The 60,948-nt window shown below is 34.2% G+C and overlaps 6 protein-coding genes across 9 annotated transcripts in view; all 6 read right to left on the reverse strand.

Moving 5' to 3' along the window:
- Nucleotides 1–965, reverse strand: part of LOC100816177 (UDP-glycosyltransferase 83A1) — a 2,318-nt gene extending 1,353 nt beyond the window's left edge. Inside the window, exon 1 of the mRNA XM_003531802.5 lies at nucleotides 405–965. Coding sequence (XP_003531850.1) covers nucleotides 405–885 — 481 coding nt within the window. The 5' untranslated portion in view covers nucleotides 886–965. The remainder of the gene's footprint in view (nucleotides 1–404) is intronic.
- A 16,395-nt stretch (nucleotides 966–17,360) lies between these two features.
- LOC100816697 (UDP-glycosyltransferase 83A1) lies at nucleotides 17,361–19,428 on the reverse strand. The gene is made up of 2 exons (XM_003531803.5): nucleotides 18,716–19,428; nucleotides 17,361–18,330 (listed from the first exon to the last, which is right to left on the reverse strand). The coding sequence occupies exons 1-2, from the start codon at nucleotides 19,194–19,196 to the stop codon at nucleotides 17,480–17,482; spliced, it is 1,332 nt and encodes a 443-aa protein (XP_003531851.1). The 5' UTR covers nucleotides 19,197–19,428; the 3' UTR covers nucleotides 17,361–17,479.
- Nucleotides 19,429–33,336: 13,908 nt separating this feature from the next.
- On the reverse strand, nucleotides 33,337–33,798 carry LOC102659824 (transcription initiation factor IIB-like). Its single transcript, XM_006586382.1, has one exon. It carries the CDS (start codon nucleotides 33,796–33,798, stop codon nucleotides 33,337–33,339), a length of 462 nt encoding a protein of 153 aa, XP_006586445.1.
- Nucleotides 33,799–35,623: 1,825 nt separating this feature from the next.
- LOC102659971 (transcription initiation factor IIB-like) lies at nucleotides 35,624–35,980 on the reverse strand. The gene has a single exon (XM_006586383.1). It carries the CDS (start codon nucleotides 35,978–35,980, stop codon nucleotides 35,624–35,626), a length of 357 nt encoding a protein of 118 aa, XP_006586446.1.
- A 6,806-nt stretch (nucleotides 35,981–42,786) lies between these two features.
- On the reverse strand, nucleotides 42,787–54,257 carry LOC100817238 (uncharacterized). Of its 4 annotated transcripts, none has more exons than XM_006585707.3 (16): nucleotides 54,128–54,224; nucleotides 53,845–53,911; nucleotides 53,651–53,770; nucleotides 53,462–53,522; nucleotides 51,637–53,125; nucleotides 51,486–51,517; nucleotides 50,875–51,007; nucleotides 50,095–50,192; nucleotides 49,615–49,659; nucleotides 48,438–48,543; nucleotides 47,979–48,105; nucleotides 46,903–47,018; nucleotides 45,994–46,070; nucleotides 44,645–44,779; nucleotides 43,492–43,560; nucleotides 42,787–43,261 (listed from the first exon to the last, which is right to left on the reverse strand). In XM_006585707.3, the coding sequence occupies exons 3-16, from the start codon at nucleotides 53,761–53,763 to the stop codon at nucleotides 42,989–42,991; spliced, it is 2,874 nt and encodes a 957-aa protein (XP_006585770.1). In that variant the 5' UTR covers nucleotides 53,764–53,770; nucleotides 53,845–53,911; nucleotides 54,128–54,224; the 3' UTR covers nucleotides 42,787–42,988. The 4 variants fall into 4 exon arrangements, 3 of the variants coding, with proteins under 3 accessions (XP_006585770.1, XP_006585769.1, XP_040874324.1); XR_001389529.2 differs by lacking the exon at nucleotides 53,845–53,911 and adding an exon at nucleotides 43,884–44,115 and having other exon boundaries at nucleotides 43,190–43,261; nucleotides 54,128–54,257; XM_006585706.3 differs by lacking the exon at nucleotides 53,845–53,911 and having other exon boundaries at nucleotides 54,128–54,257.
- Nucleotides 54,258–59,166: 4,909 nt separating this feature from the next.
- Nucleotides 59,167–59,879, reverse strand: LOC100817768 (histone H3.2). The gene has a single exon (XM_003531805.5). The coding sequence runs from the start codon at nucleotides 59,739–59,741 to the stop codon at nucleotides 59,331–59,333; it is 411 nt and encodes a 136-aa protein (XP_003531853.1). The 5' UTR covers nucleotides 59,742–59,879; the 3' UTR covers nucleotides 59,167–59,330.
- Nucleotides 59,880–60,948: the final 1,069 nt, after the last annotated feature.

The following is a 60,948-nucleotide window of genomic DNA, read 5'->3' on the forward strand; positions in this document are numbered from 1 at the left end:
GGGGTTGTGGTATTGTGCAGAAAATTTGTAAGATTCTCAGATTGCATCCCAAATTGTCTGATTTTTCAGTAATTTTTTTGAGCATTTGGCCCGTCTCAATAAAAAAATGTTTTCAGCCTAATTATACTTTTGGTAAAAATTGGTATTAATTTACTTGCATCAATTTGGTCCCAAAATAGAAAAACAGAAAATTCCGTCCCTACAAATTAATTAATAATTCTAGATTCATTCTATAACAAAAAATAAATAAATTTAAATAGAATAAATAGAAAATTTAAGCGGGTACGTAGCGGAAAAGGTAGGGTTCATAGTCGACGCTGATTCATTATTTTGATCTAAATTTAACGTCTAATTGAAAATTAAACATAAAACTTTTGTTTCATTTTAGGGAAAAATGGCCTTACCTTCGGTATTTATGATCCCATCTTGAATGAGGTTTGGAATGTTCTCACCCAAGACTAAAACAGCTGCTGAAGCAGGGCAGAAGACAGCACCTTTGATTCCTAGCTTATCTGTGAGTTCCAAGGCCCATGCCATGTTCACATCAGCCACTATACCTGTGATTTTCTCACTAGCACTATCAAGTGCATCAATATCCTTTATGACCTTCTCAAGGGCAGAAGTCATGGTACTGCTTAAGGATTCCGAACATAAATTGACCACGTTATTTCTGTCATCCTCAGGGCCTAAACCATCTGGGATTGAGATTAATCTCACTGCTGATCCCTCCTCATTTGTTGCACTCAACACTCTCTTGTGGTTGAAATCTGTGTTGACAAAAGTGACTTTGAAGCCATGTTCAGCTAGTTTTTTTGACAAGAGCATCAGAGGATTGACATGCCCTTGAGCAGGAAATGGCAAAACCAGCACATGTTGGATGCCCATCTTTTGAATATCGGTAATGGGACAAGAAACAAACTATGTGAATTAATGGTTGTGGTTTAGTTGAATTGGTCAAGAAAGGAAGCCTGCTTTGTTTATATAATATCTTAAAATTTAATTGAGTTTGTGTGCTAAAAAGTTCAAGTGACTTGGTCCCAAAGTCTCATTTCTCAATATGTCTTACCATTCATTTCACTGTGCACTTAGATAAAAGGTAATTACAATCCTCCATCAATAAAGTATTTACATCAATAGTGTGATTCGAACTTAGATTTTTATGAAATGAAATGAATCTTGTTGCAACTTGGATCACGATGGGATTGCGAAATAAAATATTTAGATAAATAAAAAATAAATTGTTTTCCAAAAAATAAAAAACTTGGAGAGTCGTTACCAACATTTATTTAGGAAAATATAAAAAATCAACAAAGGATAAGGAATCGTCTACGATTTGAGAAAAAAAGAATTGGGAGTCATTTACGCATGGGGAAGGTGTTAGCACCCCACATGTTCGTCATGAAGACGACAACCTTTAATCGAGTGTGCTAAAAATAAAGTGACTTTTAATTATTTATTTTCCTTTGAAAACATGAATTATATTTTGTTATATTATTTTTTATTTAGAAAAGGAAATCAATTTTTTATATTTTATTTGAAAAAAAATTTTTTTTGGGGGTCGACGAGAGATTTGTCTTCGCTCCTACATATCCTCAAGTGCAATGAGGAAATTAGACTTACGTAGTTCTTTGTAAAAAAAAAAGATTGTGTGTTGGGTTTTTTTTAAAAAAAAATTGGTTTTGTGGTAAATTTTGTGAAGTCAAGCAAGTCGGAGAACCAGCATGGCATTCACAAAATTTACTCATATTCTATTTAAGCACTGTCAAGCAAGTTGGAGACCCAACATGGAGTGTGTGCAACATTGAGAGATTATTTATTTGAGATTGTTACCATTTTTAGAAAATAATTTTGTTTTGTGATAAACTTTGTGAACTCAAGCAAGTCGGAGACCCAGCATATCATTCACAAAATTTACTCACACGTTATTGAAACACCACCGAGCAAGTCGGAGACCCAGCATGGAGTGCACATAGTGTAAGCGTGTACTAAAGAATGTTAATGTGGATTTGGAAAAATAAATAAATAATTGACATAGTGCTGCGAAATTAGATAAATAGAATGAGAATACAAAGGGATATAATATAAATGAGGAATACACTTAGTAATTAAGAATGTGGGATTAAAACATGAGAGGAAATAAAATGAATAACGAGATATTTACAATGTATTATTAATTAAACTAACTAGTTAGACATTGATAAAAAAATCACATTGAAAAATAATATAAATGATAGAGACAATAAAGAAATAAAATAAAATAAAGATCTACCCACTAATATTTATAATTTTTTTGTTTTTTTCAAAGTCAATGAGTTGACTTGAACTTAGTCCACATTGATAGAGTGCTGACATGGTGGACCTAGTTACCATCCTAAATGGTAGGGGTGCACATATAAAGAAGGGGGTATAACCATCAGTTTTATTTTGTTTCGGACAAAAAAACATATTGGACCTAAAATGAAAAAGGTTCATGTATTAAAGAACAAGGTTTAAAATCGTTTTTATTTTATTTCAGGTTATGCAAAAGACGACTAGGCCCAAAACGAAAAAAAAAAAGGTGCATGTATCAAAGATGGGTATGGATAATGTTTCTATTTTATTCAGATTTTGCCAAAAAATGGGTTAGACCCAAAACATAAAAAAGGTGCATGCATTAAAAAATTGGTGTAAATAACATTTCCATTATATTTCAGTTTTTGCAGAAAAGGGATAGGCCCAAAACGAAAAAGGGTGCATGGATTAACAAATGGGTATAAACAATAATTGTTGTTGTTCTTTTTTTTATGTTTTTTGTTTTTTTTTTTTTAGGATTGGATTGGAATCAGGTCAAGACAACTCGGTCAACCCATGATTATGCAACAGGGTTAGAAAACCCTAATTGCCTTACACAGAAAACTGCACGGCCAAAGGGGAAACCACCAAGGAGGGTGGCGTGCCACCCCCGACACTATTAGTGCAGGGCACGACAATACGAGACCACCACATGGACGGCAACAGCGTGACGGCGATGGAGGTTTTTGCGGTTGTGCAAACAAAAAGAGAGAGAAAAGAAACAAAAAAAACGAAGGTGATAGGGTCCTTAATGCCACCAGCGAAGGGCCCAAAGGCGCGAAGCTACCACCGGATAATGGCAAATGGTGGCAGCAGCATGGATAGAGGCACCGCGACCTCGCTGGAGTTGACGAAAGGAAGAAAAAAAACAAAAAAACAAAGACACGTGACGAAGAAAAGAAAACGCTTGAACAACGCACCGAAATAAAAGAATCAAATGAAAATCGTCTATGCAGGTGTCACCGGCGGCCCAGGTGCTCACCAGCGAGATAAAGCAAAAAAAAATGGAGTGAAAGGAACAAGCGAAGAAGAAGAGAAAGAGGGAAAGCGAAAGGAGAAAAGAAAGAAAAAAATGAGGGAAAGACAGACAGTGTAGGGAAGAGAATGAGGGATACCTGGAGACCCCTCTCCATTCTCTGATAGCAATGCCAAGTGTCACCCTTTTGTTGGCTAATTCTCTCCCTCAGGATTCATGCTGCTCTATGCCATTCATCCCAAACTTTCCTTTTTTTCCTTTTTTGATGCAGTGTTATCCTCTTCTTGACCTAATGGGTAACAAAATCAGTTTTCTTTCTTCTTTTTTCTTTTTCTTCAATGTTTTCTTTCTCTTTTTTTCTTTCTGGTCTTTTTTTCTTTAACATTGAGTCCTATGAAAACATAAAGATAAAGGACATTGAGTAATATGAAACATAAAGACAAAGGACATTGAGTCCATTGAAACATAAAGTAGAGGACGTTGAGTCCTATGAAACATAAAGCAAAAGACATTGAGTCCCGTGAAACTTAAAGGCTAGGACGTTGAAATCTATAAAAACAAAAAGTAAATGGCGTTCAGTCCTATGAAACATAAAGGCAGAGAACATTGAGTCCTATGAAAACATAAAGACAAGGGACGTTGAGTCCTATGAAACATAAAGACAAAGGACGTTGAGTCTTATGAAAACATAAAGAAAGAAGACATTGAGTCCCATGAAAACATAAAGACAAAGGATGTTGAGTCCCATGAAAATATAAAGACAGAGGATGTTGAGTCCTATGAAACATAAATACAGAGGACGTTAAGTCCTATGAAACATAAAGACAGAGGATGTTGAGTCCTATGAAACTTAAAGGCGAGGACGGTGAATCCTATTAAAACAAAAATTAAATGGCATTGAGTCATATGATACATAAAGGCAGAGAACATTGAGTCCTATGAAAACATAAAGAAAGAAGACATTGAGTCCCATGAAAATATAAAGACAGAGGATGTTGAGTCCCATGAAAACATAAAGATAGAGGACGTTGAGTCCCATGAAAACATAAAGACAGAGGACGTTGAGTCCTATGAAACATAAAGACAGGGGATGTTGAGTCCTATGAAACATAAAGACAAAGGACGTTGAGTCCTATGAAACATAAAGGCGGAGCACGTTGAGTCTGGGAACATAAAGACAAATGACGTTGAGTCCTATGAAACATAAAGGCAAAGGACATTAAGTCCTATGAAACATAAAGGCAAGGACATTAAGTCCTATGGAAACAAAAGGCAAAGGACGTTGAGTCTTGTGAAACATAAAGGCAGAGAACATTGAGTCATATGAAACATAAACACAGAGGACGTTGAGTCCTATGAAACTTAAAGGCGAGGACGTTGAGTCCTATGAAAACAAAAGGCAAAGGACGTTGAGTCCTATGAAAACATAAAGACAGATGATGTTGAGTCCTATGAAACATTAAGCAAAGGACATTGAGTCCAGTGAAACTTAAAGGCAAGGACGTTGAGTCCTATGAAACAAAAAACAAAAGACATTGAGTCCTATGAAACTTAAAGGCGAGGACATTGAGTGCTATGAAAAAAGTGTGAATGTATGTATACATGATTTTGATTATGCCAAAGATAAGCGTTTCTCAAGTTTGATCCAAGTCAAGAATTCAAAAATTCAGAAAATCTGCCAGCAGTCACATCTTTTTATTGGATTTGTGAATGGCCATCAAAGGCCTATAAATAGGTGACTTGGGCACGAATTTTGAAGAGAGATTTTTGCTGGTCCAAAATGTCTTATCCTCTCAAAAGAAAATGAGAGAGATATTCCAAGAGAACTTCATTGCCAAATATTCTCTCAAAAGAAACTCTTGGACAAACACTTACAAATTCATTAAGAGTTTATCCATGGACTTCAATTGTAATATCCTTCTCTTCAAGAGAGAATTCTTCTTTGTTTCTTCTAATTCAAAGAGATTGATTTAGGGACTGAGGGTCTCTTAAGTTGTAAGGATTCCTAAACACAAGGGATGGGTTGTCTCTGTGTGGTTCAGACTTTGTAAACGGATTTTTACAAAGGGAATGGAAAATCTCAAGTGAGTTGCTTGAGTACTGGATGTAGGCACGAAATTTGTCGAACTAGTATAAAATTGTGTTTGCATTCTCTTTTCCTTTACCTCATTTATTTTGTTGCAATCAATTTTGTCTTTCATGTTTAAAGAACATTATTAAATTGATTGCTACTTCTTCTGCATTATGAGCCTATCTCTTCTTTTAGAAGGGTGTTAAAATTTTGTTAGTGAGAAATTAATTCACCCCTTCTTAAGATTTCTGAGGCCACATGTCTAACAAAAAGTAAAGCAAAGGACATTGAGTCCTGTGAAACATACCAATAGGTACTAGTACCCAAGGGCTCAACCTTATAAGAAAGCAAGATGTTGACTCTTTTAAGAGAGCCACTCATCCCAAACTCAAAAGATAGGCATTGGATTTTGGAAACTGGCATATAAAGAGAAATTTATGCCCTTATAGGATGATATGAAGCATATGAGTTTTGGAATGCATAGGCATGCAAACTTTGCCCTGAAATGCAGTAAATGTATGCTTTGTACGCAACAATGCAATGCAAAAGGTTTTGAATCATGAAAATTATGCAATGTTCATGACATTTTTCTTCTCTTATTATACTTTTTTTCTTTTTTGTTTTTGTTTTTTGTTTTATGTTTTATGTTTTTTTTTAAACACAGATTGATTGTCTCTTTCTACAAGATGTGATAATTCATGTAACCTCATCCTATCTTTTGCAAATCTCTTGGGGACTCCCTCAGAGTGTATATTTTGTTTGATTTAATCACTTGACAATCTTGGATGACGGCAATGGAGCCATTTGACATTTCATCAATCAACTGAAATATTGATCCTAGGGTTTGTCCCTTCCCTTCTTTTTTTACTTAAAAACTTTGATTATTCTGCACAGCAACGAAATATAAGGCTTTGGGACCGACCGTGTGCACCATTGAAGGATGGCAATGGATTGTTACACTTTGGTATATGACCAAGTGAAACTTTCCTAATTTAAGATCATACAAAGATGCCATGGATCTGTCAATCCTGCTAAAGCTTGAGGACATGGGCTAATCCCGAAAGAATTTATATAACAAAGACTACCCTTGGGTTCGAAAGGAACCCTAGGAAGTCTGCATGAGTGACTAACATCAGATGTACCCTACTATCGCAATTGTCTTTGGGCATCTTCCACAAGCTACTAGTCAAATAAGTTTTCTTCTCAAATATGCAGGTGAAAACCTTAGGGACTTTATCTTTTTTTGTTTTATTTTTTTTAACAATTTCAAGCGTGTGCGGGTTCTATTCCAGAATCCAAACTCAAGCAAAATTAGTCATTCATTGATTCACATGGGCTTTATTGGGCTTGTAACGTAGTCAGGGGGTAAGAGGGCTATGAATGAAAGGATCAGAGAGGCTTAAAGAGTGTTTAAGGGTGATATTGGGTAAGAACCTTGAGAGTCTTACTTGTACTTTTATTCATTTCAACTTTTTGGGTTGGGCTCTACTCCATTTGTCTTATACTTTAATCCTTATTGCACTTTTGTGTCTTCCTTCTAAAATTTGGAGATCTTTTGTCTCCTTTTGCTTTGCTTGCCTTTGACGGATTTTTTTCTACTTATATATATTTCATTGTTGCCCAACCTAGAGCTTAGTAAACCTCATGCATGTGTTGTTTGCATTGCTCTTCCCACCAATTTAGAGTGATGGTTCCTACTCAGGATTTATTATTATTATTATTATTATTATTATTATTATTATTACCCTAACTTTTGCCTAGGCTTCTCTTTTAGGTTTTCAACCTACCGAGTGAGAACTTCTTATATGCCCCTTAGTTCGCTTGAAGCTCATGCATGGTGTTGTTATTGCCTTAGTGTAGGGTTCGGAGGTATCTGCTGTTGTCATTTCTCACGACCTTGTAGCAAGAAGAAATGAAAGAAACTGCACAAGTTCTCGAAAAAGAGTTTTCAAGGACAAGAAATATTTAAAGGATTTTCAATTGACAGATTAAGCCAAATGACTTTTACTCTTCACAAAACTTTTAAGAAAGATAAGATGAAGTCGTATGAATGTCTATACTTATTATTTATTGATTTGAAACACAGTTAATCAAATGTTTATTCAATTTTACTTGTTGCTTATGGCACTGCCACCAAATGTGTAGAACGTGTCATTTCTAATTGGGCAGACTTGAAAATTAACTCTGGAGTGCATGTCACTTGAGCAAACAAGCTAGCGAAATACATTCATATTCCAATGACGGTTAACTAAATATGCAAAGATGTAATTGTGAGAGAATGAGAGATAATGGCATCAAATCCGTCCATATTATTAGCATTGTGACTGTTGCTTACAGTAATAGCATAAACATGAGAAGCCTAATGAGTCCTTGGAGACATCCAACAGCAACCTTCAAATTGCCCCAAGCATCATGCGTAGTACCACTTGATGATGTCAAAATTCACAAGCGATTATGCTCCTCAAATCTCATCCAGTCTGCATCAATCAAACTTTGCACCTTATGTTTCAAGGTCATACAATGGTCAATGGAATACCTCGGAACTCCCCCATGATAAGCACATGCCACATTCAAGTTGTATCCTCGGGAAAATGGTGGTTGAGGGATTTTTTCTGGGCTTATGGATACCATTGCATTATTGAGCAAATACGGGAGTAAGTTAACCTATGACATCAGAATTGGACTGAATTCTACAGGCTTCTTTCCTGGGAAATTCCTTTTCTGGCTGGTGTTTTGGTTGGTATTAAGGGTGGTGTTTGGTCTTGGATTTGCAGCGAGTGGATTTTGTGGCCGATTTAGGGGTGGCCTTTGTGGCTGATTGGGTGTTCTTGGTTGGAAGGGTGATGGGTAATGGCCTTTGTGGTTGAGTAGTGATATTGCTAGGGAGGATATCAGTACATGGGATTATAAAGGGCTAGTGGAAAGTTTGGCCACACGGGAACTATAGCTACAACATAAGGTTCTCCCTCATTCTTCCTCTCACCACTTCTCCCTGGTCCCAAATTACCAAGATTCATAGAAGCAACATAATTAAATTTCCTTTTCCTCAGACCTGCTTCAAGTCTCTCGCTAGCAAATACTATATATGCAAAACTCAAAGGCATGTAACCTACCATTTTCTCATAGTAGAACGCCGGCAGTGTGTCCATTTTCATTGTTATCATCTTTCTCTCTGTCATTAGGGGCACTACTTGAGCTGACAAATCCCTCCACCTTTGAGCGTATTCTTTGAAAGATTCATTGTCTCTCTTGCACATATTTTGTAGTTGCATTCTATATGGAGCCATATCAGAGTTATACTGATACTGCCTAATGAAGGAATCCATTAGGTTCTTCCAGGAGCAAATCCAGGAAGGTTCCAGGTTAGTATACCAAGTAATAGCTGCCCCAACAAGACTCTCTTGGAAGAAATGCATTAGCAGCTTTTCATCTTTTGCATATGCCCTCATTTTCCTGTAATACATTTTTAGGAGATTCTTTAGACAAGTGGTTCCTTTGTACTTATCAAATTCTGGCACCTTGAACTTCAGAGAAATAACCACGTCGGGTACCAAGCATAATTCTGACATGTTAGTAAAGCCATAATTTCCTCCTCATTCAATGGCCCTTAGCCTTTCCTCTATATGATCAAATTTTTTCTTTTCAACTATAACAGGAAGTCCTCCTTCCATCACAAGATGTAAGGGTTGTGATAGTGGTCGATACTGAGGGGCTCTCGCAACATTTGGAATGGGGACACTAGAAAACGTAGACCCTTTAGTGGTATATCCTAGATAAATCTCGAAACCGGTCAGAGTGTGGTCCTAGGAAGCTTCATGTGTTTCCCCCATAGGTTGAGAGACATAGGCATGAGTATGATTGGGTTGGGGTTGTTGATTCTCAATGAATAGGGTGCAGAGTTACCGATATTCTCACCAGGAGCGTATACAACAGTAGGAGGTATATAATTAGGAGGCAAACCATATGGTGGAAAAGAATACTTACTCTGGACCTGGACATAATGAGGCCCATATGCATTTGTCCCTGCCTCGCCTCCTTGACCTACTACATCTGAAACTGGACAACTCTCTTAATTGAACCCGGACGGGTGAATCGAGTCCCTCTGAGTAGCAATACTAGCAACATCTTTAGCATCTGCTTCTTCATAGCCTCCATATCAGCCTTCATCTGCTCTTGTACTTGCTCTATGTCACTCACTATCCTTGCCTTGGCACGTGTCTGGTAAGGGTGTCGTAAAGCATAGTCTTTCTTTCTTAGCACAATGCTTACTTTTTTTTTCTGATTTCAAGGAAAGAATGTAATGAGCAATGCATACCAATGTGGAAAACAAATAAGCATGAATGCATGTGAATTTTACACAGAACACTCAATAGAACATAGGGTCGAATCAACTCTAATTTTCATTAAAACAAGTTGTTCATTGCATCCCATCAGAGTCAAAGTGCAACTGGAAATAAAACACAGGCACATAAGTTATTCCTAATTTTGTAAGTCATTAGCTCAATCATGTGTTGGCAGTAGTCAAAAAGGCTATGTAAACCCGATCCATCTTCTGCCCTAACTTTCACAAGTTGGCTACTTCCATACTTTGACCTTGACTAGATAAAATTCTTTCTTAAAAGACTGTGCTTGGTTCGACCCCATGATCTAAGGAATATAAATTTTGATTGTCAATACTTCAGTAACCTATCATAGAGGTGAATGATCAGGGCATACTTATGTTATTCATGACAAATGTATTTATGAGATTGACACAAGACTCCCGAAAGACCACTTTTCGTGTCAACAATGCATTAGGTATCATGTTCATGTGATTTTCAATCATTTTCAGGAGAAAAAACTGTATAACCCTGACATGGTTTATTTATAGCTATCACCATGGTACCCAACACATGTAACTAAGAACGCGGTGTAAACTTTCACGCTTCATTGTGACTTTTTGGCGATGAAGAGGTGCAAGGCATGAACAACTATATGGTAGGACTATGCATGAGTGAACATAACATGCAAATGATGACAACAAAATGTATGTAATTGTCTGAACAAAAAAACATGCTAAATGAATATGTATGGAAATGCAATGACTTATACAAATGTGGTGCATGAATTAATATGATAACTAATGAATGCAAGAATGATATGTTTATCATGATGCCATGAAGAGATGCATGATGCGATCAAGGAAATAAAACAGGGTGAGTTTACTCCATGTCCCTAATTCAGGAACCTAACAAAAAGGGTCTAAAATTCCAGTATCTAGTGGCAACTTCCAAGGGTAGTTCCATGTAACCTCACCGGCCTCTAGAGATATCATCCTCTTAGGTAACAACACTACGGCGATAGGGACTACCAGCGGCAATGCCTCACCAAAAGAGGAAAACTCTAGATGAGGTTTCATTGTCATCAAGCGAGTCGGAGACCCAACATGATCACATATCGACCTCCACTCCCTATAGCTCACACAGACCCAGGTATAGGGCCCAATATCTCAAAGTGTGTACAAAAAGTATGGGTGTCATATGTGAACGGAGCAACATAAGAATTACCCAACCCTACCTACAAAACTACTAGAAAATTCCCAGACATATACAACAAGTATAGCGCATGTCGTCTACCCTAGGATTCAATGACACAATTCACTTCTAACTACGAAGGTAATAGATACAAGGATACACACCAAGAAGTAACAACGTAGCAAAGGTTATATACAAGCATAAGCGAAACAAAGAATAAAAGAAACAAGATCAAAGAAAAACCACAAAAAGAACGATTGTGGAATGAAACAATAATGAACAAGAGCACAACATAATGATAAAAGAGAATAAAGAAAATGTCACGGTAAAATTGCACACTCGATCAAATGGCTTAACTCTCTAACAAGTCCCCAGTGGAGTCGCCATCTGTCGCAATGTGGGCCACAATGGGACGACGAATAAAATATTTAGATAAATAAATAAATTGTTTTCCAAAAAATGAAAAACTTGGGAAGTCGCCACCAACATTTATTTAAGGATGTTACCATTTTTAGAAAAGACTTTAGTTTTATGATAAACTGTGTGAACTCAAGCAAGTTGGAGACCCAGAATGTCATTCACAAAATTTACTCACATGTTATTGAAACACCACCAAGCAAGTTGGAGACCCAACATGGAGTGCACATAGTATAAGCGTGTACTAAAGAATGCTAATGCAGATTTGAAAAAATAAATAAATAATTGGCATATTGCTACGAAATCAGATAAATAGAATGAGAATAGAAAGGGATAAAATAGAAGTAGGGAGTACTCTTAGTAATTAAGGATGTGAGATTAAAACATGTGAGGAAATAAAAAAGAATAACGAGATATTTAAAATGTGTTATTAATTAAACTAACTAGTTAGGCAATGATAAAAAGAAAATCACATTGAAGAATAAAATAAGCGATAGAGACAATAAAGAAATAAAATAAAATAAAGATCTACCCACTAATATTTATACTTATTTTTGTTTTTTTTTTCAAATTCAAAGGGTTGACTTGGACTTAATCAACACTGATGGAGTGTAGACATGGCGGGCCTAGCCACCATCCTAAGTGACAAAGGTGCACATATAAAGAAGGGGATATAACTATCAGTTTTATTTTGTTTTGGACCTAGCAAAAAGGGTTGGACCCAAAATGAAAAAGGTGTATGTGTTAAAAAAGCGGGTGTAAATAACGTTTCCATTTTATTTCAGGTTTTGCAAAAAAGGACTAGGCCCAAAATGAATGGAGGTGTATGTATTGAAGACGGGATATGAATAACGTTTCTATTTTTTCAGATTTTGCCAAAAAACGGGCTAGGCTAAAAACATAAAAAAAAAAGGTTCATGTTGTAAAAAATGAGGTGCTAATAACGTTTCCATTTTATTTCAGATTTTGCAAAAAAGGGGCTAGGCCCAAAACGGAAAAGGGGTGCATGTATTAACCAATTAGGTGTAAACAACAATTGTTGTTGTTGTTGTTCCTTTTTTTGATGTTTTTGTTTTTAATGGTTGGGTTTTGGAACTGGGTCAAGACGACTCCGCCCAACCTATGATTATGCAATGGGGTTGGAAAACCCTTGTTGCCTCATGCAAAAAACGGCGCGACCAAAGGGGAAACCACCACGGAGGGTGGTGCGTCGCCCCTGGCACTGCTAGTACAGGGCCTGACAATACGAGACCGCCATAGGGGCAACGTGACGACGGTGGAGGTTTCGCAGTGGTGCAAACAAGAAAGAGAGAAAAGTAACAAAAAAAAACGAAGGCGATAGCGCCCTTAACGCCACCGACGAAGGGCCCAAAGGCATGAAGCTACCACGAGATAGCGGCGGTGGCATGGACGGAGGCACCGCAATCTCGCCAGATTTTTCGAAAGGAAGAAAAAAAATAACAAAGACGCGTGACGAAGAAAAGAAAAGCTTGAACAACGTAGCGAAAGAAAATAATCAAATGAAAATTGTGTCGCCGGCGGCCCAGGTGCTCACCATCGAAATGGAGTGAAAGGAACAAGAGAAGAAGAAGAGAATGAGGGATACTAAGAAAGGACTAAAAAATTACTAGAACCATGGTCATTGGATTGAGAAACATGCTCTTTTACCACTACACCCAAGTATTCATTTGAATATTTGGTACAAAATATAATATTAATATAGGGTTTATGCCAAAATAATTCAAAATTTAATTTTTTTTAATTTATTATATTTTTATAGTCTCATATATTATCTTTTAAAATATAATATATAAGATTAAATTTTATTTTCACATAAATTAGAATATGTATATTTATATAAGTCTTATTTTTATTTTATATATTATATTTATCTTTTAAAATAATACTTATGATTTAGTGACAACATTTTTTATCTATATTAAGATATTAATGTTATTAAATTTTGAATAATGTAATAAAAAATATATATGAGATTATAAAAATATAATAAATTAAAAAGAATAAAATTTGAATTTTGAATTATTTTCGTACAAAACCTATATTAATATTATATTTTGAATCAAATATTTCAGTCCAAGGATCATAATTTTAGTCTTTCTTAAGTATTTTTTATTAAAGTTATTATTTTTTTTTAAATATTAATCAACTTTCTAGTCTAATCAACATTAATAATTTAACAGTCAACGACTAATCTACGATCAAATAATAAATTTTAAAATATAAGAAAACTCGGACAGTGAATTAAAAAATAGGGGACGGATTTAATGAAATAAGCAAATTATGAGGATCAATTTTAATATTAAACCATTTTAATATACTATGTCTTTTTTAATAATTAATATTATAATTTCTAATTAATTAGTAGTAGTATAAGTTACACTTTGAACGCATTTAAATTGATGCTGCGCGGATAGAGATTGAGGAATTCTTGACTATGAGACGTTTTTTTTCCTATTAGTGTTCTTTTTTCCAATTTTTATCTTCCTTTCGTTTTTCCTTAGGTGGGAGGATGGGACTAAAACTCTATGATTAGAGATGGTTTTGCTGTTATTGAGGGAAGAAAGAGAATGCGGTGACAGACAAGTTCACTGAATTTGACCTAGAAGATCAAGAGCGCAGCCAATCTTGACTGGCACACCTGATACAGGATCGGCAAACGCATGACCACAAATCTAAAAAATATATTAAAAATGTAAGAATGTGATCTTCTTTAAAAAAATAAAAAACTTTGCTATAACTATTTTAAGAAAATCCCTTGATGCATGTTCCTGCAATATCCCTCTGTAGGATAAAAATTCCACTATTTGAACATCAAGATATAGTTATTTATCCATAAAGAAACTTGATATTCTAGTTTGTGTGTTATATCTGTCCTCTTCCAAAATGAAAGTCGTTTCATCATTAAATTAGGACAACACTGGACGTAAGACTAACTGTAAGAGATTCTTCAAGGTTATAATTATAAGATTGTACGTATGAGCAAATAAATGATCACGCCACGAGCAAGTTCAATATATTATAGTATTGTTTCCTCCCGTGTGCAACGCACGGGTATTAATTAATTAAAAAATTATAGAATCTGAATGTACTTACAATTTACATATAATTGAATTAAAAAAATTAAATGTAGTTTTTTATCACTAAGAGTATTAAAAGAATTAATAATTCAGTACTATTATGACATAAAAACTAATACATCAGTTGAAAGTAAAATTGTTTACAAAATTAATAACTTAAATCAATCTATATATTTTGAAAATGAATTTTCTGTATGTAAAATTTTTAGTGGTTGAGATTTTTCAATTATTTTTGCTATAAATAAAAATGTTTAAACTTGCATCGCTCTTCAATCTTATAATTGATCATACCAAAATATTGGTTACACCCTACAGTTGATCAATAGCATCTCAAACGGTTTAATGCATGAATTTGGGGTGTTTTTTTTTAATACTTAAAAATTAAAAATATTTTTTATCCTGAATTTTGACAAAATATTTTTTTTGTGTCTGAAATGATAAATTGACATTTTATTATAGTTTTTAACACTTTGTGATTTTTTAGTACTTTCTGATAGTTTTGAAATACAAATTCAAACAATTAAAAAATAAAATAAAAATTATGGAAACTAAAAAGACACACCTCAAATTTAAAGACTAAAACAGTAGTTAACATTATTTAACTTCAATCCATAAAAAGGAAATTAGTTAAGCATAATATATATTATTTTTATATTTTTTTAAAAAAATATAATTAAATATCATTGATGAAAGTTAAACAAATAATTCTTTAAATATGTTAAATTTCTTTAAAAATTTAATTATTTTAATTGACTATCTTTAATTTCATAACAGACACACAACTTTTATTTTCTTTTAAAAACGTTAAGCTGAAATAATTTAGTATTATTATATAAAAATTATTTTATATCATATAAGAAGTAAAAAAGAATATTATTTAAGCTTCTTTGAAACATGTATCAATTTTTTATACATATATAGCTATTTCTCTTTATAAAATACACTTCATTTGATTAATTCTATAGAAACTGATTTAGCGATTACGGCTTCCGTGACTAATTTTGGTCTCTAACTTAGTCGCTAATTCTAAAAATGGTGTATTTTGACTTGGTCTCTAAATCGGTAGCCAAACAATGACTTTTGCGAACTAAACAGTTTCGGCGGCTATTTGGGCTTTTTTATATATAATAACTATTTAGGCTTTTCTGGTAGTGCAAACACCGAACAAATTCACTTTTTAATTAAATGTTTATCACAATTAAAATTTGCATAATTTGAACTGTGGAGGGTATGAACGTAACAATACCAGTATTACCGAAACACTAAAAAATAGCCAGTAAATATATCTTTTGTCCCTATAAAGTACCTAAATTACACTTTTTCATCTTCGTAAAATAATTTGTATATTTGTCATCTTATAATTTCATGTGTGATATTTTTTTTGGGGGGGGGGGGGGGGTGGAGAAAAGTTTGGTCAAGTTTGATCTTACGTATATCTTGACTTTCCACGTAAGTCGATTTCTTTTGCAACTGAAGCCCAACACGTGTTATGTTGTCATTGGGTCAAATTGGGTGCCATGATTATGACCAATAGCTTGGCTTTCATTCAGAGTGCCTTGACTGAGCATTATCAGTAGCATGCCTTCTACCATTAAGTCACTCGAACCAGTTGCAAGTAGTTGGTCTCTACAACGAAAAATGAAGAACCATGAACGACGAAAAATGAAGAAAAATAGAACCACTAAGAACGAAAAATGGAACCAACAACAACACTTACAGCCCAGTTTCGAAATCCTTTAAATAGAGAAAATAATATCACTATTATAATTTAGGAATGTTCATGGTTATCAATTACTCACGAACTTGAATGGACGCAAAATTGGATTTAGTATTTTTTGCATTGAATCAAATCTTATCTAATTCTTTTCAATCCATTGAGTTTTTGGTTGAGTCACATATTTTTATATGTCTAGATATTATTATTATTATTATTATTATTATTATTATTATTATTATTATTATTATTATTATTATTATTATTATTATTAAATTTTTTTAATATCAATTACTATTACTATCATACTTAGTAAAAGTGACATTATCTTCTTTTTTTTTTCAGTTCTCACGTTTTATTCGGTTACTTTTACGAAATTAGGATTTTAACTGCCATTTGATTTTAAAAATATCTCTTTTAATTTTTAATTAATTTATTTCAAACTATTTTAGATTTAGTTAAAGTTTTATTTGTATTACTCATTTAACTATTAGAGAACATTAGAATTTTCAAAATGCTCTAATAGTTTTAGTTTTTTAAGGCTCCGTGAGTGTGGTGATTAAATTTATTTATTATATTTCAATTTTTAAATCATGTTTAATATAATTTCATTTAGTTTCAAATATAAGCAACAAAATCCCTTACTTTTGGGTCTCAAATATAAATAAATTTTAATTACTTATGTCTTATTTAATGAAACTCTCTCAAAAATATCATTTTTTAATGAGGTCAAAGACTTTTTTATGTTTGATATCAAGTTACAATGAAAGAAACTAATTTTTTAAATAAGTGTGAAGTTAAATAATTTTCTTAATAAGTGTGAAGTTTTTTTTAATTGGACATGACATGATTTAATATAGTTAACTAATTTTCTTAATAAATGTAAAGTTTTTCTTCTTATAATCAAGATAATACATCATAACAATGTGATTTTTTCATCTTTTTTCACCATTTGACTACATAATAACAGTTATAAGTATTCTATTTGATATTTCATTAAATAAAAAAATTTAGCTTATAAAATATTATATTTTAAAAAATAATATATAAATTTTATTAAATATTTTAACTAGTAAATCTAACTCAATCTGTTTAAAAAAACCAATTAATTTGGATTAGATATTAAAAATTTACTCAAAACAACTCTTTCAAATTTAATTAGAATGGATCATAAGTTTTATCAAACCTAACCCAAAATGACTCACATACTCCTATTATAATGTCATAAAACTAAAAATCATTGCATATAATAAAGCTTATTAATTTTTAAATAGATTACATTAAGATCTACATAGAAATTAAATTCTTACATGTAGAAATTACACATGACTTTTCAATATAGAACCAAATTAAGCATAATTACTTCGCCCAATCCATAAAGAAGTTGAGATTCTTTGATGACTGACCACCTTCTAGTATGTTATTTATGGTCATGTCTTTCAATTTCAATGACCTAGCTTTGATGTCTTCATCAACAAGCAGTTGATCCACCTTCTTCCTTATCTCTTCCCTAGAAATTATTCCATTTTCATCCTTGTCTAGTCCAAGCCCAATCTTCCACACATCACATATATATGACTTGTCAAGATATTGATCAGTGGCGCATGGCCAACACAAGAAAGGTACACCGGCACATATACCTTCTAGGGTAGAATTCCAACCACAGTGACTAATGAAGCTAGCCAATGCAGGGTGGTTCAATATCTTCTTCTGGGGTGCCCAACCAACTATTTTACCTTTGCTTCCATGGAAATCATGTGCGTATGCATTAACATTTTCCTTGTTGTCATTACATGGACGTACAACCCAAATGAAAGGCTTGTCAAGGAGATCAAGTGCAAGAGCTAATTCTTTAAATTGGTTTGGATCCATTACTGCCAAACTGCCAAAGGAAACATATATGACAGATTGAGGTGGTTGTTGATCTAACCACTCTAAGCAAGTTGTATCTTCTTCCCAAAATGCACTTTTGCTGTTGTCACTTTCCATCAATGGGCCAATGGGTAGGAACTTTGGTGATACGGAAAATGCTCCAGGCTCAAGATCATAAGTAGTGTTGCAAAGCCACCACTCTCCTAACTCCAAAGTTTTCATCTCTTGCACAAGATGGTCAAAGAAGATCTTATTAAAGCCACGCCATGGAAAGTTTTCTGTGTCTATCAGAGGCATGTTTGGAGAGAGTTGAATTTCTTGTGTTTTGGTGGGAAGTCCTGTAATTAATTAATGCCAAAGGGAAATAATGGAACACAAACAATATCATTATAATTAAGTTCTTCCGTGATGATTCCATCCAATACTTAAATGGAATTAATTGGCGTGACAAACTGGCATAACAACAAGTAAACCAAATATACTAAGTAAAAAACACAATATTTAGATTACAATAACCTAAAAAGATGTTCTAGTTGTATTGACTTCATTGTCGTGTTGATTTAAGAATTGAATGAAATTAGAATGGAGTGACCCGATTGTATATATTAATAAGAGAAAAATTTTAAAGATTCATTTAACTCAATAAAAACTTAGGATATCAAAATCACACAATCACAATGCATAAGGAACTAAAAATACAATTTTGACAAAAAAATTATTTACCTTGAGAATCAATAATGCCATCATGAATCAGCTTTGGGATGCAAGCAGCAGAAGCCAAGGAAGTTGCAGATGCTGGACAGAGAAGAGCTCCTTTGATTCCCAGTTTGTGGCCAACTTCCAAAGGCCAACCCATATTAAATGTAACAATAATACAGGTGATCTTATTGTCAGCATCCAAGGCATTGATATCTTCTATGAGCTTTGGAAGCAAAGCAGGCATGTTGCTTTTGATAGACAAAAGAAGTTTTGTCACATCACTTCTGTCATCTTCAGCCTCCAAACCATCAGGAAGAGTCACCAACTTTACTTGTGAATGCTCGAGGTTGTCAGCACCAGAAGTCTTTGTTCGTTTGAGGCTGAACTCAGTGTGTACAAAAGTGACCTTGCAACCATGTTTAACCAAAAGCAGAGAAAATTGCATAAGAGGGTTCACATGTCCTTGAACTGGAAATGGTATACAAAGAAAGTGAGGGATACCCATTAATTTGCATGAACTAGTGTTGATGGGAAACAAAAGATTTATTATTAGATGACTCGAAGATCGAAGGGCGTGATTAATTATTATTAATTTGTTGAGACAAGAGGGCTTGGATGAAATAATGTTTGTAGTTTATATGCATAATTTGCCTTCTCTTATGTATGAGGCTATATATCGAAATGCAAGTATGAAATTCGAGAGGTACCTCGTACTAGTCAAAGTTGGTGGGTTTGAAGACACATCAAAGACATTCCAAAGGGATAAATTATTATATAATCTAAAATTACACTATGGTCTCAATGAATTTTCATGCAACATTTAGTTAAATATTATTATTTTTTCTTATAAATTAAAAATGTTAATTACATTAACATGAAAAACATTAGTTTAAACCATAGTTAGAGACTACATAATAGCTTCAAAGGTGAACCGTACCCTACTTCTTCATCCTTGCTAGAAGCCGTCTTCAGTCAACTGCTTTACGGAAAGTAGAAATGATAGTTTTACGCTGACTTCTACACAAAATACTAGTCATTGATACTCGTCATGCGTAATAGCTGACGTTTTAAGTTATACATTTTTATACTTTTAAAATGCCTGTACAGATTACAGAATACAGAAATACTGATCATGAACACTCGTCAAAGTCGTAGTGCGTAATAGCTAACGTGTTAAAACATAAAACTCCCTGCCGCTAATATTCAAAGTGGAGAAATGTCATCATCCTTTCAAAGTTACGTGTAAAAATAAATGTCCTCATCCAGTCATCCAAATACCAAAGTTACATGTAAGGACAAAAGCATCTGCCATGTCGTAAACTATATATAGGAACATATTAAATATATAAAGACCGAAAATATCAATAATTTGTTCTTACAACTAGATTAATGGGTTCTCCATTTAATTGAGGAATGTTTTTTTTAATGCATTTGCTTATATATAAAAATAAATAAGTGTATTTTCAACAATATTATTATTTTTACTTAATTCTTAAATATTTTAATTACATATTTATTGAGTGAAATAATAATGAAGGTCATATTGAAAAATAAAAACTAACTTTAAACTCATTATTTTTGTCACAAATAGACCGGACACTTCTTTGCCGAAGGGTAACTATAGGGCTATGACGAATGATTCTTCTGCCTACAACTTGTACGCTTCTTTCGTATACATAAGGTCGAATAAAGGAGTATATGCAAAAGACACTTTAACGCTCAAGTAAGGATTTGACTCAAAGCTATTAATGATATCAAGTAAATACTCAAAAGTGGAATCAGTCTTTTTACTTGAGGGATTATTTCCTTTATATACTGATTTTATTGGGACTTGAGTAGAGCTGAGCATGCAGGTAAGCCCGCCCCGCGAAACCCGCTTTCTAAATGTTGGATCAAGTGGTCTCAGAATAATTAAGAATGGGGGTTGAATTAATTATTACTAGACATTTACTAATAAAAAATTATCCTTCTTAGGCTTTTACTATGTTGTTAAGAAAATAAAGAATAGAAAAGAAACTTAACCAAAAGTAAAAGCAAGAATTAAAGTGCACGACGGAAATTAAAAGAGTAGGGAAGAAGGAGACAAACACACAAGAGTTTTATACTGGTTCGGCAACAACCCGTGCCTACATCCAATCCCCAAGCGACCTGCGGTCCTTGAGATTTCTTTTCAACCTTGTAAAAATCCTTTTATAAGCAAAGATCCACAAGGGATGTACCCTCCCTTGTTCTCTTTGAACAAACAAGTGGATGTACCCTCCACTAGAACTGATCCACAAGAGATGTACCCTCTTTTGTTCTCAGTCAACAACCCAAGTAGATGTACCCTCTACTTGTACCACAAAGGATGTACCCTCCAATGTGTTAAGACAAAGTTCTTAGGCGATTAGTCCTATGAAACTTTGTGAAGGGGGAAACAAAAGAATTCTCAGGCGGTTAGTCCTTTGAAATCTTTTGTTTTAGGGAAAGGGAAGAATCAAAAGAATTCTCAGACTGTGTCATTTTGAATTCTTTGACAAGGGAGAAGGGAGACACAAAATAATTTAGGTGGTTAGTCCTTCGTTCTTTTGGAAAAGGGAGAAGAGAGACACAAAAAGAATTTAGGCGATTAGTCCTTGGCGAATTCTTTTTGGCAAAGGGAGAAGGGAATGAAAAAGATGAATAGCACAAGTTTTTTAACAAAGATCTTTTCTTGGAAGAAAAAGTTTTGAACAAAAACTTTTAGAAGATGAAGAGAAGATGAAATAAGAAAGTTCTGAAAGAAATGAAAGAAGATATTGAAAGATAGAATGGTTGAAAGAGATGATAGATCTGAATGAGATTATTAAAATGTTTCATGCCAAGGTCACATATAGTTTCTTGATGACTCAAGTCAAAACTTGTAACTCTTGGCAATTCCTTTAAAACTAATCACTTAAAAAAGATATGACTTTTGAAAGAATCTTCAGAAACAAGTCACTTGAAGAAATGTGACTTTTGGAAATGAATTCTTCGAAAACAGTCACTGGTAATCAATTACTATAAAGGTGTAATCGATTACACATCAACAGATGTGATTCTTCATTTTGAATTTTGAAAATCTTAATGTTTTAAAGCCACTAGTAATCGATTACTATAATCTAGTAATCGATTACCAGAGAGTAAAACTCTTTGGTAATGATTTTGTGAAAACTTCTTGTGCTACTCAATGTTTTGAAAAACTTTTTTAATACTTATCTTGATTAAGTCTTCTCTTGATTCTTGAATCTTTGAGTCTTGAATCTTGATCTTGATTATTCTTGAATCTTGAATCTTGAATCTTGATTCTTGATTCTTGAAATCAAATTTCCTCTTGATCCTTGAAGTGTTCTTGACTCAATCTTGAACTCATTCTTGAATGTCATCATCTTTGTTATCATGAAGTGATCTTGACTTTTGAGCTTTTTGTCATCATCTTTGTTATCATCAAAACTTCTTGAATCAATCTTGATTCATCATGAAGCTTGCTTCTACACTAAACGGGTTTATTTTTTTTTTAACTCGCCCCAGTCTTGCATAACCTGTGGGTTTTGTGGGTAGCACTCATTCACAAAAATAAAATTAAAAAATTATGAATTGTATAAACAAACTATTCTAAATGCACATCAAGTACACAAGTCTAGATTTGGTGAAGTGTAAAGTCTAAATCCAAACAAGTCCAATTGCAAATAATACAAATAGATAGTTCATTGAATTTTCAAATAACACGACATCAAATAATGTTTAACCCCATCATTGATGTACTTAGTTGCACCAATTTTTCAATCTTTGTGTAGTACTTAACTTGCACCTCAAATCCTAGCAACCAATTTTTGGTACATATCAAAGATTGAATATTATCTAGAAGGAGACAACTTTGGTATTTATTGACAACACAAGAACCCATACTAAAAGTAGATTCAGATGCAACAGTTGTTTTGAATACTTAGAATGTCACATGCTAACAATGAAAGATCCAAAAACCTAACTTGATTCTCCTTTCAATAATTCAAAATTTCAAGATTCGGATGATATGCCAAAGACAATTTTTGCTCTTCCAAATAAATATCCAATTGAGAGGTTCCATGTTGTGATATGTTATCATTCCCAAACTGGATGAACTCCTACATTAGTTACACAAAATGAAAAATTAAATATTAAAGAAATAACACAAGTAATAAAGTAAGTGAGCAATTAAGTTTGGAAAAAAATATAGACTTACATCAGTTAATGCAACTTGTGGTGTTGACTTTCCTTTGGCCAAGGAAGGATGAGCTTGAGATTCTTGTTGCCCTTTTGTAGTTGTCTCTTTCTTAAAATTGTTGACATACTCTTGAAAGAGAGAATGTAACTTGTGCTTCAACACTTTCATTTTGCTTGGCATGATACTTCACTAAAACCAAGTTTTATATAACAAAACTTCAAAAATGACATCTTATAGCGAGGATCAAGAATGGTCCCAAGAGCAAGCACATCACAATAATCACTCCAATATCTATCAAACTTGTCTTTCATTTTATCTACCATTTCTGTAATCTTCTGATCTTCATGCCAAGCACGTTGGAGATGACAAAAGAAAAAATATAGCCAAAAAAACTTTAAACCAGATAAATTGAACAAACAAGCACACACTTCATTTATGAACCAAGAAAAGATCATGTCATGTATTAGCCTTAGACAATTGAACATCACAACAAGCACGAGCTTCATTTATAGATCGAAGTTCAACAGTTTTTATTCATCTAACGAACTACACATTGAATTAATAAAAAGAAATTGAAGTAAAAGTAAGAACTTACTAGGAGTGCAAGGGAGACTGCTGTCGTCCTACGAGACTGTTATCCATGTGGAGGAGTGATGGCGGTATGTGGTGGAGTGTGAGCAAAGGAGTTCGAGAGGAGTGCGAGAAAGAGGAGTTTGAATGGAGTGACTATTTGCGCTATTAGAGGAGTCCAAGAAGAGTATGACTGTCAGACCTTAATTTTGTCCCCCCCCCCCCCCCCTAAAAAGAACAAAAAAAAGAAGAAAAGAAAAGGAAAAGAGGGAAAAAAAGTATTAAGAAGAATAGAAAATAAAATAAGAAAAGAAATATAAAAAAATGAAAGAAAAAAGAAAAAAGAACGAAGAAAAAAAAAGAAACAAAAAACAAAAAAAATGAAAAGAAAGAGAGAGAGAAAACAAAAAAGAAAAAAAAGTGTGACCTATTAGGCTCTCAAGGAGAACCTATTAGGTCAAGAAAGGGAACACAATGCATAAAAAAGGAAAAGAGGAAAGTCTGTGCAATTAATACACAAAGATGGACACGGATCCCGAGAAGGAAAAACGAACCAATCAGGCAGTGCCATTTGGCAAGCTCTACCAGAGAAGAGAAAAGGGTCACCAAGTAATCCCTTATTCCCTCACTCTCTCACGCTTCGTTCTTCTTCTTCTTCTTCTTCTTCTTCTTCTTCTTCTCTTTTTTTTTAATCACGTAGCTTCGTTGTTCGTCTCGCCAACGAGTTCCATGGTCGCCGATGACATCTGTACATGTTGATGTCATCGTTTTTTTTCTTGGTGTTTTATTTTGTTTTCACATTGCATCATCCTCTTCTTATTTTCCTCTTTTATTTCATTTTCCGGCGAAGCCTCGCGCTCCGCTGCCGCAATGCCTCTATCCATGTTGTTGCCACCATTCGTCGCTACCTTGTGGTGGCTTTGTGCCCTTAGGCCCTTCGCCGGTGGCATTAGGGGCCCTTATCACCTTTTTTTCTTCTTTTTTTTTTTTTGTTTGCACCACTGCCGCCGTCGCCCTTTGGCGGTCTCTCATAGTCTAGCCCTACACCAGTGGTGTCGGGGAGGCGGGGACCACCCTTCGTGGTGGTTCCCCCTTTTGTCGCGCCATTTTGGGAGTTAGGAACCTAGGGTTTTCCAACCCTATTGCCAAATTGCGGATCGAGTTGGGTCGCCCAGACTCGGTTCCAAACCTAGCAAAAAAAAAAGAACATTACTGTTTACACCCATCTTTTAATATATACACCTCTATTCCTTTTGGGCCTTGGCCGTTTCTTTGAAGTTGTTTAAAATAAAATGAAAACTGCTATTTACAACTTTTTTTAATGCATGCACCTTTTCTCACTTTGGGCCTAGCCTATTTTTTTTTTTTTGCAAAGTCTGAAATAAACTATATATTGATGGTTACTCCCCCTCATTTATATATGCACCCTTGCCACTATGTTGGTAACTAGGCCTATCATGTCAGCACTTTGTCAGTGTTGACTAAGTCAAAGTCAACCCTTTGACTTTGACAAAAAAAGAAAAAATTATTATAAATATTAGTGGATAGTCCTTTATTTTATTTTATTTATTTATTGTCTCTATCGTTTATTTTATCCTTCAATGTGATTTTCTTTTATCATTACCTAGTTAGTTATTTTAATTGATAACGTATCGTAAATATTTCATTATACATCTTATTTCCCCCAATGTTTTAATCATGCATCCTTAATTACTAAGTGTACACCCCGCTTCTATTTTATCTCTTTTTATTCTCATTCTATTTATCTGATTTTGTAGCACTATGTCAATTATTTATTTATTTTTGCAAATATGCATTAGCATTCTTTAGTACACGCTTACGTTCTGTGCACTCCATGCTGGGCCTCTGACTTGCTTGGTGGTGTTTTAATAAAGTGTGAGTAATTTTTGTGAATGCCAAGTTGCGTCATTGAATTTCTTGATTTCACAAAATTTACCACAAAGTCAAAATCTTTCAAAAAATAATAAAATAAAATCAATCCAACACACAAGCTTTTTTCTACAAAGAACTACATAAGTTTGATTTTCTCATTGCACCTAAGGATAGGTAGGAGCGAGGACAAACCCCTTGTCAACCTAAAAAACTAAAAAACATAAACTTCCCTTCTTTTTTTCCTAAAAAGATAAAAATTCACTTTCTTTTTCTAAATAAACAAAAAAATAACAAACATAACTCATGCTCTCAAGGGAAAATAATAATTAAAGAGTCACTTTATTTTTTAGCACACTCGATTAAAGTTTGTCATTTTCATGACGGGCATGTGGGGTGCTAACACCTTCCTCATGCGTAAACGACTCCTGAATCCTTTTTTCCTCAAATCGTAGACCATTCCTTATCTCTTTTATTTTCTCGACATTTTCCTTAAATAAATGTTGGTGGCGACTCCCCAAGTTTTCCTCTTTTTCAAGGAAACAATTTATCTAATTTTATTTCTTCGTCCTGTCAGAGTGTCGGCGTGGTGACTAGTTGCACGAGGAAAGGAGTCCACGTGGTAGTTGTCTAAGTGCGCCAAAATTAGGGATTTAGGTTTAGTTTAGCCATTTAGGTGTTTGTGTGAAATATTAGAGTTGGGCCTTAGGGGTTTTAGTTTTGCTAAAACACCCAAATGTTTGCTAAATCACACGCCCTATTTTATTTTTTAATAGAGACTAAAATACACTTTAGTAAAACCCGTTTAACTCGCGGGTTATGCGGGAAGGGCTAAAAAAGCCCATTTTGGGCTAAAAAAATGAGGCATGTATATTGTGCGGGCTGTAGGTTTAACGGGTAGCCCATGAGCCCAAACCCATTTTCCCAAGTATAGCCTTGAGTCTATGGGCCTACATCTTCTGATTACCAATTACATAATATGCCTTTTAATCTTGCTTAGGTACTTCAAATTAAGTAATTATCCTTTAAGTGGATTTATTGACTATAATCGCAGTTGAATGACACTTGTTGCTTGTATATGTTGAAAACCGAGATGTATTGTACAGAACATGTGGGCTTATGACCGAAAGGGTACTTGGCTTCATAGGGTATGTAACACCAGGTGTCCACATAGGTGTCTTCTCATTCTGTCTGAATACTTATTTGACATACTAGCCCCCTAAGCCTTTTTTTAGCCTCGACAAAAAATAAGGACTTTATGCTATGTGTCAGGGAGGTTACTATTATCTTTTGTAACGATTACTCTCTTTAAATGGCACAATGTAACAATTACATCGTGATGTCATGGTTACATATCACATCTCTTTAGCTTCCCACGTTGCGTACCGAATCGTCTTATGATCCCATCTGTAGATTTTTCTGATCAAATGGTGAGGAGAAGTTTTTGGCTGGGCCTCTTTGCGAGCCTAGTTCCTATAAATAGGGGGCACCCCCATTCACTTTTTACTTCTTATATTTACTCTTTGCTCTCAATCGAGTAGTGTTTTAAGTTACCTCAATTTCAGGTACGTGTGTATACTAGCAATAATGGTTTCGGGTGAAGGTTTGTCAGGGGAGTCGGTTGGTAACGGGTCCAAGGTTCGTGGGTATGACGATGAGGTGTTGGAGGTGTCATCTAATTTGTACTCATCAGGGTCGGGTTTTTCCACTTCATTTGACCATTCGGCTACCGAAGAGTCTTGTAGCGACTTTTCGAGATTTTTGAGCCAGTTGTCAAAAAAAGTGGGTGACCGCTACCCAAACGAGGACTTCTATGAGAGCTACACCTTGGCTTAAGAAGAACTCTAGAGAAGTATTTACTTATGCCTATTATGCTTCCCAAATACACATGGGCTGATGGTGAGATAGGTACATACTTCTTCAGATACAACCACGAGCCAGACTTGCTCAACCTTGAGTTGGTTGTCGATAAGAACAATAAAGGAACCAAAGTATTGTCCGGTCCTTCTCGGTACTGTCCGATCGGATGCTACTCCTCCTATGGAGTTTGTGTTTATAAACTGAGAATGAATGAACAAGGATTCCTTTTACACGTATGATTGCTTGTTTTGGGATTTGCATGTAAGGGTCTCGTTTGATGATTTCACAATAGGCATACTTTGTATCCTAAATATGGATCCGATGCAACTTTATCCGAATGGGTGGGAGGCCATGCAAGCGTTTTGTACTCTCTGCTTGCATAACTTTGGGTTGGCAACACTTGGGCTTTTTTTGCATTATTTTTGTAGTCATCCACATCCGAATGGGTGGATATCATTGATTTGGATATCGAAACTTCCTCTTTTTTGCACCTTCACCTCTTCTAATAAAATTTTTTAAATTGGTTAACAATAAGGTCGATTACAGGGAAGAATTGTTCTCTGATTCAGTGGGAAATCCTATGTTTCCTTTCTATTGGCAACAATGCCCTCGCCAATATGATAAGTACCCAAAGGAGCTTCTGAGCGTCGTCGAACGTTATGACCTAGAGTTCCTTGAAATGCTCCCTTGACAAGCTCGACCTCTAATGTCGCTTCTCCAGTCTTTGGATCCTATCTGAGATTTTGAGAGTTAGTTATGTTTCTTTTCGGGTGTGTGCCAACTCCTTGCTCTCAACCGAACATCGAGCCTCATGATTCACTTGTTGATGCGGTGCCTCCTCCCAGCAAAGATCCCAAAAGGAAACACAAGCACAAGATGAAGAGCCACCGCAAACACCAAAGTGGTTTAGGGGAACCTTCTGGGCATCAGGATGATAACTCCCGAGATAAAAGATTCAAGCAATAGATGCTTGAATTTCAGCTTTCCACTATCGCAACCTTGGCCAACCTGTTGACCAACCAAGGTTTCTTTGTTAAGGATTTTTAGTCGGATCATCTCATCAATTTGGCGATGATCTCTGACCATGGATGGCAAGTGTTGTCCAAGAGTGATGATGTTGCCAACTGGGCTAATTTTTGGGCCTTTCTTACTACGGCTTCGAGCGTGGCCCAAATTTTCCTGGAGTCTTCTAATGTTGATGCCATAAAGGATCAGTTGTTGAAGGCTGGGGAATCTCTGAACTCAATTCTTCAAGCTAACACCAAGTTGGCGGGGGACAACAAGAATTTGGAGGATCGAATGCATGCACTGACAATCGAGGCTAAGGGGTTGAAGATGCGTGTTGTTAATGTTGAAGCCTTGGTTAGGACTTAGGATAGGGAGATTGCCAGACTTCGGTTGGCCTTGGCTGTTGTTGAAAGAAAAAGGAGGAGATCATTGCTAATAAATAAAGGATTCAGCAAAAGACTTTTGATGATTTGTATAGTGTGCATAAGGCAGGCTTCAACCACTCCCTTCAGCAGGTATTGCACTTATGTGAAGTCTCCGAACCTAGTGTCTTTGATATCAACAAAGATGTATATCATAGGGAGTTATGCTAATTGATGACATATTGGAGGACATAGTCCCCACGCCAGAGAAGCCGACGACCCCGGCAAAGGACTTTCATGCTGAAGGTGTTAGAGCAAAGGATGAAGACCAAGTATGGCCTACAGATTGAGTTCTTAGGTTTATATTTACACATTTTTGTGTGTCTTTCTTTTTGTAATCATTGTTGTCGATCTTCAGCTTACTATTAATGAAGTTTCCTTTTGAAGAATTGGATTTCTTATTATGTTTTTATTTTAACTTTTTGTCTTCATATGTGACCGAAATGGATTTCAGAAGTAAAATGATAAAAGTAAATTGAGTGAGTATAAATTTATCCCTTAACTGAAACTTACAAAATTTTCACATGTTGGAATTCAACCTTAACCAAGGAGGGTACTCAGGAGGGAACTTTTAATGATTTATTGAAGTTCAACCTTAGCCGAGGAGGGTACTAAGGAGGGAACTTTTAATGAATTGTTGGAGTTCAACCTTAGCCGAGAAGGGTACTCAGAATGAAACTTTTAATGAATTTGTTGGAGTTCAACCTTAGTCGAGGAGAGTACTTGAGAAGGAATTTTTAATGATTCGTTGAAGTTCAATCTTAGTCGATGAGGGTACTCGGGAGGGAATTATTGACATGCCCAGGTACGTTAACTTGCAATCAAGGATAGAGATAAGAAGATTTTGATTAATAGTTGGTTGCCGGAGTGCGCCTTGCTAAAACTTTCTCAGTAAAAACCCTTTCACATTTTTATAGGGATAAAAAATTGAGGTAGGAAAAAGAGTACGACACCCATTACAAAAATGCACCTAACTATAATAAAATTTCAAATGCTCGGAGTTCCAAGTCCTTGGGGTGACCTTCCAAGATAGTTCTTCTAACTTGTAAGCTTTATTATTCAAATTGTACCGAACTCTAAAGGGCCACTCCTAGTTAGCCGCCAATTTTCCATCTGATGGGACCTTTTGGGTTTCTCTGCAAGTTTTCCATACTAGGTCCCCTTCTTCAAATTGTCAAGGAGCTAGTTTAGAGTTGAAGCGTCAGGTCATGCACTGCTTGTAGACTTTAGTCATGATGACTGCATCTTGTCATGCTTGTTCGATAAGGTCCAACTCTATTCGTAGTGCTTTGTTGTTACCACCCAAGAACTCAATGAGCTTTTGCTCTTTGAATTGTAGTCCATTGTTTGTGACCAACATATTAAGAATTCCTAAACATGTAACGATGTTCTTCCAAAAGAATTTTTGGACGGTCTAAGTTGTGATGTTTGATAATGGTTTGGCCTCAACCTAATTTGTGAAATAATCAATTCCACTAGCAGGATATTCCTTTGCCCTTGAGCCAATGGGAGACGTAGTGTTCTTTGCAACATCAAAAGAGGGGGGGTTTCCATTTTCTTAGCCATCGTTTTTTTCCAACAGAGAAGAAAGGACTCTTGTCCACGGCATTAATGAAGCAACTTTGGTCCTCCATGGGTCCAACATTTGAGAACGTTTGTCTCTCATGTTGAATGACCATGGAGAAGACATGATTGATGATTGGCAGAGGTTCCATTATAAGATCTTGGGATCAAACTACCGAGAATTTTTTGTTGAGATCTTTGAGGAAGCGAATGATGAAATCTTTTTGGTGATATGTTTTGTCATAGCAACAACAAGATGCCATGGGGCTATAGTTATCGAGTTCTTCCTAGATTGATTTGAGTTTAGTGAAATAGTCAATTATTGGTTGTTGAAAGGTAAAGATGGACCACAATGAAAAAAGTTATTTTTCATTCATACATTTCTATAAGTTACAAGATGAAATATATATATATATATATATATATATATATATATATATATATATATATATATATAAATACGATTATCAATATGGTAATATAGCTCGCCAAATCACCAAAAAATAAGACAGAATCTACAAAAACAAACAAAATAGCAAAACAGGATTGCAAAAGGGAAAAATGGTTCACAAAATAACTCACCAAAGAGCACGTGGGCCTTTGATGACATAGCATTTGATGATTTTAGATTGAAAAAAGGACTAGAGGATGATGCTTTCAGTTTGGACCAAGGCTGAGTCAATCTTGAGCTGCAACTGGGTCAGGCCTTTCTTTATGGCTTTTTGATACTGTGAGAGCTTGAGCATAACCTAGAAAAACACATTCTCATAGAGTTAAAATTCAGTTTATGGTAGTTATAAGCACAAAGGTGAGGGTAGCAAGCACACCCAAACACCTTAGGAACTAGTAGTTAGGTCTTGTTTTAACTAACAAACCCTAGGAGACATGTAAGTCTATGACTAATGCCATAATTGGAAGCAAAGAAGGAATTAGGGCATGAAATTCCCCTCCTCCATCAGTTTCTACTAACTTAGTGTTGAATTGCACTTCCTTTGAAGTGGCAGGAAAAAGTTAGTGTGTCTGAATTGAGTTTAAGTGGAAAAGTCCATGCATGTGAACCTTGTGCAAGAATCCATGCAAGCTAACATACATATTTGTAACCATAGGCATTTGACCCCACAAATCATACAAGACATTAGATGGGGAACTAATAATAGCTCGAGATCCGAGTTAGGGGAGACAATGTGCTTCACCAAGACAACAACCTGAGGGAAACTCATTTATTGATTTCTTAGGTACAACAATATCTCGTGATTTAAGATATACTTTGGGGATCTCATGTTGAGGATGTCCTCCCAACCTATAGTGTCACGTTGCAGTCCTAATTGCTAACAGGTTGTGGTCACGAACAGTTAAAAAAATTTGTTGAGGTCCAAATCACAGTTGCGGACCATTTTTTTAGAACCTTCACATGTTATAGCAAGACAATGATAGAAATAGAGTAGAAAGTGAAAACAAAGATGAGACACTATTGAGACTAATGCCAAAAGAGAGAAATTGATTCATTACTAACTACATGAAGCTCGGTTACAAAGTGCAACTAAGATAACTACTGATACCAGGAAAATATTTCTAATAGTTAAATTTATATCTAAATGAGAGAAAAGTAGGAATACTAAGAATGTAATCTAAATAGATTCTTGTAATAGAAGTTAAGCTTTTATATATACCGAAACTAGTTTGTCAATGGAATCATGGAATCATTGTCTAATTTATAACATACATAAGAATAGAATTGGAGCAATGGAGTTGTTGTAATGATGGGTGGAAGATGAGCTTCAGAGAATGCAGAGTCGCTTTATGTCCTTAGCATTGGCATACCATCTCGGAATCATAACGAAAGCAAGTGCATGAAGATCTCTGTATACCTTCTTTACTGTATATTCCTTCACTTAACAAGCTTTTGCAACTTTTTTGGTGTCTAACCCAATTAAATACAAATTCTCATCAAGATAGATACGAAATTCAAAACTTGGATTTCAAATAAAAGAAAAAACTTATAGAGAAGTTGGTCAAGTTTCAATGGCTTGTTGATATTTTTTTATTGCAATATACCATAATCCATAAAAAAAATATTACAAAAAAATCTAAAAATTTAGTGAGGGACGAAAAAATAAAATTATTCATGTTTAGACAAATTTTTAGCATAAAAATTCAATCAATTACAATGTAAATTATTTTTTATCATTCTTCTCTCATCACTTGTATGTCTATATAGATAGACAAACATTATAAAAAAGAAAAGGATAGATAGACAAATGGATATGTAAGAATTTCACTTTACATATTTCATGTTTTATAGTTATGGATAGTGAATAACAATTTTATTAGGAGGAAAGAAGTAGGCAATAGGAGGAAAAAACTATGCCACCAGAGTGTTTGATTGAAGGGAAGGAAAAGAAAAATAAAAACAGCATCAACATTTCATATGAAACTCTAGAATTTGAAAAGGGAAATGATATTTAGATACCTATATGCCATTAGACACCAAGATATTAAGAGATCCAAATAAAAGAGAAATATGTCAATTAAACATGATAAGTAATATATGATATGTGAAAAAGAGCTTAGATAAAAAGAAATAAAAGGATAGTCTAACTTATCCCAATTAAAAATGAGATTAAATAATCCCTAGAAGATTATTAGTGTGATTAAAAAAATTATATCAACCATTTTGAAGTATATAGTTAATTGCAACAATATCTTTTATAAGGTTGTTTAATCATATTTTTATTTATAGTAAGTTAAACAATCTCATAAGAACAATGATTTTTCAAAATTTACTTTTTTTTCAAACATCTAATTAACATTTATGTTTTTCTGTTTCTTTCTTCTTAATTATTATATCATTTATCATACATATACTTATCTCATTTTATTGCTCTCTCACTGAATGTAAAATACTGAGTATTCAAGAGTAATTTTTTAATAAATAATAAGTAATACTCATATCCTTATATTTACATATTAGAATTTAGATAACTAAAGCAAGAGAAGTCAAAAGAAAACCCTACCTCGAAAGTGCACCATATTATCTGAAGAAAGTTGATCAACCATATATATAGTTGTTGCCAAAACGGAAGAAGGTTTGCTCCTTACAATAAACTCTTGAGCTTTGTGCAGCACTTCTCTCATAGCTTTGATGACATGGTTGTCAAGGCCAAGAGATTGGTGCATAAGCGTTCACCTAAGTCCAAGGCTTGTGTCTTGCCATAATTCCTGCCCACCTGAAAATGCTTTTTGAACACTCCTATGACCTTGTTAATATGCTTATTCTTCTCTTTGGCTCCTCCAGAAACACTTTGCATTTCCTTTACAATCCTTGGAAATTCCTCTTCTTGACATGCCAAGTACAAGCATGCCACCATAGAGGCCCTTGAATGTCTTCTCCGTCCCCTAAATACCCTACTACCTTCTGCTTTCTTGTATAGTTCCTTGGCATGATTTTTTATGCTCCAAACCAAGCCTAAGTTATTAGCCATTTGTTCCATGGTCAAGAGCACGGCTACAAGATCGCAATCTCTCTTCAGTTTTCTCTTGGCATCCCTGTTGGCATTCTTGATTCCCTGTTGATTCTTACAAGTTTTTACCATATCACTATTGTTATTGTCATACGAGGAGGGGTGTGTAACAAGAGTGCTAAGGCCAACTCCAATAATCTAACAGTAATAGTGGCTCTGATATCATTTGTTGAAATTTTTAATAAACCTTATAAAATATCAAATGAGTACAAAAACACATTACGTCAAATTATCAAGAGGTTTTAAAGAATACCCGAATCCATAGAACTTGATCAACACGCAGCGAAATCTTACACTGGTCACGAACAATTGGTTTAATGATCTTCCTCAATCAAATCACTTTTATTCCTTAGGGGACCTTCGTTTTCTCTTCATATGGGGAGAGGAGAAACTGTTTCTTGATTTGGTGTATTGGGAATCATAACCATGCCTTAGGTTTTAACCTATTAGGGTTCTCATGATCTCCTAATGCGCCAAACTGATTTCCGCTCATTAAGTCCATATCAATTTTGTTGACAATCTAATGAGTTCATTGAATTAGATCATTTTATATTAAACTCATATAAATGTAAATAACTAATATAAATGTTATAATATAATATGTAGTTCATATTAATTAATTAGGAATTATAAAATTCCTAACACGAATGAAGATGTTAGAACGACATTGGCTCCATCGAAAGATGAGATTCAACAATACAGAGTCGCTTTATGTCCTCAACATTGGCATACCAGCCCGGAATCTGAACCAACGCAAGGGAATGAAGATCTTTGTATACCTTCTTCAATGTCTCTTTCCACACTTTACAAGCTTTTGCAACTTGGTCCATGCCTAATCCAATTAAATGAAAATTCTCCTCAAGATACATACGAAATTCAAAACTTTAATTTTAAAGAAAAGAAGCTAGAGACTTATAGAGAAATTGGTGGGCAAGTTTCAACTGCTTTTTAATGTACCATAATCCATCCAAAAAAATATTACAAAAAAGAATCTAACAATTAAGTGAGGGGTGAAAAAAAAAGGGAAATTCTTCATGTATAGTACAAAACTTTTAACATGAAAATTCAAGTTAATCAATTACAATGTAAATTATTTTTATCATTTCTCTCACACGTGTGTAGTCATGTAAGAATTTCACTATAGATATTTCATAATTTATAATTATTCATTGTGAATAAAAGTTTTCTTGAGGAGGAAAAAAGTAGGCAATGGCAAAATAAAAAATTCTGCCACCATAGTGAGTTTGATTGTAGGGAAGGAAAAGAAAATCAAAAACATCTTCAACATTTCCTAAGAAACTCAAGAATTTGAGTAAGGGAAATGATATACTTAGACACCTATTGGCCATTAGACACCAAGAAAGAGATTCAAATAGAAGAAAAATGTATAAATATGATAAGTAATATCATATATCAAATTAAAAGAGCTCAGATAAAAATAAATAATGGATTGTCTTTTTTCTATACATTATGAAGGGATTGTTTAATTTATCTCAAGTAAAAATTAGATTAAATAATTTTGAGAAGATAATTAATGCAATTAAAAAATTATATCAATTTGAATTACATAACTAATTACACCAATCTATCTTTTATAAGATGTTTAACCATATTTTTATTTAGCATAAGATAGAGAACCTTATAAGAACAATGATTTTTCAACATTTTATTTTTCCAAACATCTAATTAACGTTTATGTTTTTCTCTTTTTTTTCTTCTTGTCACATTATAATAGCATTTATCATACATATAATTTTTTTTCATTTTATTGCTCTTTCACTTAATGTCAAAAAAACATTTTGAGTGTTCAAGAATCATTATTGAATAAAGAATAAGTATGCAATATTCAAATCCTTATATTTAAATGTTGGAGTGTAGACATCTAAAGCAAGAGAAGTCAAAGGATAACCCTGCCTTGAAAGATCTTATTCTTCGAAGAAAGCTGATCAACCATATCAATTGTTGTTGCCAAGATGATAGAAGGCTTCCTCCTTACATAAAACTCGTGTGCTTTGTGCAGCACTTCTCTCACAGCCTTAATTACATGATTGGCAAGGCCAAACTCGGAGCAGAAGCATTCACCTATGTCTAGGGCTTGTGCCTTGTCATAATTTTTGCCTACCTGCAAATGCTTATTGAATACTCCTATAGCCTTGTTAATCTGCTTCTCTTTGGCTCCATCAGCAACACTTTGAATTTCCTTTACTGTCCTTGGAAAACCCTCTTCTTGACATGCCAAGTACAAGCATGCCATCATAGAGGCCCTTGAATGTCTTCTCCACTTAAATATCTTTCGACCTTGTGCTTTCTTGTAGAGTTCCTTAGCATGATTTTTTATGCTCCAAACAAAACCTAAGTTATTAGCAATTTATTCCATGGTACTGAGGGCTTCAGCTAGGAGATTGTAATCTCTCGCTGAATATTTCCCGTTGATTGTTGAGAGTGTTTACCTTAAGTCACTATTGGAGGGTGTATGTGCAACACTAGTGCTAAGGCCAGCTCCACTAGTCAGTAAAGGGGCACTCAAACTGGATTCTTTTTTGTGATGCTCATTTTGATCATTATCATTGTCATCATCATCCTAGCCACATTTGGTGTAGAGTCTCTGTTTTGGTGTTTCTTCTTCTACTCGAGAATGAAGCCACATTCGGAGCAGATTGTATCCCCAGCACTGTGATCATACACTAATGGAGTGTAGCTTGCTTTTGCAGTCACTGCAATACTCTTCATCTACCAATGCCATATGTAACATCCCAATTTTTCGTAAATAAATTTAAAAAGCTTTTTAGTATAAATAAATAAATAAATAAATATAGAGCAAATAATAAGCTGAGTACCCTAAGTATAAATAGTTATGTTAAGTCAGCTGCCTCCTTTTGGCCTCATTTTCGTTTTTCACCTTCTCCTCTCAAAACCCTTTCTTTTTCCCGCAGCCTACCAAACCTGTCTCAGAAAAACTACGATCTCGAACACGTTCACCGTTGGATTGTCGTGAAATTTGACTATCATGTTCGCAACCCAATTTTAAACATTCTCACCGTTGGGAATTTCAAAATCATATCTGAGCTTAGAGGAAAACCCTTCGCATTGTAGCATTTTAATTTCCCGCAGAAACCCAAAACTGTCTCGGTAAAACTACGATCCCGGTTTCGTTAGCCGTTGGATTTTCATGAAATTTGGATATGTTGTTCGAAATTCAATTCCGCACGCTTCCACCGTTGAGATTTGCGAGATAATATTCGTGGAGGGAGATAAAGGAATCGCATAAAGACAGTACAAGTGGAGGTTTCAATCTCTTCTCCGTCTCCCTGACGTTTGGGAATTCTATCGGAGCAGTCGGAGGAATAATGGAAAGAATTTCAGGGAACCGCTAGAGATGTTGCTATCGCTGGCTGAAGACACGTGAGTTCGCTCAGAGGTAAGGGATGAGTTATTCACAGTTGGGGATTAGTGAGAACATGTGTAAGGATCCTTAGAGGATTAAATTGGAGTTTTATTTTGAGATATTTATTAAATTGCAATTTTTCCTTTATGATTATAAATAAAATACTGATGTCCTAATGAAAATTGCTTGATAAATTGTGCTCTTAATATTTGTATTTTCGACCTATGATTTTGATATAATTGTGTAATATTATTTGAGGGGTTTTAGTCCTCATGTTGTGATAGTCTTTTATATAAATTGTTATATTGAGGATATGAAATGATGATTCAAATTGTGAGTATGTGATGAATTGTAGAAAACATGTTGCTTTGAGATTATAATATTGTTATTGAGATTGAGTATAAGTGTAAAGTTGAACATGTGTTAATTTGTGAGATACGTGTAAACATGTGATGGTGATTGTGATACTATGAGATGTGAAATTGTGAATGAGTTCTAGTTGTGGATAAGTGTGTAGTTAACACTTGATGTGAAATTACTTGTGTTGTAAGCTATGAATTGTACAATAACCCGACCAGCGTTATCTTGAGAAAAGCGTTGATGCGCAGTGTTAAAGAGAAAATGTAGGTTTCCTATTTAGGAACCAGTGTTAAATCGTAGCGCAATTGTGTTGAACGTGTTTAAAACACGAGTGTAAGGTCGTGGGTATTGTATAATTCATGAGCAGTGTCTGCATGTAAAAAAAATTATTTTAGGGGTTGGACCTGAATCAGGAGGGAGAGGCCCTGACGGACTCTTCGGAGTGTAGGCCTTGGGGGTCACCGGGTTTGAGTGCTCCTTTAAGCCTATGCTGATCCATATGGTTGGAGCATTCTCGCAAAACATCGTGACCCTGACTGGTCTCCCTATGATCTTACTTAGTGAGAGTGACCTGACAAACCCATTGTGTGGTGTGTCTTGTTATGTACTCCTAAGCGCCCCAGGGTGGTTTTTCACTGACATGGTACCACATTGCATATAGATTGAGTCTTAGCATAACTATTGCATATGCTTGCTAATTGATGTGTTATTATATCTTGATCGAAGTGTGGGATTCTTGTGTAATGTGATTGATAATTGAAAAGTGAATTTTGAATGACGAAGTGGTGAAGTTACGTGAGCTATGTTTAAGCAAGTGGTATCTCATTTATATAATATGTATATTTAATTGTCTTGTTTCTCTATTAGCTAGGAATGTGATAACTCACTCCCTGTGTGTTGTTGTGTTTGGATCCTGTGATGATCTTGAACTTGTGTTCGGGGGAGCAGATGAATAGGTGGATGACTATGAAGAACCTCATGCTAGAGGACACGGGAACACACGCTCTGATAGGATGTGACATTAGGATATAGGTTCTATATTAATTGTATGAAGCTTAGACGACTTTGTTTGAGTCGATAATACTTTATTATTTATTTGGACAAGTTTGAATATGATGTAGAAGAAAATGAATGTGAGCCTTTTTCCCCTTTGAAAGACTTGTTTAAAAAATGTTTTAAAAATACTTTTAATTAATATTTGAATTTTTTTTTATTCTTAGTATATATGTGAGGGGTAGAGGGTGTCACACCATATGTATATTTCTCTTTGTTTATATGCTTTTTTGATCAAAATGAAATGGTTTTATGTAGGAGTTTTAGTGGGGTTTTTTTTACGATGGAGTCTTAGTGTTTCGGATTAATTGAAGAGGATGGTACTATTGTAACATCTTATTTTTCATAAATAAGTTAAAAAGGTTTTTTAGTAAAAAAAAATAAAGTTTTATAAAATAGTGAGATTTATTCATTTGATAAGAAATAAAATAGAGTTTTTTTTATAAAATAATAAAAATAAATAAATAGAGTAAATAATAGTTTATGAGTACCCTATCTATAAATAGCATCTTAGGTCAGTTTTCAGACTGACGATACTCTCTACACCTCCTCTTCCTCTCAATTTTGCTTTCTCTTCTCCTTCTTCCAAAATTCTCTCTTTTTTTTGTATACCACTAAATCTGTCTCAGAAAAATGACGATCTCGAACTGATTCACCGTTGGATCGTCATGAAATTGGAGCACCAGGTTTAGAACTCATTTCCGAACATTTTCACCGTTGGGAATTAAGAAAAACCATCGTGAATTTTTTATATATGGTTCGCGATTCATTTCCACACATCTTCATCATTGGGATTTGCAAAATAACATCTGTGGAGGGAGAAATATTCATCGTACATAGACAGTGGAATGGAGGCTTCAATCCATTCTCCTCCTTTCTAACATTTAGGAACCCTATCAGAGCAATCAGAGGAAAAACTTGAGGAATCTCAAGAAACCGCTAGAGATGTCGCTATTGCTGTCACAATACGCACGTGAGCCTGCTTAGAGGTAAGGGATGAGTTATTCACAATTGGGGAGTAGTGAGAATATTTGTAGGGATCTTTAAAGTATCAATTGGAATGAGTTTTAGGGTGTTTCTGTAAATTTTGATTTTATCCTTACAATTATAACTGTGAATTATATATGTTTGACAAACCAATTGATGTCCCAATGAGAAATTGATGTGTTCTTGTGTTGAGTGTGAACCCTTAAAAAAAATTGAGTTCTTTTTATTCACGTGAACTATACTCTAAATAATATTTTTTTAATGACTTATTTTATACAAATCACTATCTTGTTCTAATTTTCCCTTGATGATGATCAACATGTTATGTGTGTGTGTGTGTGTGTGTATATATATATATATATATATATATTGTAATACTAAAATAATAAATTAAAGAAAGTTGTAAGGTTAATGCCTAGTAGTAATTTCTTTTGATGTAATCTTAAATTAATTGTTATAAAAACTCTTTTGTTTAAAAATAATGTAGTTTGATTTACTGTGTGTGGTGTGTGTGTGTGTGTGTGTGTGTGTGTGTGTGTGTGTGTGTGTGTGTGTGTGTGTGGTGTGTGTGTGTGTGTGTGTGTGTGTGTGTGTGTGTGTGTGTGTGTGTGTGTGTGTGTGTGTGTGTGTGGTGTGTGTGTGTGTGTGTGTGTGTGGTGTGTGTGTGTGTATCTTGTTCTAATTTTCCCTTGATGATGATCAACATGTTATGTGTGTGTGTGTGTGTGTGTGTATATATATATATATTGTAATACTAAAATAATAAATTAAAGAAAGTTGTAAGGTTAATGCCTAGTAGTAATTTCTTTTGATGTAATCTTAAATTAATTGTTATAAAAACTCTTTTGTTTAAAAATAATGTAGTTTGATTTACTGTGTGTTATAAAAACTCTTTTGTTTAAAAATAATGTAGTTTGATTTACTGTGTGTGTGTGTGTGTGTGTGTGTGTGTGTGTGTGTGTGTGTGTGTGTGTGTGTGTGTGTGTGTGTGTGTGTGTGTGTGTGTGTGTGTGTGTGTGTGTGGTGTGTGTGTGTGTGTGTGTGTGTGTGTGATTAACACCTGATGTGACATTACTTGTGATGTGAGTTGTGAATTATACAATAGTCCGACCAGTGTTTATATTGAGAAAAGTGTTGATGTGCAATGTTAAAGGAAAAATGTAGGTTTCCTATTTAGGAACCAGTGTTAAATTGTAGTGTAATGTGTTAAACATGTTTGAAACACGAGTGTGAGGTCATGAGCAGTGTCTATAAATTGAATATGTGATAAATTATGGAATAGCATGTTGCTTTGAGATTATAATATTGTTATTGAGATTGAGTATAAGTGAAAGTTGAACATGTGTTAATTTGTGAGATACATGTAAACATGTGATGGTGGATTGTGACATTATAAGATGTGAAATTGTGAACATGAGTTTTAGTTGTGAATAAGTGTATGGTTAACACTTGATGTGACATCACTTGTGTTATGAGCTGTGAATTATACAATAACCCAACCAGTGTTTATCTTGAGAAAAGTGTTGATGCACAGTGTTAAAGGGAAAGTGTAGGTTTTCTATTTAGGAACCAGTGTTAAATTGTAGCACAATGTGTTGAACATGTTTAAAACATGAGTGTGATGTCATGGGTATTGTATAATTCATGAGCAGTGTCTGCATGCAAAAATTGTTTTAGGGGTTGGACCTGAATCAGGAGGAGAGGCCCTGACAGACTCTTTGTAGTGTAGGCCTTGGGGGTAAATACACCCAGTTTGAGTGTTCTTTAAGCCTGTGCCGATCCCACATGGTTGGAGTATTCTCGTAAAACAGCGTGACCCTAACTGGTCTCCCTATGATTTTACTTAGTAAGAGTGACCTGACATACCCATTTTGTGATGTGTCTTGCTATGTACTCCTAAGTGCCCCAATGTGGTTTTTCACTAACATGGTACCACATTACATATAGGCTTGAGTCTTAGCATAATGCTTGCTAATTGTTTATTATGAAATTGATGTGTTATTATATGTCTTTATCGGGGTGTGTGATTCATGTGTAATGTGATTGATGATTGAAAAGTGAATTTTAAATGACAAAGTGGTAGAATTACGTGAGTTGTGTTGAAGTAAGTTGTATCTCATTTATATGATATGTATATCTAGTTGTCTTGTTTCTCTATTAGTTAGAAATGTGATAACTCACTCCTTGTGTGTTGTTTGTGTTTGGATCCTATGATGATCTTGAACTTTGTATTCAGGGGAGCAAATGACTAGGTGAATTACTTTAAGGAATCTTGTACTGAAACACGTCAAGACACAATGCTTTGATAGGATGTGACATTAGAGTATAGGTTTCTATATTAATTGTATGAAGTCTTGGAGGACATTGTTTGAGCCAAAGTGGTTTTATTATTTATTCGAACAAGTTTACTATGATGCAAGGAAAGTGAATGTGAGCCTTTTACCCTTTTGAAAGACTTTTATTTAAATATGTTTTAAGAACTTTTAATTAATTATAATTTATTTATCATTTTATTATTAGTACATATATGTATGGGATAAAGGGTGTCACAATTATTACAGAAGAATTGCATCATTCACTCAATCGTTAATAAATGACAATAACTCGATATATGTGGTAAATGCTAAAAAAAGAGAGAAATTTTTTGTAATATATCTGTAAAACTTATTTGACTTGTAGTGTTAATCATTAGTTATTTGTCAGTGTTTTTGGTATAATTAATCTTTCTGTAAATTAGTTAATTTCCTAGTAAATATTAGAGATAAGATATATCACATTAAAATTTATCAATTAGATTTTCCGTTAAATATCAATCATCAATATTAACAGACATAAAAAATTTATATTGTGGGAGAGTGTGAGAGATTTTTAAAATTTGAAAGGTTGTATTATAAATCAATTAATATTTTATCCATATATATACTGATGTGTTTCTTTATCAAGGGTCATGATATGTGTTTCATGTAGATGTGTAAGTATGTATAGATGTGATTGACTTGTAAAAAATGAATAGATGTGATTCATCATCTTCATATATGATATGTGACTTCCAAGCATCATGAAATGTGACTTTTCATCGAAGATCATGAGATGTCAAACTTTATAAGTCATTTTAAGACAAACCAGTCTTTATTGCATGTTGTGAATCTAATAGATTGGATTTCAAGGAGGGTTAGTCAAACCTCTTTTAGAGGAAACAAAGTTGCAAGTGCATTCTTTATGGGCTCTCACAAAGCAACATAGTTTTAATACACACGGCTACATTTAAACAAATGTAACTCAAAATGCAGATGAAATTTATTGTTTTTTTATGGAGGCATTTGACTCAAGCTCATACGAAGCAGATAAGAAATACCTTATCTGTTTGTTCGTTACATGTTACAAACAAATTTTTTTTTCCTATGATGTGTGTGCTTTATTGAAGCTATTTTCAATTTCCATTACAGAATAGAGCAATGTCTATAGATTGGTATTAAACTATTGTCTCAACCACACTTGGTAGTCTGGTCCTTTGTCAACAAACTTCTGCCAGCTCCCTTCCAATTGGTTTTCCTTGGAGGGATTCCAATCAAACTGCCCAAGCTTCATTACCAGCGCATCACCAACCTGAGCTACATAACCTTCATTGTTTGCATGGTATATCTTGATAGAGCTCCGACAATGGATCCCAGCTCGTCTCCGAGCGTCAATCAACTCGGTTAATACATCGTGGATGCCAAAATCATAGAAATGGTCATAAAATATTGTAGGCTGCAAAAAAAAGAATAAACACAACAAAAATAAAGATAGGGCCTTGAAGATTTCAAGATCTGTGTAAGCAAACAGATTACCTTAATTCCTTATTCCTTGCAAACAAGAAACTACAATTTTTTAAGCAACTACAAATACAGTTCAATTTTTTCAGGAAAATATTATTTAACTTCCTTAAAAATGACAGTTGTACCATGAAAGCATTAGATGATATTGTATTAAGGACTCACAGTTCCAGGATGAGTCAAAATATATGCATATCCCTGCATGAGCTTATCCCGTGGGAATGGCCAGTGGCCCTGAAAATAAAATGAAATGTTAAGTCCATTTTTCTCGTTCTCTAGCATTGTTTGTAATTTGAACATAAAGGCAGTAATAGTAATGCAACAATACGTCATGGCTCACAATTACCAAGGGAAAAAAAGATCAAATGTTGCAATCAATGGAAAACAAAAGAATCTTATGTTACAGCCACAAACTTAAAGCTATAGACAAGATGTTATTGCTACATTGATATAGAAGAAAGATACAAGGAAAACCATAATACTTAAAATGATTGGGCTACAGATTAAATTGCATTTATCTAGGATTATGATCAAAGACTTAGACTAAGTAGAAGTACCTGATCAATTACATAGGCCAAATTTATGGTGCTATGAACCAAATCAACGAGAACCAACCACAGGAGTAGAAACCAAAACCTCAAATGTAGCTAAGTTCAATGCAATATTTCCCTTGTACATCTATATGATACCAAAGACTAAGACTGGTGGATTTTTAAGTTTTCGTTCGCCAAAAATTTATCTCTCACAGTACCCAGAGCATGATCTTATACAAGGTGATACTCTTCAGGCCTAGATTTCAAAAATTTACCAACAACATTGTCAGGACAGAGGGGAATAAGAAGTTAGTTAGGGAAAGTTAGGATGTTAGTCAGTTAGCTAGAGAGGTTAGTGAGATAAATAAATAAATAGGAGGATGGAAGGGAAAAAGATTCATTCTGTTTTGTTATCATTTGGGAAACTGAGCATTAGCTCCATTGCAGAAAGGGGAAACCTTCGTAATTCAATAATCACTGTCAACACATTTTTTCCAACACTGTTTTTTCTCATCTCTCCAAGAAAATTCAGAAGCCACCATTTCTGGGTTCCTAACAATATTTGATGTGACATACTACATCAGATTATCAAATATTCTGGTCCAACATTGGTTATTATGTTCAATATTTTTTAAATAAAAAATAAAAATAGCAAAGAGAGGATAGGCTCATTACATAAAAATTTGGGAAATTTCCCATAAGTACTTGAGTGTGAGAGTCAAATGAATCAAAAGATAAACATATGAGTGTGCGTGTGTGGAGAGAGAAAGAGAGAGAGTTCATACTTGTGTGGACCCGGTATCATGGTTCTCTAGGAATGTAACAGCACGAGAAGCCCACCATCCCATCACTCCTGTTGGTTTCCCTTGAGGATCTATCAGTCTCCAATATTCATTATGCAGAGCAGAATGAAGTATCCCCTAAGAAAGGGTAACAAATAGAACAATCTTTAAAATGCAGAAAGATAATACCAAATTCTAGCATAAAATTATATTTTATTATTCATCTGGCTCCACCCCATGGCATAAAAAGAAATCAAAACTTGGCCAAGAGAATTTCAACATGTAAAAAACTACAGCAGTCAAATAATAGGCATGCTGTCAATTGCAATATCAAATTTTGAAAACTCCCTCTGGGATCAAGTCTTTCATTTGAACAACAGGACTTAATGGGATTAACACAAATGGCATGTAGCATGTTTGTAAACCTTGAGCAGCTCTTTAACCTAATATGCATCTCATATGCAAATCTAACTCGGGAACTGAAGTACATTCACATTCTATTGTAAAACAGCTACTTTATTGTGGAATAACTTATTTGGCCTTTTTTGGTGTGCAATGAGGTGTCTTCTCACATTGGAGCTATTTTTCATAATAGATATTATAGATTTTGGAAGAAAAAAGCAGACTATGATAAGATGGCAGTTTGTGGTTCGTGCTGTTTTTCAGTACATTTCAAAGGTGTCTCTCTTACCAATACATATCTTATGGTATAAAGTTGTATTTTCTGCTTCTCTTTGGTGTTATACTCAACCATTGATGACTGATGTGATGGGAGATTGAAGAAGTCTGAGTTATATTGACTTGCTGTTTTCTTTTATTTTTCTCTTTCTCAAGATTTATTTTCCTCCCTCAAGATGTATATTCTTATTTTCATTGACCATATTTTTCTTATATGTATCCTTTCTCAATATTTCTACACAAATAATTCCTTCAACTGAAAATTTATCCACTTAAACAAAATTTATGTTCATAATCACATCCAAATAAATAAATATAACTTAACAGTTTAATGCCATTGCCACTTGTTCTTTTATAGAGAGCAATTCAACACCACTTGATATAAATATCTAGTTTTACCAATCAGCAAAGAATATCATCATGGTATCCCTTGCTATATTCTAGAATGATTGAAGTCAAACAGGCAATAATTATAAATGCAATTCTCCAGGACATGTCAAGCTCAGACAATTCCCTTACCCCTTAATTAGGAAAAACAATAGATTTCTTGTCCATGACATCCGTTTTGCATGATTGAACTGACTTATGTCTCTTTAAAATTATATTTTCACAATAGCAAGCTTCTGGATCTGAGATCACAAAGAAACTTCATTAACTGTTGTGAAATAGAGTACCTTTGTCGTCATATCAAATGCAGATGAAGTACCACCAGTTGCATTGATCCAATTAATTATCCGTTGCCGATGAGCATCTAATTATATAAACATCATAAATATCGTGTAAGACAACAATATAAAAATAGGATATATTGAAAATATTTCATATTATTGCAATAGGAAAAAAAATGATAATAAATAAGCAGAGAATATCACATAACTGGTGTGAACACTTGCGGTGGTACTATAGAATTTCTTCAAGTTAAACACAATATTCAATCAGTAATATTAGTAATATTAAAAATATAATGTCCTATTCCTAGAGATGTCACTAACTAGGAGAGAAGTTGATAACAAATATACAGCTGTTAGTTCATTACCGCTTCCATGAAGTAATGCATGTAGTTTCCTAAAAGGTACACAGGTTACTTAGTATGATTGTTCTTGCATAAAGGGGCTCTTATGAATGCTCAAAGTGTGTCATATCCTATGATATAATATCAGATGTATTTACTGACAGAAGCTCAAATAATGTTCCCAGTACCAAAACCAAAAAAAATTGTTTCCAATTTGAGTACTTCCAGTTACAAACTGCCGGTTGAATTTCTTATTTTCCTTCCTCATTTTTTATGTTGCTTGCTATGGCCAATATGAACTGAACAAATGTCTCCTCATAAAGAGTAATGTGTACTTAGAACATAGACCATGTTTTCATGACCTACAGGACTGCTAATAATACTTAAGACTCCCCTGATACCTACCCATGGCGTTAGCAATTAATATCAATTCAGTGTTTCATTCTCTTTTATCTCTCTTCCTCCCTTTACATCAAAAACCTCATAATTTCAACAATATGAACTCAACTTTTCTCAATATACAATAACTATAGACTAATATCAAATGAGTCTACAAGCAGTCAACAATAACCTTGGTTGTAACACAAACTTCCATGTTCATAGCCCAAGCTGTCCCAATATTCTCCAATGGCAAATACAGGAGTTGATGCTTCAATATATTCTTTTACATATGTACCAGAGAAACCTCTGCAGGCAGCAAATAAGGAGTTATTAAATTTTACATTAGAATAAGATAGTTATGAAACAAAAAGAACAAGATTACCTTCCCAAGTTCCATGGGATAAAAGCTAAAGATGTATAGAATATAGCAAACATAGAGAGACACCAAAACAATTAGCAAGCACAGACTACTGAAACATTTGAGATGTTAGGCTCCTTGGAACACATCTTATTACTCACTCATGAGACCGTTGATACAAGATATGAAGGTAGAGCTTTCCTATTAACAATTTTTATTATTTAGCTAAACTATTTTCATGTACAAACTAAAATTATAACAATTTTCTAGAAAGAAAGTTCCCCTAAAGACAAATACTTCAGAGAAATGAGTCTTCTTTTTACTATGATGAGCATGCTGCTGGCAACTATTACAAACTCTAGTTTAGCATTTTCCAATGGCTACTTTTTGTCAAGGAAACACTTACCTCAAAGCTTAAGCTATTAAGTAAGGACCAAAGAATGGTTTTTACAACTTTAACATGCCACCTCTGCATGATAGATCATCCATTGGGCTTGAAATGTGATTGCCCTACTTAGGCTACTTTAATTTGTGAGGCAGAAAATTTAGCAAGAGCAGCAAAGATTGAATTCTAGACCACTTGGTTTATTGCTTTGCTCTCCCACTACATTGCTGCAGTGACTACAGAGGAATTGATCCTTATCAAATGCATTATAGTAGCAAACATAGTTGGCTATCATCAACCAATATACACAAAACATGGACTTGTCACATACATCACAAGTGCGGAGAATGGAGATGGTTATGCCAATTGATTGTTTTTACTTAGGAATTCCTTCTATTTTTATTTTTATTTTGTTTACTCCAGATTCCAGAATATATAAAGTGATAAAAGAGCATTAATAGGACTTAATGAGTAAAGAAATTGTCATAAAACCACAATACACTTAAGCAGACCAAAACAATACCTAACAAAGTCAAGACGCCATCCATCAAAACCTATATCATTGCGCAGCCAGTTCAACCACTCCTTGATATCTTTCCTTACAAAGTCCTGAGAATGATCAACATTGGGTGCAGCATGGAAGATATCACCTACATATAGCATTAAAAAAATCTAGATAAGTAAACCTTCAAGTCTTATATAGTGGAAGTATCTGGTAAAGTGTTGTGTAGTCTTATATTGACACAAGAAGAGTGTACTCTTTTTAGGACCACGTCAACCTTGGTTCAAAAGAGGCAAACACTTGACTAATTACAAAATAATGGTTTTTAGAGATTCTTCATTTTATTTACTCGTCATAATATGATTAAGCTTCGTTTTAGTTGGAATGACAAGAAACAGCCTCAGAAGTCTCATGTAAATTACATATTAAAAAAGACAAGATTAAACTAGTGCATCATCTGCGTAGGATATATAAATATACCACTTGAAGGATTCCCGCGCCCCTGAAAATTTGGATCATCACATACAATGGCTTCAGGTCCCCATGCAAGCTTGCCACCAAAAATGTTCCAAACACCATTTGGACTCTGAAACAAGTGAAAGTTGTTAATTTCTATAACAGCCACTCAATGGCATGCATTATGAACTGTGCCTTTGAAAAGATTGCCCCAACTGGAGTTTCATATGCTAGTGTTGGATATAAAAAAATAAATAATACCATGAGTCAAAGATAAAAAAACAATCATCAGAGAACATGTATGTACAGACACAGACTGCCCATAAATAATTAACAAATTTCTGCACATTTTACAATAGAGTGAATGTAAGGACTAGTGCATAGGTCATAGGTGTTAATCTTGGTTTATTGGCAATGAAATAGTGAATGAAAAACTTTAAGAGCATGTTTGCATCAGCGTTTCAACATCCACCAATGGCATTTCATGCTTTCCAAGGCAATGCTATTTGAGGGAAGCTTTGAAATGAACATCTGTTACGTTCCATTCAAAGTTTTCGTAAACACACACTTAGTCAATGCATAGAGCTGAGTTAGATAGACAGATGACTATTGACTAACAAGTAGCGTCATATTCCCCAAAGTCAAGAATAAAATTTTCTAAAAGCTTAAGCTATTAGGAGGAATACTAGGAATAGTTTTACATCTCTAACACACCTCACATAAGAGTGACTGCAACGTAAAGCATGGACACTGGACAACTCAAAGATCTCTTTGTGCTGAAATATAATTTATTTATGAAGAATGGAGGAAAGCAAGGACAGATCAATTGGTCATATTATATTGTGGGGATTATAGTATCACAAAAATGACAAAAAAAGTACTGACCTAAAACCTTAAGCAATAAAGCAAGGAATTATGAATCCCTTCCATGGCTCCAACTCACTCATCATGCAGCATGAGATGAGGACAAAACTCAAACTCGACTATCTCATAACAGAACTATACATTACTTTATACCAGAACCTTTCATTATAAAATTAGAGAAAATAAGGGTAATACTTTAAACCTGAAACTCCGCTCTTAAACTCTTCAAACAACCACAAAATCCTCAAAGTTTAAACTTTTAATCAATGGCCCAATCAATATTTTATAACTTTTCACAGAAAATATAAACAAGAACTCAGGCTAAACAATAATTTACCTGTTTCTGTGCACATCGATGGTTAAGTACAACATCTCCCAAGGCCTATTTACAAAGGAAAAATCTTACAAAAATTAAGAATATGAAAATTTAAACACATCAAATATAACCATTAGGTCAATAGAAACAATTTAACAATATAAATTCATCTGTGCAACAGGAAACCCTCACAAGTTGAAATGAAACTCAATGAAATGGTCAAAATATTTCCTTCCAGCATTAGGCAATAAGTGACTTTATGTTTGCATTTCTCTTGTCATCAAAGAGGTACTTAACTGTTTCCATTAAGTCTTATAAAACAAGGTTATTTCATTTAAAAATAATCATGATGTATTATCATTCCCACACAATTTATCGTAAGAAGGCAACTGAGATCTCAAATGAAATGAGTAATGACTTAACATCTTCCTACCACTTAGATAAGTTGGCTCCTATACATCTTCAGGTAGTCAACTGTTCAAAATTAGCAGCACAACTTACCAGCAGATCTTGAGAATGCATTTCCTCTATACAGTATTTAAGCTCTTCCACAGAACCATAGGATGAATTCAAGTTGTAAAGATCAGAAGGCATATATCCTGCATATAATTTATACTAATCATGAATGCATGATCTGTCACGGGTTGACCATATTATCACAAAATAAATTTGATTGCCAATAAATTTAAAAAGACTTCCCTTATATGATAAAATTTGAAAAAAGCATACTATAAAGCTTGCAAAACAGCAAAAACATATATGCTTTAAATTAGATGTCATTAGAAGTTATAATCATACATTTAGTATGCATTTATTTATAGAAGTTATCCTAAGTACAAAACTGTCTGTTCCAAGGAAAGAATGGATCCATGAATTATGCTTATCTTAGACTGAGCATATTACTTTTGTTCCTTTTTTTAACACATTCACAGAAAAATAAGTGCTATGAATATAAGATAGGAAAATAGTGCTCATAAACTCATAAGTGCAATACAATACCAATCAGTTCAATGGTGCTAGTGAATATAAGGTAGGCAAATAATGCTTTACATGGAAGAAATTGACTAGATACATGCTGACTACATGAAATAAAATAAAATAAAATAAAGAACTAGATGAGCTTGCAATATAATCAAAGCTATCAAAAAAAATTAAGGAATGGGTAGGAATAACAATAAAAATAAACAGAACAGATTTTCCAGGAAAGACCTAACTAGTTTGTTTATAATAATGTGCAGTCAAGAACATTGACGAAATAATACAGAAGAAAGCAAGTGAAACCTTGAGGAGCAACAGATTCTGTTGGTGGTGGCAACCACACTGCTGTCACCCCACAATTAGATAAGTCAGCTGTTTTAGCTGCTAATTCCAGATACCAGCGCCTTCTCCAGCTCTCCCAGTTAAAACCTTGAAACTTGAGTAAAATGAATATTCATTAAAAATTCTTCCCCTTTTACCTTCCACTATACGAGGTAAATACATGCAACAGAAAATGCACATAAAAAATACTTGCAATATAAAGAGTTTATGAACAACAGCAGACAGAATCATACAAATAAAACAACCCATATGATATGATGAAATGAAAGGTAATTTAGTCAAATCAATGACAATTGGCAGATAGTGCACAATCACTAAAGGCTCTAGCGTTTTTACATGTACAGTATTGCGTAATACTACACATTTTTTTATTGACACAATAAAAGTAACATGTAAAAATAAGCTAGTTGATATATCAGTTAAAATGGAATAACCACAAGAATTACATACTACAAGGGGGGAAACACGTTCTATAATTATAATCACTCGATCTTATCAAATCAAAATGCATGTGTGGCTAATATACGTTGACACGTAAGCTGTCAAGTTATTGGGAAAGTAAATGTACTAACCACAATCTCACGTCCTGTTCCTGTTCCTGGCTCTGCATTGAAGTTATGTTAAATTTTAAATGCCAAAAGTGGAATATGTAAACAAAATAAATCTTCCTGAAGCATTTTTTATATCTAATTTCAAGAAATGCACTAAGACCAGCACATTCACCTAGTTTTGTTTGTTCAGGAGCTCTCTGCCACTGTATAGTCTTCCGATGAAGAGCACGCTCCAATGCTTTCCGCTTTTTCTCAATCGTTTCTCTTTCATAAACATGCTCAATTAAAGCATCCCCTTCCTTTGGCTTTTCTCGAGCAATGGACCATACTTCATCCACTGTAGGCAACTCCAAGGATCTGAATTTTGATGTCAATGCTTCAGCTACATCAATCTTTTTAGGTGGAAATTTGGGAGAGACAGCATTAATCCTTCTTGCCATCCATTGAGGTATCTCTCTACGAGGACCATCACTCAGTAGTTTCCATTTTTGAGAATCAACATCTGTCAAAAGGTCAATCCGTCCCCCATTAACAACATAGATAGAATCTGCATCCCCTTCATCTTGTAGCCTTTCCTTCAATAGCAATGATTCAGCCATTTCAGCTCTCTGTCTCCACATCTTCACAGCATCTTCTGATGACTTTAATGATCTCTGCAGTGCTTCACATCTTCTTAGGTAGGCATAATCTTTACAATGGACCACTTCTTTGGCAGCTTCAACAGTAGCCTTGATGTTCTTCAAATCAGCCTTAAAAGCCTTGGAAATAGCCTTTGTCCTATCTGCCACATCTTTCTTCACTTTCTCCAACATTGACTTCATCTCCTCCTCCCTCTGGAGAATGTTTTCCCTGCTTGACTCCTGGAAATCAAGCAAAGCTTTCTCTGCATCATTAGCTCTTTGTTCAAATGCCTGTAGCTGCTGTCTGGTGTTCTCCAATTCTAACTTCAGTTTATCAGCCTGACTTCTTGCCATCATCAACTCAGATTCTATATCAATTATTATTCCCTGTAACTTGATATTTTCTGCCTCAACAGCAGCTATTTCAGTAAATGGGGATGTACCATCTATAAATGTTTCCGTGGACTTCTTTGCAAGTTCCTCTGCTTTCTCTGCCACAACTAGAGCCCTTTCTATAGCATGATTTGATTTTTCCACTATGGACGATATTGTACCCTCAATTGCATCTTTAATTTGGTTTTCAATCAGATGAGCTGCTTCAGCAGCTGTGGTTTCAGCAGATGAAATTCTGAGTTGAGCATCTTCTAGTATATGAGAAGTTGCCTGCTGGAAAGCAACCTCTGCTAATTTTTCAACCTGCACAGCGAGATCAACAGCATCTTGTTTGGCAAGGACAAGCTTTGATTCCAAATTGAACTTCTCTTCCACTGAGTCCTCCAGCTTTTTCTGAAATAGAGTTTTGGCAGCCTCAAGTTCTGATATAGCTACTTCCTTGTCATGTAAAATGGTAGTGATGTATTCCTGTTTTTTAGCCTCAGAACGAGCAAGTTCTTCTAGTAATTGATCCCTCTCTTTCTCAATAATCTCTTGTCTATGTTGTGCCTCCGAAAGAGCTTTTTTGGTTACCACTAATTCATCTTCTATTCCTATAACATCATCTTGATCAACAACTACATCTGTGAGTTTGTCATCTGAATCATTCTGTCACACAAATAGAATAAATATAGGGTCACTTCCCACTATCAACTTTGTAATTTGCACCTACTTAATATAATATCATTAAAAGATATGTGAAACTCGGTCACCTTTCTGAAACCCAAATACTCAAAATGGCCAGCCTCAAAATCATGTATTTCATAAAGAACTAGATATAAGTGTAAGAATGGGAGAGATGCATTTAGAGATTTCTACCAAAAAGGGGGTACAATATTTGGTGTATCAGTTAATTGATAAACACCAACTAAACTTTTTTCTTAGAAGATGGTCCATCCATCCTAACTTCCTAAGCAATATACCAAAAAAAAAAAAAGTCCTCACCAAGTGCGACAAAACAATGAGTGATGATTTGGAGATCCTTTTGTCACCAAAGAAAAAATTTCTGCAAAAAAAATAGAAAATAATAACAAAGAAGAATAAGCCATTCACTACGATATTTGTACATAAAGTGAAAAGTAACAGAAAAAACACCACAAAACACAATTCATTTCTGTAATCATTTAATCACACCTCTTTCTAACTGATGTAGCAGAAGTTGTTCTACAGATCAAAGGATGCCTGGGAACATTGAAAAATCGTGGAAATATTCCAAATGCTGCATCAGGCAACAGAGCAGCTCCCATTTTATTTCTGCATATCATTATACAATCAATTCGTGTAATATTTAACATTCTATCATCACATTGAACAGCAGAAGGGTGTACCACTGAATTAACAATAACAGCACAACACAACACTATTCCTTTTCTTCCGATCTTCTTAGCCTCACATCTAGAGCCATAACCAACAATTATCTTAAATTGAAAAAAAAAATTAAAAGAAACCGTGTGATAATTAATTGGTGGCAGTAAAGATTGCAGCTGAATTGAGCTGAAAATTTGGGGAATTTGTGAATAGAAAGAGCGAATTATTGTATTGCATTGTATGAGGAGATGAATGCAGAGTTAGAAATGTGACGTAGTAGAGAGGAGAGGGAAGAGATGGGACCTGCGTGTCTATCTATGGCGCTGACAACGAGAGTTTTCCACGGCCAGAAAGTTGAATGAATACCGAAAAGTGAACAAAGTTAAGAGTCACGTTCGTTCCTTCAGAGTCAAACTGTGTAAGAAAAGTAAATATAAAGTCCTTATTTTGAGAAGTCGGTATTATCTTATCTACCGTTATTAAGGTTATTTTTGGAAGTTCAACTGAATCTGTTAGATTTTTTAATAACAACAAAACGAAGAAAGAATTTACTCTATTTATTATTTTACAATTAAGAGTGTGCTTCGATGATGAATTTTGGAATGTTAGAGAATTTTAAATTTTGGAAATTTTAATTGATTTAATTAAAATTCTTTTATTGTTAAAATTTCTTGTTTCGATAACAAGATGGTTTTGTAGAGAGTTAGTTGAAATTATTAAATAGAATGAATGGTTGGGAATTTTTATATTTTTTTCTTTTTTTTATTTTTATCTTTATTTTTCTAAATTATCCCTCTATCCCTTGGACCGTCATCTCCACCACCAACCCATTGCCCTGTCGTTGGACTTTACAAACCAGCGAACCAACAACAGATCCTACAAACCAGATCTCTCTCACACCCTCCATGTCTTAGCCTAGTCAAGCCTCCACGAAGCAAGCAGTAGCAGCAATCAACAACAATGACGATTGTGTTGCCGTAGAGAGAATAGATATGAGAAGTCACTGTCATTGTTTGATTAGCAATGAAGATAACATTGTCGCAACAACCACGACGATGTTGATTAGAGATGATGTTGATTAGATTTTAGAAGTCACCACCATTGAATAGATCTACCACAGTAATGAAGGAGAGGCAGAGAGTGAGGATCTATGAGAGCAAGTGAATTATGTAACATTGAGAGCATGTGAAAGTGTGCAAACAAAGCGACTCCGAGAACGAGCGAGCAAATGTCCGCCTATGTGAAAGTCGGTAGGAATTTTAGAATTCCTTCACTTTTGAAAAAAAATTAAAATTCTAAGTTTATAGTTAAAAACAAATTTCATTTTAAAATGCCAAATTTTTAAATTTTTTCTAAATGGGCATCCAAATAGATTATTTAGGTGGGGGGAATTTTCAATCCTCTAAATAATTACTTTCCCCATTTTAATTCTCTTATCCAAATACACTCTAACCTTGTGTTTGGATAAGGAATTTTAAAATTTCAGGTAATTTAAAATGCCTAGAATTTGAATTGGTTTGATTTTAATTTCCTTCATTTTTTAAATGTTTTATTTGGATAAATCAATTCAAATTTCTTCAATTTTAAATTCTTTGTTTGGATATGACAATTCAATTTCCTCCATATGCAAAATTTTAATTTTATTAATATTAAACTTTATAGAAAACAAACATAATATAATTTTGAAATATTAATTAAAAAATATTTTTCAATTTTTCATAATTTAAAAATACAAAATATTGATAATTTTAACTAAGGTTATTTTGTCAGATCACAACCAATGATGTTTTTAAACCGACATCAACCAAGGCTATTTTTTGATCGACATCAAATAGGGTTTTTTGTCAAAGTATGTCAAGAATATTTGTCAGCTGACGTCAGCCAGGACTATTTTTCAGCTAACGTTGGTTGAGTCTATTTTTCAGCCGATGTTGGCTAGGTTTTTTCACCAACATTGACTAAGGTATGTTTGGCCGACACCGGCTAGGGTCTTTTCGAATGACATTGACCAAGGCTATTTTTAGCCAACGTCGGCCTAAAAAATTATAGCAAACGTTGACAAAAAAATCTACCCAATATCGGCTAAAAAATAACTTGGTGGATGCTAACCAATAGAACCTACCCGATGTCGGTCGAAAAACATCATTGGTCAACGTTGACTGAAAAATCCCTAGTCGAAGTTGACTAAAAAATAGCCCTGACAATATCGGACAAAAAACCTATCCAACATCGGTTATAAAATAGACTTGGCTGATGTTGACTAAAAAATAGCTCTGACCGATGTCGACCGAAAAAACTCTAGTGGATGTCAACTGTAAGAACCTAGCCGATGTCGACTAAAAATAGTCATGCCCGATGTCGGTCAAAAATACCTAGTTGGTGTTAACAGAAAAAACCCTAGCCAACATTAGCCCAAAAACCTAGCTAATGTGGTTAAGAAATAGCTCTGGCTGATGTCAGCCAGAAAACCCTAGTCGATGTCAGTAAAAAAATCCTAATCGACGTCGGCTAAGAAAATCTAGTTGGCATCAACCAAAACACCCTAACTAACATCGACTGAAAAATAACCCTAGCCGATATTGGCTAATATCTTTGGCCAATGTCAACTGAAAACCCCTAGCAGGCGTCTACTCAAAAGTTAGTCATGACTGATGTCGGTAGAAAAAATCTAGCCAACATCGGCAAAAAAAAATCATTGGTCAACATCAACTTAAAAAACCTGGATGATAACGGTCAAAAAATCCTTGACCGACATCAGCAAAAAATTCTCATGACTGATGTCAATGAGAAAATAACCCTAACCAACATTATATAAAAAAATTTAACTGATATCGACAAAAAATAGCTTTGGTTGACATCATACAAAAAAAAATTGATCGAAAAAATATCGGCCAACGTCATTGAAAAACAACTTATGTTGATGTTGACCGTAAAAACTTTGGTCACCCGTGGTTGCGAGTGTTAAACGAGAAAGAGTCGCAAGCAAGAATGTGAGTTAGAGTGAACATCTCCGGAAAAAAAATTTCAAATTCTATATCTTTTGAGAGAATTTGAAATCACAGTGTTTTAGTCAATCAAAATGATTCATAAAAATACCAAAAATTAAATCTCTTTTCAAATATTTTATCCAAACAAGCTATTTTATCATGAATCATTTTAAATTCCTTGAAAAAATTAATTCTTCTACTGAATTGCTCCATTTTTTTAGGACATTTAAACATATACAAATTCCTTTGGTCTAATTAGTATTAAACATGATCATTTCTCAAGTAAGATTTGCCATAGAAAAAATATCCTTAAAGAGAAAATCTCATTAAAGAAATATTAAAAGAAATATCATTTTACTAAACTTGATCATCTCTTAATTTTTACTTAATATTTATTTTTATTTTACATTTAAAATATTAAAATAAATATCATTTTAAGTATCTTCAATAAAAATTTCTTAAGTGAATTTTTTAACTTAGTTTTTTGTCGTCCCTATAGTACTTTTTGTGATATTGTCCATACATATTTTTGCTCCAATGGTAAAGAAATTTCAAGAAACTCATTTTTTTTCAAGAAGTAATTTATTACAAAAGATATAGATTTATTTCGATGGGAAAAAAACAATTTTTTTCACTTAAAAGGCCCTTTAAAAAACCTTATTCGAGATGTTAATATCTAATTCATATAATTTTGAGGACTAGTTTCAGGATTTACTTTACACAAATTTTCAAAAATAAGTTTGAGGATTACCGGTCAATTTTGACATTTTATAATGAAAGACTATCCAGCTACAAAATTACTCTCATATTTTTTAAATAGATATTGTTATCTTAATTACTTATTAATTTATTACATTATGAACAACTTGGTGTTACAGAAACTCTTAATTATTTTTTTAACCAAAAAAATCTTATTATTGTTTATAATACTAATAATTACTATGAATGAATCTCTAAAATATAACTTTTTTTAATCTCACTAAGCATTGTTAAATTAAATTGTAATAACAAATTATGAATTGCTTCAAATTCTAGCTATCTCTTCAATAGCCGCAGCTAGTAATTGTTCTTGTTTTTCATCCAAACCTTTTTCTGAGAAATACTTAGTTTTGTTTTTTAGATGTATCATTTAAGTCATTAAAATTAGACAAAGAATTTAAATAATTTATTTTGAGTAAAATTCTACTTTAGTACTTATTATGTGATCCTTATTGATTAATCTTATTGTTTTGATTCCCTCAAAGTTAAATTTATATCATATGAATGGTAAAAAAGTTAATTATATGTAAATTAGACTTGATCGGTAATTTTGAAATGTTAAGAATTTAAAACTTTGAAGGATCAAATTTTAAAAAATTAACCAGTGAGTTGGTATTATTGAAAAAGATGCATGATGCGAGAATCATCTGTTCATAGATCCTTTTCACGGATTATGTTAGGGACTTACCCATAAAGAGAGCAACTTTATTAGACATTTAACTGCTAACCCAAAGAAATTAAAAAAAAAATGCAAAAATTCAATGTAACCACAACAATCATCAATGAAAGTTACAGATAGAAGTGAATGCACCGTAAAAGTTGCAGGAAGCACACACAATCGATGGAACAGAAAAGCAACGGTTATAGTATAATGTGTTGTTTCTCTTGCCAATTTCCATACGCTCACAAGTTTGTGAAACCTTTTCCTTCAAGCTAAAATTAGTGAATTTTATTTTGTTTTGGCTCGAATAAAAATCACTAGCTTGGCAAAATCCAGAAGTTGATGGGGGTTCAAGAATGCCATGCCAGGGCAACAGATGAAGCTATGTTGGCAAAGCATGCTTGAGAGAATGAGACTAATCACAAAAGAAAAATATTTTGGTCGTTCGTTGCCAATGGAGGCGAAAAGGGGAGACAAACCGCAGTGTTTCGAGAAGCCTTATTGCTTATTGAGAAATGAGAAATGAGAACTGAGGTTGGTGCATTCCCACTTCGCCATACACATGCAGCAGATGAATTTATTCTGCCCATTTAATTGATCAAATACTCAGTGAAATTGGGGTATAAACTTCTCTACATGCCATTTCATATTAGTAGATCTTGCAATATAGAATATGGTGTGGAAAGCTTGCTTCAGCATTCTGCCCACAAATAAGCAATTGGAAAACGCTTGGTCCTTGTGTCCTATTGTTCTTTCTGGTGTTGCAAATTTCAACTTCAATAAAATTATCTCACATTTATTTAGTAGGCTTTAAAAGAAGCATAAATACTCTCTTCTCAAATACTGTATTGTTAAACATAAAAGGCACACAATCTCTTGAGTTTTAGGATAGATTTAATTTCTCCGAGATCAAGTTCTTTAAGACTCAACAACAATTTTCTCCGAGAACCAACATAGCATTTTAATTAACTTGTCTAAGAAACACGAGATAATTACAAAAGCAAACAGATTCACGTTTCACATGCCCACATAAGCACATAGATAGATGATTCTTTTTCTAAGCCGTCTCGCCTCCTTCAAAATCAGAACCCTAACCAACCTAAGCCCTCTCGCCTCTGATCCTGCGAGCAAGCTGAATATCCTTAGGCATAATGGTAACCCTCTTTGCATGAATCGCGCAAAGGTTAGTGTCCTCGAACAACCCAACGAGGTAGGCCTCAGCAGCTTCCTGAAGCGCAGAAACGGCGCTACTCTGAAAACGCAAATCGGTCTTGAAGTCCTGCGCGATTTCCCTCACGAGTCTCTGAAACGGAAGCTTCCTGATGAGAAGCTCGGTGCTCTTCTGATACTTTCTGATTTCCCTCAGCGCCACGGTTCCCGGCCTGAAGCGGTGGGGCTTCTTCACTCCTCCGGTCGCGGGAGCGGACTTCCGGGCGGCCTTGGTCGCCAACTGCTTACGTGGCGCCTTGCCGCCGGTGGACTTGCGAGCAGTTTGCTTAGTACGAGCCATGTCGAAGTGAGACCGTAGTCAAGAAAGTGAAAGAGTGTTTTTTTTTTCTCGGGAAAGTGAAGGAAAAGAAAATTCGAAGGTGTGAGTGGGAAAGTGGGATTTGGTGGATATATAAGGTGGAAATTTTTGGGGAAGGGAATGGCGCGGGAATTTGTGAAAAAGGTTTTTGGAAGATGATGAGAAGGGAAAAGCATGGCCGTTGATGGGAAGGAAAATCAGCGGTTGCTCGTGAGGTAAAGTAAGGGCACACGGATCACAATCCATGCCACTAGAAAGTAACCAATAGGGTTTTTTTGTCTCGTTAACAACGATTTTGGCGTTGAGTATTGAGAGGCAAAGTTCTCGGAAATAACTTTGTTATTCTTTAAGGACTTGTTTGGTTAAAAAGAAAGGAAGAGAAAAGAAATAGGTGGGATACAAAGAAAAAATATAGGTGATATAGTTTATAAAATTTGTGAAAATATCATTTTATCCTTACAAGCTTAATATGCTTTTTCTCTTTTTTTAATTGTGGATCCAATAGTTGATAAGATTTGTAAAAATATCATTTTATCCTAATTTTGATAGACTCCATTATGGTGTCTTCATCTTTTTGTTTGTGAATTTTTATGTCTTTGTATTTGTATTTTTCAACAAAAGAAGTCATAAAATTGATTGTGCTTCTATCAACAAAAATAACATTGGTATAACAATTGTCAGCAAAAAAAATAGCATCGAGAGTGAACAAATTATAACCTTAAAAGCACAACACCAAATAAAAAGTCATATCAAATTTGTAACGGCTTCAAAAAATAAAAGTAATTTCAACACTGTCAATGAACAGATCGAACCAAGCACGTTGAGTTGTTTCTATCAACAAACCACCGATGGCATTCAAATCCAACGACGGAAAAAATGGATCTCGACAAGAAGAAATCATTATATAGATGAAAATCACTTTCCAAAAAGACCTGTGCGAACGAAGATAGGGAGGATGGGAGAAAGCAAGAACGAGTAGTAAAGTAAAATATTGAATTTCTTTGCAAATCTTCTCATCTAAATGAGGAAATATGCACATGAGGGTCCCATGCGATTTTCAAAAAAAAAAAAGTTGCCTATCTTTGCACAACCAAACCAAAGATATGAGTTGACGTTGGTACCTTTCCTTTCTCTTTTTAGATATTTAGGTGCAACCAAACAAATGCTTATACTTATTCATTAATTATAG

This window comes from Glycine max, chromosome 8 (assembly GCF_000004515.6).
Source record: "Glycine max cultivar Williams 82 chromosome 8, Glycine_max_v4.0, whole genome shotgun sequence".
NCBI classification, from domain to species: domain Eukaryota; kingdom Viridiplantae; phylum Streptophyta; class Magnoliopsida; order Fabales; family Fabaceae; genus Glycine; species Glycine max.

What these genes read in the sequence shown, in the direction of transcription:
- LOC100817768 (XM_003531805.5), bottom strand. Translation starts at nt 59,741, where the DNA reads ATGGCTCGTACTAAGCAAACTGCTCGCAAGTCCACCGGCGGCAAGGCG.
- LOC100817238 (XM_006585706.3), bottom strand. Translation starts at nt 53,763, where the DNA reads ATGGGAGCTGCTCTGTTGCCTGATGCAGCATTTGGAATATTTCCACGA. An exon ending in GCTACATCAGTTAGAAAGAG is followed by an intron (nt 53,523 to 53,650) that starts GTGTGATTAAAT and finishes TTTTTTTTGCAG; the next exon opens with AAATTTTTTCTTTGGTGACA. An exon ending in TGCATTCTCAAGATCTGCTG is followed by an intron (nt 49,660 to 50,094) that starts GTAAGTTGTGCT and finishes CTTTGTAAATAG; the next exon opens with GCCTTGGGAGATGTTGTACT.
- LOC102659971 (XM_006586383.1), bottom strand. Translation starts at nt 35,980, where the DNA reads ATGGCATGCTTGTACTTGGCATGTCAAGAAGAGGGTTTTCCAAGGACA.
- LOC100816697 (XM_003531803.5), bottom strand. Translation starts at nt 19,196, where the DNA reads ATGGGTATCCCTCACTTTCTTTGTATACCATTTCCAGTTCAAGGACAT. An exon ending in TGGCATTATTGATTCTCAAG is followed by an intron (nt 18,331 to 18,715) that starts GTAAATAATTTT and finishes AATTAATTACAG; the next exon opens with GACTTCCCACCAAAACACAA.
- LOC102659824 (XM_006586382.1), bottom strand. Translation starts at nt 33,798, where the DNA reads ATGGTAAAAACTTGTAAGAATCAACAGGGAATCAAGAATGCCAACAGG.